This window comes from Pinus tabuliformis, chromosome 6, assembly GCF_031772625.1.
Source record: "Pinus tabuliformis cultivar Carrire ecotype Pingquan chromosome 6, CPIR1, whole genome shotgun sequence".
NCBI lineage: Eukaryota > Viridiplantae > Streptophyta > Pinopsida > Pinales > Pinaceae > Pinus > Pinus tabuliformis.
The window spans coordinates 1,794,186,098-1,794,258,186 of NC_142292.1; positions in this window are offsets into that span (position 1 = coordinate 1,794,186,098).

Below are 72,089 nucleotides of genomic sequence, written 5' to 3' on the forward strand. Positions count from 1 at the left end.
TGAACCCTTTTGTTTGAGACTTATCAATTGGCTAAAAAAAGTGTTGCTTTTTGTATCCTCATAATGTGCTATCAATTCTTCCGTAAAAATTGCCCAAGTGATAAATTGTTTACGAGAGCAAAGCCATTGATACCATACAAACTGATTTGGTTCCAAATATAAAGTTGCCATACGTACCTTTTGTGTGTTTTGCACATTATTGAGATCGAAGAATTGCTCCATCTGTAATATCCATGTGGCGGGATCCTTGCCATCAAACTTCCTCATATCGATTTTTGGAATATGGTGGGTCTTCGATCCCACATTAGAGTCTATGAAATCATGATTAACATTTCTTTTGTTCGCATCATGAGTTTCCTTTACTACCTTTTCACCATTAGTAAGTATTTCTTGTAGAAAATTTGTCAAATCTGTCTTCAAATCTGCCATGTCTGTCTTCAAATCTGTCTTCAAATTTGCCATGTCTCTCTTCAAATCTGTCTTCAAATCTATCTTCAAATTGTCCATCTTAGCTTCCATGCCCTTTATCTTAGATTCCACGCCATTTATCTTAGCTTCTGTTAGCTTTTGTGAGCGTGACATTTGTTGCACTTGTTCTTGTAATTTTGATATATCATGTAGCATTTCTTCCTCTTCTTCATGAGTCATGCTAGAGCTTTCAGGTTCCTTACTAGGTGTTTGCATTTTCTTTCCTCGGGGCATCAGTTACCGATAATAATGCTTTACTATGCCCTTTGAATTCCTTCAAACCAAGCTTATGCAAAAATAAAAAAAAAAACTACACACCTTTTTTCACTTTATAGAAGCCTGATATTGAATCTGATGTATCTCTGTAATTTCGAATCATCCAGTTCTGAAATTGTGACCTGTAGTAGCCTTCTGTGTCCTCTTTCCAATGCCACAAGTCTGAACCAAATTGGATTCTCCAAGAAAGAGTTATGCACAATCTCCCACAGTGACCTGATTATAGACTAGTTCAGTAGAGCGAACTTGTATGAAGTGCCACGTGTCACTGTTTCAACCTTTGACTCTAAAAAATATATAAAAGAAAACTACAGTCCGTCCTCTTTCTGTACCTTCTTACGAAATTTCAATCCGATGCTCAGAGAGAAAGTTATGACGATTTTCCCCAGGTCACCTGTTTTGAATGTAATTCAGGAGTCTGCAAAAAGACCAACTTCCTCAGATCATATCTCTGAAAATATCGCGCAAAAAGCTCTGAAATTCGGACCCAAGGTTCAGCGCAATTTCTTCTCAAATGGGTTTTTTTTGTGACTTCTGAAACGTCACAGAAAAAAAGTTATAGCGAAAATGCCACGATGACCTGTTTGGAGCAGCGAAACCCTAGAATCCAAAGCTCTGATACCAAATGTTATGAAACCAGCTCACAAAAAGATAGAAAAGAGAGATCCACGCCTTAGAATTCAGCCTCTTCGAGGGGGAAACCTCCTTTACATTACATAAATGAACAATTCTTGGATGATTCAAATGACAAAACCTCCTTTCTATATATAGGAGTCTAAGGAGTCACAATATAATCCAGCCGACCTAACAATAATAATATAAAGCCACAAAAATAACAATAGAGGGATTCTATGGGCACATTAATAACAATATGGGGGTAATGGGGGCAAAACAATATAAATAAGGGGTATAACTACAATAGTAATGGGGTAATCACTAGTATTATAGGGACCCAACATCCCAACTGAAGTTTTCTCTGTGGGAAAACCGAGTAATGTCTAAACGATCCACTTGGAAATCTCCTTTTCAGCTAGTGTACGGAAACGTTGTTGTCTTCCCTATCCAATTAGCGATGCTAGTAGCCACATTGCTCCAATAATTTGAGGAAGATCCAAGTGCCTTGAGAACAAGGATAAATCATCTCATTGAACTTCATGAAATAGAGAATAGGTGTGACCAAATTGTCAAACTACCAACAAAGGATGAAATCTCTGTTTGACAACACGACCAAAGACAAACCTCTTCAGCAAAGATATTTAGTTCTCTGGTGGGACATTTGATAGGAAGATAAAGGAAAACATGGAAAATTTGATCCACTATGGTTTGACCCCTTCAAGAATACAAAAGAGAGAGGAAATAACATGTACCTACTAGAAAAATTGGATGACGAATCTTTGGAAATTCTAGTAAATGGTTAGTTACTCAAATTTTATTTTAAAAATTAGAGACACATATCTTACACTCATTGTAAATAATAGTGTGTGTATTGTAATTATTATATGAAATTTCCAGTTTATGTTGAAAAAATTATACTTTCATGTAAATTATATTTTTTTAGAAGAGACTCCATGCCGAAAGGAGTTGTTCACAACGTGCAAGTTCTTAGCACCTTTCTAGCAAGGCACTGTCCCCAAGTGGATCCAATGTTGTCAGCTTATGAAAACAGAGTCCCAATTGTACCAAGACTACCAAAGGAAACATATAATTTTTCAGCCACCTTCAAAGCCACAGAAGATCTCATAGCTTAATCAAACCCTCTCCATTTCATAGTGCCCAGAAAGAGTTTTCCAATAGTATGTGGAAGTACAAAAATGAACTTCTGAATCAAAAGATAAGACTTGTTAAAGTTATGCTTTGAAAGGCCAGAGAACAAAGGAAAAAGGACCATAGGTGAAGGCTCATCGTAATCATAAATCAACGGGTTTCCTAATGGAGTGACAAGGAATGCAACGATATTTACAATCAACTGATTGTCGATATCACAAACCAGGCTTATCTATGATCGACGGGTCTAGGGCACCGTAAATCAGTGGAACGACGAGGTTATCACTCCAAAAATATTGTGACAATGCAATTTTGCAATATAGTGTTAAATCATCAAGGAAGGTTGAAAATTATTAACAAAGGAAGTCGATGAAAAAATAGGGATAGGCAATCCTCTTTCTCTCTCCTTCACGTGGCGGTACAGAGTTGACGTAATGGTATGGAAGGTCACATGGCACACAGATTCAACGTTTTCAGAGGTCTTATGGCGGCATTTCTGGGTGACATGTGTCACCACTTAGGAGGTGCCATGTGGCACTTATGACGTCTTCACTCCAGGGTTATCGGTTATTGGCAAGTCCAGGGTATCGAAAAATCATTGTATTGGGCATATCGATGGGTCCAAGGCATTGTAATTAGTGAATTAGAAGAACAACGGGGTGAGAATTTGCATTATTTTGATTTTATGATAATTATGTAAAGTGTTGAGAGGGCTGAGAAAACCATTAATGAAGAAAATCAAGGAAAGCCCAAAGGTAGGCAACCCATTTCTCTCTCCTCCAGGTGACAGTACGGAGATGACATGGAAGTCGGGCTTATTGTATGGGCTATGTTATATTCTTTCCACAACTAGACCCCGCCCGCCCCACCCACCCCTCGTTGTGCCTATTGTGTAGTGGGGCGGTCACAAGGGGTTTGAGGGGTGTAGATAACCCCCCCAATTTTTTTTTTTTTTGGACCCTATGTTAGGTTGGGTGGACCTACCTATGGTTTTGTGCATGATTTTCACACATGGTTTTGGACATGATGGTTTTTGGTCCATGGTTTTGGACGCGATGGTTTTCAGTCCATGGTATTGGATGCTCGGGCATGTATAAATATGTATTGTTACATTGAAAGGAATGTAATGAAAAATCAAGCTGGTAGTCCTGGTTTTGGGATCCAGGGGAAAATCTATATGTATATGTGTTTTATGTGTTATGCTCTCACATTGTTTATTTTCTGTGTTTTATAATTTGTATGTAGGTAATTTCTGTACGAGGTTAAAACCTACATTTGGTATGAGAGCTATTTTGGCTTCAAGGGGATGTCTTTGTTGCTAAGGAGTTTCACTTGGGCCTGTGGTAGACGCTGTTTAGTGGGAGATCTGTAAGATCGATTCTAGTGGTGAAATATGATGGCAAGCAGTGGAGAGATAGAGATCAAGAAATTTAATGGTCAGAGTTTTGAGTTGTGGAAACTCAAGATGGAGGATCTGTTGGTTGTTATAGACATTTTTGTGCACTGCGACCCTAATCATATATGTCCATAAACCAAGGGCTCCTAAGTCCCTAAAAGTGTTGTTGCATCCCCTAAAAGAACAAGGTCAGCTGATTACATCATCTCCCATAAGTTCTTCATGGAAAACTACTCAGAACTGGTCAAAACTGGGCCATCTCACCTGCTCCATGGTCAAAGTGCGATGCACCGCACCTAAATGAACACGAGAGGTGTGATGCATACTGAAAAGCCCTTCTATGGGGTCCAATGGGAAAGAGTGGACAAATGGCAGAGGCAGTATGCTAGGTGGAAGGTCATGGAATCTTCCAGAAACTTCTCCTGTGACACTTGCCTCTCTGAATTTGCCCAGGGATGAGTAAGAGATCATCATTCTCCAAGTGGAATCAAGAACTATGAGAGAGAGGACACTAATCAAATCCCAGAAGCTGACTCACCCCGCTTGCAAACATCCATATATGGATCCCTCATCCCAGAGATCCAGAGGTTGGAATTTCGTATATTGTAAGGAAGTGCTGTTGGTTTCTTGTGGTAACATCATAGTGTTGGGTGATCTAAGCTTTTCATGAGGTGAAGAAGGGCTTCTTGCTGAGAGGATGATGCTGGATCAGAGAAATTGGTTGTAATCCTCCTTTCTCTTTCTTGATATTAATAAAGCTATTCAAGTTTTCCTCCACATTCTTGTATGTTTGATGATATATGCTTTTGTGTGGTCAATATACAACTGGTCCTATATTGTTAATGATAGTAGATCTCTGTTCTTGGATAGTGTTATGCTACTTTGATTCCATAGGTGCTCTTTGAAGCTGGGTCGACGAGGAAGTGAGTGGCAAAGATCTATCAAAAGGGAGAGGAATTAAACGAGGAACCAAGCGCAAGATTGAGGTTGGTGTCCTTTGTTCCCCTCTTATCTACTTATCATAAAGGAAAACGAAAGTAGTTTTAGTTTGTTTGTTTCTAAGATAGCTACCAGTCTTAGTGGGACTAGTAGCTCTGCATAGACACTAGATTTCCTAATAAAAAAATGATGACTCCGCTAGGGAGCGAATAGTTTGTTTACTTCTCTATATTTGTTAGTTTTATAAACTTACAGACGGAGCCTAAAGTCAAGCCAGCTAGCCTTCGAACTGCATTTGCTATGCAAGTGCAAAGTAGATCAATGCTGCTTCAGTCTATCTCCGGGTTTTGTTTATGAACTGAACAACTGATTTGTAAACATCCTAATTTCCCTTGTGGTGGCTCTAGTAACCTCCTTAGATCTACCCCTGTGATTTGTTTACTGGTTATAACTTACTCGGCCTAAATCCCTGAACTGTGCTGCAAACTGTGATCAAGAACTAGTTTAAAAGTCTCACACTGTACCATCGCACCCTCTCTTCAAGGATCTCAGTATGCATCGCACTTCCCATGTGCTGTAGGTGGGATGCATACTGGAATCCCTGTGTAACAGGTGTGCTGATCAAAAAAGGCTAATTTTGCCTCCAGACTTTGGTTTTTCTTCATTCTTTTCATCTCTATTTAGGAGTTTTGCTGTCTCTAGTCAGTATACCTCTGTCAGAAACCCCCTTCCTTGCCATTATTCCACCTCTATTGTGAAAAGAACTGTAGATGTTTTTATGTATTTTGAGGCATTTTCAATTCTCTTTTACAATGAAGTAGCGTAATTGAACTGTCATTTCTTGATTTGGAAGTGTCGCAAGTGTCGTTTTCAGTCATAGAAGAGAATCCAATTGTTCTGGACAATCGATTACACTGTTACTCTTGTATTTGATTTGAATTAATAGTTTTTCAAGTGTTGAAAGCAAGTTTTCAATTCTAAATCGCAAAGTGTCATCATTGTCTTCATTTTGTCTTGAAAAAAAGCTTGTTAGTAATGTCTCCTTGAAAAGTAATTTAGATTTGCGCTTAGCTTTGTTTTTATCATTCACACATTAAGAAGGTTGAAAAAAATACATGCATGTGCATTTTCATTTAGACTGTTTGATTGGTTTGATTTAGGACAGTGCATATAGTGTGTGCTTTCTGCTCTATGTTGAAAGAAAATCATCCCTCTTTCTTTCGTAGCTAGGATTTTCATTACAAAAAGAAGATTAAACGATTGTTTATCATCTTAGATTGCATTTTAGGAATTATACATCTACATCATGTGGTGAACCTGAAAGGAAAATTTCTTAAGCAAGATCAACTGTAAAATAAATTTAATGAATCTAAAAATGCTTTGGAACCTAACGTACAACGTTTAGAAGTTTAGGCTAGAGACGTGTTCTGGCATCGTAAAACCTGGTAACTGTTTTTTTCATTGTTGGTTGGGTGATTCCTCCACTTTGAGACAAAAAGTGCCAGTACGGACTTGTGCTCCCACATACCATCGAGTATATATTGGGAGACCACAATAGGCTATATCCTTTATCCATAGGAAGTCATGTTTGTCGCCCTATCGATCGCAATGCACTGAACATAGCATTCGGGAAGATTGACTGTCGTACCGTAAAAAGTATTCTGCAGTTTTGCGATTGGTTTGGTAATCCCTCTGTCTATATTTCCAGAGTAGTCTCTTTCATTCCTTTTCAGACTCCTTAAAGGAAAAGGTCCATCTGAGCACTTATCACTTCAGGCTCATTAAAAATCGAAGATGACTAGAGTCATCTTTTGTTTTTTCTCGGCTCTTAAAAATTGAAAAAACAAGTTGTGTCAAGGCGTCTAAAATTTATTTTAATCGGAATAAATATCACCTTTCCTACGTTGGTCTTAGGTTGAAGAAAATGGAGTCCACCAACCAAGGAGTTCCCCTTGGGGGAAATCCTAGTCCTTTCTCCTCTTAGGGAGATGTTGGCGCACCTCATATGGCCAAATTGTCACTTCCAGGATTGATGATTGGTTTGCCCATATGGCTCTTCTCAACCTCTGTCGTTCAGAATACTGTAATTCCTGAGCAATCAAGTCAGCAACTAAATGATACCAGAGTCACCCCCCAACCTTCTACTTCGTCCAATTCTCCCTCTCCTCCTTCCTCTTCGCTTGATGAAGCTGGTAAAGCCAAAAATCAAGTAACTGAGAAGAAGAAGGAGAAGATGAAGAAAGAGAAGAAGAAGAAGGAGCCAAAGGAAAAAAGGGGCAACCAGGCATCATCTAGCGAAAATCCACACACTGCACTGTCCAAGATTAAATCGCCACGTGTCATTTGAAAAGGAGACCACTATCATTTATATTGTCCTTGCATCCCTTGGATCTTAAGGGACTGGTCTCCTCGTTTGCACAATCCGATGTCATCAACCTCGGATGATCATGTTGAGAATACGCCGTCAACTAGTGAAAATGAAGTCTCTGGATAGAAAAGGAATTGCAAATTTCCTTGTAAACTGTGTGAAGGAAATCACGCCGTCCACCTCTGTCCTTTCCTAGATGAGGCTAAAAGAGTTTTGGACGACTGTGCGGTTTCACCGTTACGGCTGCCTCCTGGATATAAGAAACTCTTGCCAAGTCCGTCACTAGTTTAAAATCCGACTGACACACCATTGTGGTCGGCTGAAGAGTCTATCATTGAAGATGAACCCTCTGAATCCATACCAGATGAAAGTCAAAAGGTCGAGACGGCAGTTGACCCGGTCTTGCCTTTAGAAGATCCATCTTTGGATGATACAATCACTGAGGAAAATAAGAACGACATCGTTCAAATTCTCTTCATAAACACAGACTCCGATGAACATAGGGGCAGTCTACTCGTTCCTTTACCACAGGAAGGAAGTTCGTCAGAGTCATATCCGGCCGTCTATTCGGTCCCACCTCCAAGCAACCTAGTTGTTTCCTTCGACTGGAATCTACTAGGCAGACCCCGTTTACCAGCTAGTGTACCATTTCGAATCATTGTACAAGCATACAAAATGGTCATGGCCGGTACCATCATAGATGAAGGGGCGTCTGTGAGTATCCTTTCCTCAATAGCTTGGGAAGCGCTTGGTTCACCATCGCTTCTGCCTAAGATGAGAAATCTGACAGGCTTCAACAAAGGAACCAGTCGACCGTTAGGGATCCTTCCCAATGTGCCCATAACATTGAGAAGGAAAACCATTCACATGAACATAATGGTAGTCTAAGGACCTCTAGATTATAATCTACTCCTTGGACGTGACTATATTTATAGCATGGGAGCCATTGTCTCCTCACTCTTTAGAGTAATGTGTTTTCCGCATGAAGGCAGAGTAGTCAAGCTCATAGACTAGCTGTCATTTCCTGGCTCACACATAGCTAATAGTCAGATACCATCCCTGAATGGTCTTTTCACGTAAGGAATGTCTCATCAATCCCCAGTCCATCCACCCAATGAGCGCGAGTGATTCGGGAGGACATGACTGAAACCCAGGGGGCATGCACCCTGGTCTGTTTCAGCAAGAAAACCTTGGGTATAGTGTAGGTTTCCTCGAGGGATATATGACTACTTTATGAGTTTAGACTGGAATAAGATTCCTCTGTCAAAGTTATGTGAGTGGCGCCAGTTTCCGCCACTCACCTTTGTCTATTTCAGTAGACATCGCCGAAGAAGTGTCTTTTCTGAATTTTGGATAGAACAATCTTTGGTAACCTGGAATTTTTTTGCTATACCTGGGGGCATGCAAACATTTTGGCATGCAAGCGAAGAGTGACCATTTATTTTTTAAATTTATAGGTCCTCTAACCCTTTAAACTCGTAGGATTTGTCGTTTCCTAAGTTGCATAAAGAAAGGATCCAGAGAAAAGCTTTGTAAGGTGCAAGCTCCACAAAAATGGCATCTTAGATGAGACATCCTTATTATACGACTGGATCTAGCAGTTTTTATGTGAAGTTCAAGGTCGTTAAAAATTAAACATAAGCAGTGAGCAAATGTTTCCCTAGAGTTCAAGCTCATTCGTTCAAAAATGAACCAATTTCCGGTAAATAACCATTGTGAATGTATTATCATCAGCTTTCAAGTCATGGTCGTGTTCTCATCATCACCTCCACTCTGTTTTAGCCGATCATTCACCTCCATTTGATTGTTTACCCCTTTTTGAGGAACAACTATGAAGAGTGATCCTATTAGCCATCCTTGTAACACTATCGTGATTGGAAAATTCCAAACCTTACCTGGAATTAGCTGCTACCCGAATTTATCACTCGTTCCTCAAAAAACGAGTCTCCTTTAAGCTCTTTTCATCTGACTCGTAAAAAATGAAAAGATTGTCGAGCAATTGGCCTTTCCAGCTCGCTAAAGTGACTGGAAGTGCTATCCCTCCTCTAGGTTTTAATCTATTTGGACCTGAGGGATTATTACACAAAAATATCGAGCGCTTGTCCTGTTCGGCTCGTTGAAATTACCGAAAATTCATCCCTTTCATATTGTTTTATACTTTTTCGGACCTAAGGGATCATATGACGAAAAAGGATTATTGGAGTTCTCTTTATGTCCCTTTCAGACTCTCTAAAATTGAAAACGACCGAGTTATTTTCGCCATTAAACTCGTTAAAACCTAATAGCGACAAACTTGTCCCTACAAACAAGAACGAGTTTCACTATCGCTAGGCTCGGTAAAACATAGCGATGGGTTTGCCCGAAGGGCGAATTATAAAACAAGCATATGTTATCCTCCTCAAGCTTGAAAAAAATAAAGAGGTACTAGTCAGCAATGACTGGGGAAAAATTGGGAAGAAAACTTGAAGAAACTTTATTGGTATCAAGTCGCTTTTGAACATGACACTTTCACTCTACATCCGAGTCGGGTTGGGTTGTTTCGTTCACTGGTTGTATCACCATTGGTCCATCACACCATCCACATTTGGGGTTAACGATATCAATCCATCATGTCAGTGTCGCCAGTATGTTCAAGAGAAGTCGCTTAGAGAATTCACCCGTGTCTCATCCGCTGCAATACATTTACGCTCCATCTTTTCATGACCGCCACCTTGAACCTTATATCATCAGATTGTTTTCACCTCCATTAAAGTCATTTGCTCCGTTCCGTGTCATAGATGTGGGATTCATTAAGGCCCTCCTATGACGGATCACTTCTTGTTGACATCAGCTCATTATCCAGGAAGTCGATTTAGGAACAACCCTTTCAGTACTTTGAAGCTTGCATGCCTCAATGGCAAGTTTCTCACTTCCGGCGACAGGTTTACATCGTTGGCCTTCGACAGAAATATTTTGCATGGTCTTTGACGGCAAGTCCCTTTTCACACCATGCGAATTGTACTGCAGTACCTTGAGGGTCATCATCATTATCGTTGATTCCTCTCGTGCCTATTAAAAGCTTACATCATTGGCTGGTAATCAGGCAATGTCTTTCCATGTTCAACTCCAGAACATCTTTCACGTGGATCGACTTGTACTATGAGTGAAGATCAAATGAGATTGAAGACCCCGGATTTAGTTTCATCCATCTGGGCTGCGATATATATTCAGGAAAATAAAGACATCAAATTTACATCATTACTGCACAGATAATCATCCAAGCTAAGGGATGATGGCTCTACCAGAATCATCAGTCTGCACATAGACGGTTGTCTGTCCTATGTACATGAAAATGAATTTATAAAGCTGAGCATGGGAATGCCCAACTCAGCCAGGCCATGAAAAATATTATGAAGATAATGTATTGTATTGTATCTTATTACAGGTGGCCTTCCAACTCGAAAAACTTCTGATCCTCATGATAAAGCATTTCACCCGACATCGAAAGATTAACGACCTCATGCTTTAGGGGGCAACTGTTATAGACATTTTTGGGCACTGCAACCCCAGTCATATATGCCCATAAACCAAGGGCTCCTAAGTCCCTAAAAGTGTTGTTTCATCCCATAAAATAACAAGGTCAGCTGATTACATCATCTCCCAGAAGTTCTCCATGAAAAACTACTCAGAACTGGTCAAAACTTGGCCATCTCACCTGCTCCATGGTCAAAGTGCGATGCATCCCACCTAAATGCACACGGGAGGTGCGATGCATACTGAAAAGCCCTTCTATGGGGTGCGATGGGCAAGAGTGGACAAATGGCAGAGGCAGTATGCAAGGTGGAAGATCATGGAATCTTCCAGAAACTTCTCCTGTGACACTTGCCTCTCTGAATTCGCCCAGGGATGAGTAAGAGATCATCATTCTCCAAGTGGAATCAAGAACTATTAGAGAGAGGACACTAATCAAATCACAGAAGTTGACTCACTCCCCTTGCAAACATCTATATAGGGATCCCTCATCCCAGAGATCCAGAGGCTGGAATTTGGTATCTTGTAAGGAAGTGCTGTTGGTTTCTTGCGGTAACATCATAGTGTTGGGTGATCTAAGATTTTCATGAGGTGAAGAAGGGCTTCTTGCTAAGAGGATGATGCTGGGTCAGAACAATTGGTTGTAATCCTCTTTTCTCTTTCTTGATATTAATAAAGCTATTCAAGTTTTCCTCCACATTCTTGTATGTTTGATGATATATGCTTTTGTGTGGTCAATGTACATCTGGTCCTATATTGTTAATGATAGTAGATCTCTGTTCTTGGATAGTGTTATGCTACTTTGATTCCACAGGTGATCTTTGAAGCTGGGTCGACGAGGAAGCGAGTGGCAAAGATCTATCAGAAGGGAGAGGAATCAAACGAGGAACGAATCGCAAGATTGAGGTTGGTGTCCTTTGTTCCCCTCTTATCTACTTATCATAAAGGAAAACGAAGGTAGTTTTAGTTTGTTTGTTTCTAAGATAGCTATCAGCCTTAGTGGGACTAGCAGCTCTGCATAGACACTAGATTTCTCGATAACATTGGTGGATAAAGATCAGTGGATCACGGTAGATCTTAGTACTAAACCAACGAGAGTGTCCAATGAATAATTGAAGAAGTTGGATCAAAAGGAAAAGAGCACAATGCAATTGTGTGTCTCAGATTCAGTATTGTTGAATGTATCAAGGGAAGCTACGACAAAGGCTTTGTGGGACAAGTTAGGGATTTTGTACCAATCTAAGTCTCTGGTGAATAAATTGTTCCTACAGAAAAATCTATATGACCTGAGGATGAAAGATGGAGACTCAATGACAGAGCATCTAAACACATTGAATATTGTGGTAATTCAATTATTATGTGTTGATATTAGAATTTCAGATGAAGATAAGTGAAACAGTTTTTTGTGTTCTCTACCAAATTCATGGGATAGTCTGGTTATTGCAATAGGTAGCAATGTAATTGCCTTATAGTTTGATGAAATAGTCTTATCCTTGCTGACGGAGGAGATGAGATGGAAAAATATGGAGAGCTAGAGTGGTACCTTATCTGTACGAGGACGGTCCCAGAACAGAAACAAAAATAAGTCATCGAGTGGGAGATCTAAATCTAGACGGAGATCTAAATCTCCAAGAAAACCTATAAAGGTGGTTTTCTAGAAATGTGGAAAGAAAGGGTAGTACAAAAGGGACTATAAATCTAAATTTCTTGATAAAGGAAATGGATCTGATGATGCTCCTTCTGCAGAGTCGAAAGCCACCGTAGATGAAGGTGGGGAAGTGCACTTGGCTTCTTCAAGTGCACATGTAGATCATGAGGCATGGTTGATTGACTCAGGTACATCCTTTCACTTCACTCTCCATAGAGAGTGGTTCTACAAGTATGATAAATATGATGGTGGTGATGTATTCTTTAGGGATGACAGGAAGGCTAGAATCATTGGTCGCAGAAAATTAAAGTTGAAGTTGCAAGGTGGAAGGGTTAGAACACTTCCACGTGTTCTGCATATCCTTGCATTGGCCAAAAATCTGATTTCCATAAGCAAGATGGATGATGCAGGTGTAAAAATATTGTTTGAGAAGGATAACTACAAGATGGTTCTCAGAGCACTGGTATTGATGCGGGGAGTTCATATTGGAACTCTGTACAATCTGTAAGGTAGCATTGTTTTTGATGGGTGCAATAATTTTGTGGTTCCTAAAAGAGGAGAAGAAAATCTAGTGGTCTCTGGAGAGAAGACCATGCTGTGGAATCAAAGGCTTAGACATATTGGAGAGAAGGGCCTTCAAATACTTCATGGTAAAGCTATGGTAGAAGGTATGAGTAATAGATCTTTGAATTTTTATTTCTATGAAAATTGTGTATATGGGAAGTAGAATCGGGTGAGTTTTCGCTCTAGTGGTAAGAGGGAAAAACATATATTAGAGCTTGTGCATAGTGATGTGTCTGGACCTATGAAGGTTTCATCACTAGGTAAGTATGTGTACTATGTATCATTTATAGATGACTTCTCAAGGAATACATGGATATATTTTCTTAAGAAGAAATCTTAAGTCTTTGATAGGTTTAAAGAATTTAAGGCTCTGGTGGAAAACCAAACAGAGAAGAAGATAAAGGTGCCGAGGACAAATAACGGTGGAGAGATTTACAGTAAGGAATTTGAAGAATTTTTTAAGAAATGTGGTATAACATGACATAAGACTACTCATATACACCTCAACAAAATGGAGTTGCAGAAACAATGAACAAGATGTTGATGGAAAGGGCAAGAAGCGTGCTTAGTGGTGCCCGACTAGGTCAAGAATTCTGGGCAGAGATGGTGGAGACTTCATGTTACCTGGTCAACATATCATCTTCATCAGTGTTGGAGGATAAGACTCCACAAGAGGTATGGACTGGTAAGAAACCCTCTCTTTCACATCTGAGGGTATTTGGATGTAATGCATATGTATATGTTCCAAAAGAGAAAAGAACCAAGTTGGATAGTAAATTTGAAAAATGAATCTTTATTGGGTATAAGGATGGTTCAAAAGGGTTATAAGCTTTGGAAACCAGTAACAAGGAAGGTTATGTGCAGCCGAGATGTGGTGTTCAGAGAGGTGAAAGATGTTATTAAACATGAAGTCCAACCAAAAGAACTTGAGAAGATAGAGTTTGAAATTAAGGAGGAAGAATCAAACTCTACAGTAAAGGAGGAATCAGAAGATGAAGAGCGACAAACTCTGGCTATGAGAAGATCAGTTCAAGAAAGAAGGTAGCCAAAAAGGTATAGTCCATCTACTTTCTGTTCAATTTTTTCTTTAACTATTACTTATGATGATCCTAGAACTATGAAGGAAGCAATAGATATAGAGGATGGGAAACTCTAGAAAGAGGCCATGGTTGATGAAATGGCATATTTTCAAATAAATGAGGCATGGGATCTGGTGAAGTTGCCGGTTAGAAGGAAACCCATAGGTAGAAAATGTGTGTTCAAAGGAAGGCAAATGGATAAGGAAAGGTGGAGAAATACAAAACTCGGTTGGTAGCAAAAGGTTATTCCTAGGTGCTGGAAATTGATTTTGGTGATATTTTTTCTCTTGTTACCAAGGTAGCCTCTATTAGATTAATTCTATTTGTTGGTACTACTTTTGATTTTGAGGTGGAATAGATGGATGTGAAGACAACATTTCTTCATGGGGATTTGGAAGAGAAGATCTACATGAAGCAACCTAAAGGTTTTGCGGTGAAGGGTAAAAAAGAACTGGTATGCAAGTTAAAGAAGTCTTTGTATGGGTTAAAATAGTCACCAAGGATGTGGTATCAAAAATTTGATACATTTATATGGGGCCTTGGCTTCACCAAAAGCAAAGTAGATCATTGTGTGTATTTCAAATTAATTGGTGACTATGTTATTTATCTAGTCTTGTATGTGGAAGATATGTTGCTAGTTGGAAATGACAAAGAAATTATCTAGGATTTGAAGACCCATTTATCCTCCAAATTCGACATGAAATATCTTGTTCCTGCAAACCATATTTTGGGCATGGAAATTAAAAGAGATTGGACAAAGAGGAAGCTCTGGTTAAACTAGAGGAAGTATTTCGAGACAATACTGCAGAGGCTTAATATGCGAGATAGTAAACCAGTGAAGGTTCCTATTCCTGTAGTTGTGATGTTATCTACTGAAAAGTTTCCCAAGACACAAGAAGAGGAAGAGGACATGTCCCATGTTCCATATGCAAGTGCAGTCGGTAGCCTGATGTATGCGATGGTCTGTACTAGACCAGACATTACACATGTAGTGGGAGTATTGAGCAGGTTTATGTCAAAACCAGGGAAGAAGCACTAGACAACAGTGAAGTGGGTTTTCAGGTATTTGTGTGGCACTAGTGATTATGGTTTGTGCTACTAAGGAAGACCAGGATTGGAAAAAGTGTTGCATATTTGTGGCTTTGTTGATTCAGATTGGGCTAGAGATCTGGATCAGAGAAGATCTACGAGTGGGTGTGTGTTTAGCCTATTTGGAGGTGCAGTCAGTTGGGTGAGTAAGAAACAATCTGTAGTGGCACTATCAACTACAAAGGTAGAATACATGGAAACCACTCATGCAAGCAAGGATGCAGTTTGGTTGCAGAGATTGTGTTCAAGTATCGGGTTAGTATAGGGAGCTATAAGGATAGACTGTGACAACCAAAGTGCAATTTTCTTGGAAAAGAACCCTGCATATCATTCAAAGACAAAGCACATTGATGTTGAGTATCACTTTGTGAGGGATATGATAGAATATAAAAAGGTGTTGTTGGTAAAGGTGGACACTTTGACGAATACTGCAGATGCATTGACAAAATCTGAGAGCTATGAGAAGTTCTCTTGGTGTATAGAAACAATGGTCGTTGCAGGGCTAGATGAATGACTAAGCTCTCTTGTGGCCCCCTGTGGAAAGAAAACAACAAATGGGAGAATGTTGGGTTGTGTTGTATTCTTTCCATGACTAGCCCACTTAGATAACCAGGAGGTTAGAGGGGGGATGGAGACCCCCCCCCCCCTCATTGTTCATATTGCGTAGTGGGGGGGTCACAGGGGATTTGAGGGTTGCGTATAACCCCCCTCTATGGAGTTCGGGGTAGTGACCCAGAAAATTTTGTTTTTTGGACCCTATATTAGGTTGGGCAAACCTACCTATTGTTTTGTGCATGATTTTTGCACATGGTTTTGGAAGCGATGGTTTTCGGTCCATGGTATTGGATGCTTGGGCATGTATAAATATGTATTGTAACATTGAAAGGAACATAATGAAAAATCAAGCTGGTAGTCTTGGTTTTGGGATCCAGTGGAAAATCTCTATCTATATATGTTTTATGTGTTATGCTCTCACATTATTTATTTTTTGTGTTTTAGAATTCGTATGGAGGTAATTTCTGTACGGGGTTAAAACCTACATATTGGTGATCGGCAACTCTAAGACATTGCAAATTGGCAAATCGATGGAACTTTTGGGCTACCACTCTAGAAACCTTCCCAAAGTCTTCCATCAGGCAAAGCCTCTCCTAGCTTACAATTGTGATATGCAAAGGGCCTTGTCTGATGCGATAGGTTGTACATCCCACCTTATGAAAACATCACATTCGAATAATCGTCCAACGCTATGAAAAGAGGTGTTATTGAAGTGTGAGCACTATAAAGCCTAAATATGTGGGATTATAATTAACAAAGGAAAAAGGACCCCGTACAGGAGTCCAAAGACTTAATGTGTGGGGACTAAGCACAGAGTCATAGTCCTCGATCACATGAATAGAAACAATATAAGGGGCTGAAACCAAAGGGGGCCAAATAGAATATGAACATGCGGTAATGTGATACCTTTTATTGCAAAAGTCCCTATATAGAAGACACCCCTATAGAGAGGTAAAAATATTTTGCAGATAGATGGGTTGGAAGCTAAAGCATTAAATTATGTATGGCGTAGTGGTGGAACCAGTATGGGGGTTCAGTAAGACTTAATGGTTCGGCATGGGGTGCCACTCTAATACACAACAAAGGACCCTTGAGATAGGATTCATTTCTACTATATGATAGGCACTTATAGTTAACCCACTCCCTACTCCATAGAATGGGTAATTCAAGCAGTGAAAGCTGAAACGACAGGGATTGGATGAGCAACAAAAGAAACCATACAAAGAGAGAACTGCAAATTAAAGCCAAGGCAATCACATGGATGGGCACGAATATAGTTCATTTACATTTTCTTCTGATTTTTTACTAATTTGTGTCCTGTAATGTGCCTCCTTTCCGTGAGGTAATAAATTCTGTAATAATTTTGGGCTGCAAAGCTATCTTGAGCCGAGACATCTAGTCAACTTGACAGCTGAGAGCCGGCCAAAAGATATTTTTGTGTAATAAATGTTCTGGGTCCCCTCTCTAAATAAATAGGGGAAAGTAGCACTTAACAAAGGTTCACAAATATGTAAGACAAAGCTACATGTAATTTCAAACTATATAACTTAAGGATATAGATATTTCAAAATATCAACGGAAATGGTGTTGATTCCCCCTTCAAGTATTACAGTATGCTGTCCTCTTGTTAAAATCCATTATGTTCATCTTCTTCTGTAAATTCATGCAATAATAGTTGTTAGAATATTTCACACTTCCCTACAAATTAATTTTTATTGATTGGTTAATGCATATAACTACATGAGGGGCTGAAATGATATCTTTAAAACTACACTACATGAATCATAACACCCAGTCTCTCTTCATTCCACATATGTACTTGTAACTCAAATAAGGATATATTTCTTATTTTCTTCAAGCTCTATGTGTTACATATAGAATTCTTTATGCTTTGGGCTCTATATGATGAATTATACTTTCTCCTTATCCTCTATCATTTACTCTACAAAGCTTATTAAACCATAGGTCCTTGAAGTACTTGACCTCCACTATTTTATGTCCATATTTCTGGAAACTGTGTGTGTGAAGAGATACCTGCACTACATGACTTATACCTTTGGATGAATGAATCAATCCATTTCCATTAGATATCTATATAGAACATGTGTGATTTCACCTCATGCCCGAGAATCATTTGAGACACACCAATTTAGATGTGCCTAGTCACTGGTCTTTTAAAGCAATCCAAGGTTTTCTCAGGGAGTGACAATAGTGATCACCATAGGCTCTTTCATGTAATTATTTGATCACTTTTTTGGCTTCATCTTCTAATAGATAGTTCAATAAAATCCCTACTGGATCTTTCCAAAATAAATAACCAGCCAAAATATAGTACTTAGAAAATTTCAACCTCAAAAACCTAGCTCGAGTCTTAGTGATGGAATGTTTTAGGGGTTAACATTCACAGGTGAGCTAATATTTCATGTTTTCTCAAAGAACAAAATTGTTAATTTCCATTTTTTTATAACAATGATTTGCCCAAATTTTATAATATAAAATTATTTTACCTCGAAAATCAACAAAATTTTATATAGACTATATAAAATCCTTACAAAGTTGAATAATTTCACAAAAATATTGCTAAACATTTTATAGTTTTCATATTAGGTACTAATAATATTAACCAAGGTTTCTAAACTTTTAGATAAATGTATATCCTTAAAAATTTCCCTGATATTAGTCATCCATGGTGGAAGCTGTAGGTTTTGCAAAATGCAGATGATATTAGTGTACCATGAACAATCTTTGAAAAAATTATCCACTCTTACCATTGTTTCATCTTCTGATAGATCTGATAATTCTCTAATTAGATTGACACCAAAAGCATCAAGATTGATTTAAGTCTTCAATTTAGCTAAGCCTTGTCCTTTTGTTAGTTTGGTTGGATTAATTTCAAAATCGAACTAAAGATCCACTTACCCCTCCTATCATCATTATCATGCAGGATCAAAATACTTTTTATTGCAGCATCAGGTACATAGGAAACTACGTGCCAATGAAATATAAAGACTCTAAAATATTTGAGTGAATTAATAAATTAATATGCATGTTTATCTATTATGTTTTAATTCAAATCATCATCTCTCACTTCCTTACTGAAAAAGGAAATTGCCATTGTTCATGTCCCTCTACTTTCTTCTGAAGTAAAACACTAGAGATGTTGTGTTCAAAGACAAAAGAAAATATAAGAAATTCCTTAGAGCAATAAGGACTAGTGAGTGTAAGAGCCTGACCTAAATATTTCTTAATATCATCAAAGGATTCTTTCACTTGTTGAGTCCATCTAATCTCATCTCCTTTCCTTAACGTATTTGATATCACTTTTAGAATTTTTGAAAAATTGGGAATAAATTTGTTAGGTCCCTATACTGTTAGTGTAACCCCTTATTGTTATTAGTACAACCCCCTTATTATATTGTTGTGCCCATGTAGTACCCATATTGTTATTATTGTGCCCTTACGTTATTATTGTTATGTCATCTTCGATTATATTATAACCCCTTAGACTCCCATATAGAAAGGAGGTCTTTTCATTTGTATCATCCAAGAATTGTTCATTTCTGTAATGTAAAGGAGGTTGCCCCCTCGAAGAGGCTGAATTATAAGGCATTGATCTATCTTTTCCATCTATTTGTGAGCTGGTTTCATAACATTTGGTATCAGAGCTTTAGATTTTAGGGTTTTGCTGCTCCAAATAGGTCATTGTGGGATTTTCGCTATATGTTTTTGGCTACGAAGTTTCAGAAGCTAAAACAAGAACCCATTTGACCCAAAATTGTTCTTAACCCCAAGTACAAATTTTAGATCTTCTTTCGCTATATTTCTGGATATATGATTTGAGGAATTTAGGACTTTTGAAAACTCCAGAATTCCATGTAAAACAAGTCATCATGGGATTTTCATTATAATTTTTTTTCTACCAAGTTTTAGAATCTGCAATTAAAACCCATTTGAACTGCAATTTCGGTGAAGCTCGGGCCTGAATTTCAAATCTTGGTTCGCTACATTTTTAGAGACACAATCCAAGACATTTAGGGTTTCTGCAGGCACCTGAATTACATCCTAAATAGGTGAGCTTGGGAAAATCCTCATAACTTTCTCTCTGCGCATCGAATTGAAATTTTGTAAAAATTTTGTAGAAAGAGGATGGACTATAGTTTTTTGTGTATTTGTTTTAGGTCCTAATTTTGAAACACTGACACATGGAACTTCGTACAACTTCTCTCTATTGAACCAATCTATAATCAAGTCATCATGGGAGATTTGACATAACTCTTCCTTTCAGAATCCAATCTTGCTTAAACATATAGAGTTAGAAAAAGGACTCAGAGGGATATTGCAGGACACAATTTTAGAACTCATAGATTTGTAATTACAAAGTTACAATTATTTCAAGTTCGAGCTCCTAAAATCAAGAAAAGGAGATATGAGGAATTTTGTTGGCAAGGATTTGGTAAATTGGATACTTCAAATGGAGCAATATTTCGATCTACATGAGGTACAACTGTTACAAAATGTACATATTGCATCTTCATATTTAGATCTAGAACAATTTTTATGGTATAAATGGCTTTGGTCTCATAAACCACTTGTTCTGTGGTCAATTTTCACAAAGGAAATGATAACACATTATGAGGATACAAAGAGCAACACCTTCTTTAGCCAATTGATAAATCTCAAACAAAAGTGTTCAATGGCAGAGCCTACTGAGGACATTCAAAAATTAAATGTAATGGAAAATAATATTTCAGAGAAGTAGAGGATTGATGTCTCCACAGGGACTTTAAAGGATAGCATTCAACATGAGGTTCATCTTTGGGAACCTGATTCATTTGAGAAGGCATTCAAGTTGGAAAGCAAAGTGGAAAGCAAAATTATGGCAACAAGGAATTCTACCCCTCACAACTATAAATATGGAAGTGTTTTTTCTCCTAGACTTCCACAACCCACAAGGTTAACACCACAATAACTGGAAGAAAAAAGAGCAAAAGGGCTTTGTTACAATTGTGATAACAAATACGTTAAAGGTCATAAGTGTGCTAGGAAGAAATTATTTTACATTGATTATGAAGAGGAGGAAGAAAATGATCAAGAAACATCAAAAGAAGAGGATATACACCAGGAACCAACCCCAGAGAAAGAAGAAATGAATCTGACCATATCTTGTAAAGAATTGGCAAGAATTAGCACTCCTCAAACTCTCAAGATAGAAGGAGATATCAAGAAGAAAAAGGTTCATGAAGTGAAAGATAACATCAAGAAAGAAGAAATGAATTTGACCATATATTGTAATTCATTGGCCGAAATTACCACTCCTCAAACTATCAAGATAGAAGGACATATCAAGAAGAAAAATGTTCAAGAAGTGAAAGATCACGTAAAGCATCAAGAAATGAATTTGGCCATATCTTGTAATACATTGGAATAAATTACCAATCCTAAAACACTCAATATAGAAGGACATATCAAGAAGAATAAGATTCAAGCAGTGAAAGATCACATCGAGCATCAACAACAAGTTCCCCAAGTTTTAAAGGATAACTCCACTTTGGTTCAAAATCGAATGAAATAACAACCATATCAACATCGTAGTGAATGAAATTTTGATGTAGGCGATTGGGTATTTTTATGGATATATCTCAAACAAGATATTTATGAGAAGGAAATGTTGGCAATACTACATGCACTTAAGAAATGGTGGCCTACCTAATGAGAAGACACTTCAAGGTAAAAATGGATCATGACAGTCTTAAATACTTTTTAGAACAAAGATTATCTTTAGAAGAACATAAAAAATGGGTCACAAATATGTTGGGTTATGACTTTGAAATCATCTACAAAAAAAGGAATAAAATTGTTGTTGCAGATGCACTCTCAAGAAAGGATGAGCATGTAGAAACATTGTTTTGTACTATTTGTATTATCCATGTTGATTGGATAAATGAAGCAAGGGATGAATGGAAGAACGATGAAGAACTGTGGCCACTCATTCAAAAGTTGCAGAAGATCCTAGTTCAAACAATATTTCCAAAACTTGACGAGAAAGAAAAAATCATATTGGAACCTATAGCAGTCACAGAAACAAGAACTCGAAAGCCACGAAATCAATCAATTTCATAGTATCTCATCAAGTGGAAGAACTTACACATTGAAGATTCCACATGGGAAGATGAGAATTTTGTACAGAAGCATCAAGAACTACTCAAGCATTGAGGACAACACTTTTTCAAGGGGAGGGGCATGTTAGGTCCCTATACTGCTAGTGTAACCCCTCATTGTTATTAGTACAACCCCCTTATTATATATTTGTGCCCATGTAGTCCCCATATTGTTATGATTGTGCCCCATAGAAGCCCAATATTGTCATTATTGTGCCCTTACATTATTATTGTTATGTCGGCTCTGATTGTATTATGACCCCTTAGACTCCTATATATATAAAGGAGGTATTCTCATTTGTGCCATCCAAGAATTGTTCATTTGTGTAATGTAAGGGAGGTTTCCCCCTCAAAGAGGTTGAATTCTAAGGCGTTCATCTATATTTTCTATTTTTTTCTGAACTGGTTTCATAACAAAATTTGTGCAAAAAAATTACTTTACCTAGAAATGATTGTACCTCTTTCTTGTTTCTTGAATGCTCAATTCTTTGTATAGATGTTACTTGGCTGGGGTCAATATGAATGAAATCATTCAACACTATATGGCCTAGAAACTTTCCTTCCCTCATGGTAAAATGGGATTCCTTCAGATTCATGGAAACTCCAAACATTTTGCACTGAGTGAAGACTATCCTCAAATGTTTTAAATGGCTAGATTCTAATTTTGAAAAGTTAGTAATTTAATCTAAGTATATTACAACAAATGTATCTCTTTCATTATAAAAATTTATGTCCATAGTTCTTTGGAATATATCGCGAGTGTTCATAAGCCCAAAATGCATCTGTGAGTACATAAATGTAACCCATGGCATGCTGGAAGTAGTCTTATCCTAATATTTTGGATTAACCAGTATACGGTTGCATCTGGAAAAACTGTCAAGCATAGAAATCCTCTCTAATCCAACCAGTTTCTATAGAATGTGTTCCTTTTTAGGTAAAGGAAAATTATCCTTCAATGAAACTTTATTCAAATTTCTTAAGTCCACGCACAGCCAAATCTCCCTGCTTTTCTTCCTCACTGGTACCAAGTTAGCTATCCAATTTGAAAATCTTAGAGGGATGATGATGTTTGAAAATAATAGTCCCTTAACCTGTTTTTCAATTAGCAATAGAAACATTGGGTTAATTCTCCTTAACCTTTATTTAAAATGTTTTTCATTTTCTTTGAGAGGAATAAGGTGTTGAATGACAACCTTGTCATAAACTTTTAAATCTTCATACCTCCATCAAAATATATCTAAAAACATTTTCAACAACTCTATATACTTCGCCTTCTGCTCTATTTTCAAAGTGTTAGAAACTTTGAACAATTTTCGGTTTTCTTCAGTTCTCGAATTGTATTCTTCCATATCCCCTTCACTCGGCAGAATTATAGCCTTAACAACCACATCATTTAAATCAAACAACCTCCATAAAGGAGCTAAACCTCTAGGGATTATGTTATTGTTTCACTGAATTATATCTTTCCTAGAGAAAATATTTAGGAAATCTTTTTTTCAATGTTTTCCTGCATAACCTTATCCTCTTCTATCAATTGGAGTGCTAAGAAATTCATCATTCCTTTCAAGAAATATTATGATTTGATGATCATCTTCAAAAACTTGTGAGTGCCTAGTATTTTCCATGGTATAAGGTCTATGTCTGATATTTATTTCATATTTTTCATTAGGCTAAATAGGAATTCTAAATGTGGTAGCAATAGTAGCCAAACAATCTGCAATTCCATTGTCTTCCATGGGAACAAGAGAGATTTCATGTTCAGAAAAAAATAGGAAAACATATCCCATACCTATTTCTAGTAGGCCATCATCCTTCAGTGTCTAGTTTTGTAGATACCTTTGACTTGATTCATAATTAACTTTGAATCTCCAAAAACATGAAATTTTTTTCCTTTCTTATCCCTTAACAAGTTCATGCCAATAATTAAAAATTTGAACTATGCTACCTTTCTTGTACAATCAAAATAAAATTTGTATGAATGTAGTTGACTGGTACAATCTGGTAGAATAATCAAAATTCCTTCTCCATAAACCTTCTCATAAGTAGAGCCATCAAAATATAAATTCTAGAATTAATTTGAAAATGTTTCAACCTTCTCTTGTTGAAAACCAACCTCAACCTACTGTAATTCTTCCCCATCAATACATAAATCATTAAAGAAAATCTGAGATCCAATTTCTGTATCGACTACAAAGACGGGACGATTATCTCGCTAGGTTCTACTTCTTACCATATACACCATTTGAACCTCTCTGAATAGCCTTTTTAACTCACAAAACAAAGGGATTTATGCATAAGACATGTCCATTGACAATGTTCCTCCTAATATTGATACCCAAGACTGAGATAGCATCATGCCAAACCTAGCTGGAATATCTGCTACCACTATGTCCATCATCACACTCTTGGATGGTATTTGTGCCAGGGTTATGACTAGATCCTTTATCAATCCTAGACATTTTACTTTTCTTGATTCGAATAAGAACACATCCTTATAAGGCATGGTAATATGAAGTCCTAAATGGTCCATAACGGAATTATGCAATAGATTGTGGGAAGCTCTGGAGTCCAACATAACATTATGAAGGATCATATCATGTATGTTCAGACTCAAATAGAATGGGGGAACATCATCATTTATACTAGTCACATGTGGACCAAAAACAAATTCGGGAGCATCATCATCTAAATTCAAGGAATCTAGTGAATTGATATTAACCTAATCATTCTTTGAACTTTTAACTACAGGAAATATTAATTTTCTGTATTATTGATTTCTTAAAAGTTAAAAAAAATTAATGGGTATTTTCATCTTACTGATTTCACTCTCTATATTGAATGCTGACTTTGCTTTCTCCATTTCTTTTAAATGCTTCTTAGCTTCATTTTCTTTTCATCGACTTTCCTTTTTGGGTTCCCCTGATCTCTTTAGTATGCTTCCTTGACTTATCTTGTTGTTCTACTACTTCTTTTTGTGGCAGAGTTTTAATAGGAATAATATGGCCTCTAAGTTTGTATTGTCTTTGAAAATATTCTACTACATTGTTATAACCCCGTTAGTAAACTACTGAATAAAAAATGTGGATTCTATCCTTTTCCCTTGGCATCCCAACAGAAATATCATACTTCTGCTTAGTAGCAAACACTTGTGTTTCTTTATCATCAAAAAATCCAATTTGTTGTTTTGTTTCTTTAGTGAAATCTTCATCAACAAAGCTATCTGGAAAGGGGGTCTAACAACTTGTTGATCTTCAAGCCCCTTCTTCTCCTTTGGATAATTTTTTGAACTTTGTGGCCTCTTGAAATTTGGATTCCACACTTGAGGTTGATTTTCACTCTTGGAAGGAGACAATTTATCAACCAACTTCTCCATTATTTCCAACATTACATCAAACTTCATATTCAATGAGGAAGATGATTTTTCCTTGAATACCACCATTCTCTCAAATTTCATTTTTGTTTTCTTGGCTAGAAAATTTGCTTCTACTATAATAGAATTACTTTGCATTGCTGCCAGGGTGTGAGGATTTATTTCTCGAACTCTATAAGCTAATTTGGCATCAAAACCATTGGGATAATGTAATAAGGCTAATCTAGAGGGGGATTTTATCTCAATTGGAATTGAATTGTAAACTCTATTAAATCTTGTTCTGAATTGTTAGATTGAATCTCTTGGATTCCATTTTAAACTATCATATTCAGCTAATACCTGTAGGAGACTTTTCTTCATCTCCCACCTGGTGAGAAATTGTTGTTCAAACTGTTGGAAAGTAGCAATGCTAGTTGCAGGTAAAGATATAAATCATTTATTCACCTCTCCTGACAGAATTTGTGCAAAAAGTCTCAGCTTGACATCCTCAATGTTGACCTCCTCTAAATCAATAAAATCATTAAGCTTGTCTACGTGATGCTGGGATGTGAGAGGTATAATTCCATTAAACTAGATTAAACATTGTCCTTAATTCAAGGGGAGGTCATGTAATGGACCTTGAATATTTAGAGGTGCATAACTTGTAGCCATAGTGTTGTGAGATGAAGTTACACTGACAATAGGAGTTTGAAGAGCATATGTCAAGGGTAATGAAACTAATGTTGTATTAGCTGATGAAATGGGATTATGAAATCCCACAGAAAACAGACGAGTGGTTGAAGTAGAAATGATGCAATGGAAAATAGGAAGGTTGCAGATTTGGAGATAGCTACTTGGAGCTCATTGAATTTTTGTTCTAATTTCTAAATATGAACCCAAATTTATTGGTCTCACAAGAGTAAATCTAATTTAGTGATGACAAAACTAGGAAAAATGTCTTTAAGTTTGTTTGATTAAGGACAATGTCGGAAAGATCACTTTCAAGCTTAGATTTGAATAAAGTAAATTCAAATTTAATATCAAACTGTAAATCCTCATAAACTTCTACCTTTCTAGGTAATGAATGAGACGTTTCTAAGTGAATAGTACCTTTGTAGATTCTCTTCTCAACAAAATTTTCGAGATTGACAAGACCTGTGGTGGATTCAGATCAAGGTTTCTCCAGGTATGGACCCATTGATGCACCAAGAATTCACCAATAGGATCTTGTTAGATGATCCAAAAATAATTTATTATCATAGGTTATAAAATTGAAATAAAATAATTATTAATTTAAGAAATTAAATTAATAATTATTATTCTAGAATGATTAATTATTTAATGGAGACAATTAGAATTAGTATATTGTTGTAACAAGATATGACTCTGCAAATGTGTCGTATCTTAGGCTCTATTTTAGGAGATTAGTTAGCTAGTTGGTTTGAATAGCATTTAATGTAAATGGACACTTGTTATTTAATAAGTGATCCATAATTAGAGGTAGTTAGGACATGGAGCTTATAAATAGCTCATTGAAAGAGTGTTTGGTTGTTCGGGTGTAAACTCTTGCAAAATCAATTATGTAATTATTTTTTTTATTAATAAAATTACGTGTCTGAGGACACTTTTGCCATTAGATCTCCACAAAATTACACAGTGTAGTCACTAGAGAAAACACCTAGCAGCCAAAAACTGATGTCAAAATCTCTGTTTTCCCTTAGAGATCTATTCTAAACAATGAAATCACTTGGGGAGAATCTATATTTCATTCCCTAGAAACGATGCCAAAATTTTATCACTTGGAGGAAACCCTAGTTGCGGGAAGACCTCTAAGTCAAGCTCAAACCGATTTGAGGTTGAAATGTTGGCCCTTTCAACATAGAGAGGTATATCTCCCTAAACTTAGCTACCGAAGGTCACAGTCCTAGAGGGTTTCCAATAAGTCCTATGACCATATTTATTTAAAAAAAATTGGGATTCGTTGGACTGTAGGAAAATATAAACATTTGGCATGCATTCTGACCCAGTTAGGCTTATATAGTCACATGTTCAATGAGGAAAAAATTACAAAAGTGGTATAGCAACATTTCCTTTGACAAGTTTCAAGAAATTTGGCAGATGATGGAGGAAAATCCATGTGATATATATGTAGAAAAAAATAATTATGTAAATATCTTAATCATAAGAAAATGGAGCACAACAAACATGAATTCCAATATCAACACTTAACTTTCAGATGTTGAGGAGAATATTATACCAAGGGATAGATAGGGAACTAAAACACAGGAATTTTGCAAAGCTACTCACATAAGTTGTTTTATATATAAGTCTAATCACACAGTAAGTACAAAAGACTATGTTTCGAAAGTTCCAACCCTTTTTACTTCTTTAGAAACTTCTTACATAGAAAGTACATGAGCTAATATGTTTTTATCTAACTTAATTACAATGATCTAAAAATAACAATGTTTATTTATAGGTACATGCATGTAAAATGTCTTTCAAAACATATATGTTTTTCCAAAAAATAACGTGCTGTAAATCATGCTAAAAATGAGGACTAAAAAGTGCATCATTGTTATGTCTCTTTCATTGGGAATCCATCCTTGTCATTCCTTCAGAAATGGCCTTATGTTTCATAGCTCCTTCTTCCTCATGCAACCTTCTTGCAATTCGCTGATAATCCCATTATCAATATGTAGCTACCATAACTAATAATTTAGTGACAATCTCACTATCATTCGGTAACTGTCGGAACTGATAATTCACTGACTGCCTAACTATCAGTGTTTTCCTGTGAAATATCCACCAAAACACATTGATGATGAAAATGTTACCATTCTTCAGTACTTTCCTATGCTAAAACTATGACAAGCATTTTGTCAGCTGAAAAACCCAAATTTTATTTTGATAGCGTGGGGTCAAAAGCTCGAATGACCAAAACCATATTCTGCTAAGAGCAATGGATGCTTCCAACAAAACATAGACATTGGCCATCTTGCATCTTTTTGTTTGTCTAGTTTCTATGGGAATCCTTTTCTTGGTGGCCTTTGTTTTCTTTGACTTTTGGGAAGTTGTAGCATTCTCCCTGTTTATGATTAGGTCTTTTAACAAGATATCATCCACATCTAAAACTTCTTTAGCAAGATGTGGGTTCTACTTTAGTTTGATGTTTAATCTGAGCTTGTTCCAATTCAAAATTTCTTGATCATGGGGCTCAATCATCTCTCTTTTGGTTTTTTCTAGCAATTGGCTTCGTATAGGTAGGATTTTAGTAGGAAGGTGTCCAACAAGGGGGTCATTAGTAGGAGGGCTCTCAGTATGGGGTTTTTCAATAGGAGGAGTTTGAGGAGGAGGATGGTGTTGTCATGATTTTCTGAGCCTATCACTCCTTCCACTATAAATTGTAGGCACTGGATGAATAGGGGGAGATATTTTCTCTGCCTGCTTTCTACTTTTGGTTTACATAGTACCATATCCTTGAGAGGAGGTTCTGACCTTAGGGTCTTTTACTTGTTTGGACTATTTTTTAGAATCTATTTTCCCACCCCTTATAGACTCAGGAGGTTGGCGCTGAAAACGCCCCCAAAAATTAAAATGACCCCATGTTCTCCCAACTTTTGCTAATTGGTTTTTAATAATTTTATCAACACTTTATGATAGATAAAATGCGAAGATGGCTCTGTCCTAGCTCGAATCCAAGCAACCATATGTTTCAAACCTTCTAATAAAAATCAAGAGGCTTTGATTCTTATCTGACCTACTATATCAGTAAAAAAATGAAAATGGCAGAGGTTGACCCTGTGGTAGCACCCCTTGCAAGTGAAATAGGACTGAACAATTCATAACAACACATTCCATTCCTCTTTTATCCATGCCCTTTGCACTCCTTCCCTCTAATCCTTCTCTTTTAATTCTACTTTTAGGAAGAAAGGAACATTAATTGTAGATAGAATGTGACTTCTAAAGGCATTCTCCCCATTAGTGGGAAAAGTTGTGACCTCAAAAATTAACTCCCATTATCAGCATGGCTTCTTTTTTATTACAAATATTTCATTGATACTGCAATTGTCAGCATTAAAAATTTCAAACTTAAACAAATGTGATAACATACCACAAGATGTCATCTATCAACCTCATAAAAATAGCCATCCTGAAGGGCATGACCAATCATTCGAAAGGCCTTCCTTGGATTCTAATGCAATATTCCATACATTTGTGGGCTCTATTGGAACCTGGTGATAACTAGTGTTCATGTTGACCTCAATTAATACTTTGTCACCTTGAGGTGGTCTAGGAGGTCATCAATTCATGGGATTGAATATTTTTCCTGACATTTAATTTCTTTAGTGTCTAATAATCAATGCAGAGCCTCCAAGCCTCATTCTTTTTCTGTAAAAGTACAATCAGGCTCCCACTGGGTGAGGAACTTGGTCAGATGTACCCTTTTTGTAGCAACTCTTGGATATGTTGCTTGATCTCTTTATTTTATAGAATGTAGTGTTGATACATTAGCCCATTGGGTAGAGGTGATCTATGAGTTTTATTGATTGAATGCTTGACCTAACAGTGCAAGTGTATTCCTATCGACAAGGAGCATATGTCATTGTCCATATTTTTCTACTCTCTGGAGGAATCCTTCTCAAGGGCCATGATCTTCCCCTTAATTGGGAGATATCTTACTACATTTCTTAGTAGATATCAAATAGATGGTGTTAGGCAGGGCTACATCTGGTATTTTGTACAACTTACTGCCTAAAGAAATAATAACGGTGTGATGCCTCAACCATGACACTTCCACGAGTATGGTTGGTATAATAATACATCACAAACTTCAAGAGGAGAAATGCCACATAGTACCTCATTCTTGAAGGGTTTGATGTTGTAGTAAAGACAACACCGCTGGCTGATGTGAAGATCTCATCCTTGGTGGAGCCACTTGATGGTGTATGGTTATGGGTGTGGTTTGGTTGGTAGACCGAACTGCTTAATGACCTCTATTGAGATGATTTTCTTTTGGCACCAATTGTCTGTAAAGAACTAAAATGGAGTCCCCTTTACCCACATATGTGATTGGAAGAGACACTCCGCTTCTTCTCAATGTTTGAGATCAATCTTCTGGACCTTGGTGGTGGAAATGGTGACACTGGGATCTGCATCAATTATCTGCTTCCTTGTTTCACTCTCCTTATCAGGTTTTGAATTAAATTTAGAATATACATTTGACTTTGAAGCCTTCAATTCAACCACCAGTGACTGTTTGGCTTAACACCCACTTTTGTTGTGATTAGGGCTCTTATGCAACTCACACCACCTTTTTTTGTCTTGTTTTGACTTCATGGTGTTGAGTCTTTGCTTACAGCTTCCACAGATTGTCTTGGGTAACCCCGTCTTGTATTTGTCCTTTTTTTTTTCAATTTAGGGTCAGGTTTCCCTTTTTCTAGATTAATAGATACAAATTCTATCTTCTTTTGTTTTAACTTCTACTCGATCTTCATAGTGTATTAATAGGCGTCACCATGCGAGGAGATGCCTAGGAACTCCATCTCATCTTGGATGTATTATGTAGACAGCCATGGTACTTGGGTATTAGATGCCACTCAGAATCCTTAATACCCAACTTTTTGTGAAGAGTATGAAAAATATGTGTGGACTCCACGACATACTGGTCCCTTCCTTGTCACAGTGTGGTCTATGTTATGTACTTATGTTCATAGCTCCTGACAGGATAAGATCGTTCCTTGATGGTATCTTGGAAATAATTCTAAGTGGGTGTGAATGAAAACAACAAGGATTTCCTCTCATCCCTCTGCTCGCAATAGATTTCCCACCAGTGCCCTACATGGGGGGCATCTTTAAGGAGTGAAAAAATAATCTTCTCCCTATTGGAAAAATCATGAACCAAAAAATATCCTTCCAACAAATTTAACCATTTATCTATGACATATGAATCTATTTGGCCTTCAAATATGGGAATATCAAAGTTTACTTGTACCTTAAAGAGAGTAACACCTCTAGGGTGGTTTATGTTAGATAAAGATACATCACCTGTGGGTATCCGCCAAAGGATTTGGGAAAATTTGTCCGTCATTGCATTCCTTTGTCACTCTAGGGATTCTTTGACCAATATTTTGAAAATATAACCTTCTCCCTCATCTTTATTTTCTTCCGCCATGGGAGGCCATCAGGGTTGGTGAGGTCAGACTTGCAAAGGTTTAACTATTTCAGGCCCTAACTCCTTATACCCTGATCTCATTTGGGACATGCATAGAAAGACAGAGAAAGAGAAACTACTAGGATACCACTAATCTAGATTTATGAAGGAAAAAAATCGAATATAGATATAAATAGAAACATAGAGATACAATGAAAGTAGAACTTCAATTCATTAATAACATAGTATTGAAAACTGTTTATATGCATAATGGAAATAACTAGCTCATACAATGGTAGCTTATCTTTGAGAAGAGATGTGGTGGCTACATGCCTTCTAAACAGTGTTAAAATGAGCCTCAAAGGCCTATTTATTATTAAAAACAATGGAAAACCATAAACATCCAAAAACCTAACCCTAGGAGATGAAGTGGAAAAAGTTGTTGGCCCTGTTGGGGTAAATTGGTACATTAATTTCCTGGGGTTGTAACTTTGGCATACAATCTCCATTTCATATGTACGATACCTTGTTAGAAATATGTATTCGAGGAATACAAATTTCAACTGAAACCCCCTATTGTAAACTTTTACTTTTCCTAATTTTAAACAAAATGTTGTTTAGGGCCTCAAAACAACTCTCAAAGTGAAGGACCCAAAAAGCTACAAAAAATAGTAAATTGTGCTACAATTAAAGAAACTAAAAGAAACAATGGTGCGGGTATAAGTGGAATATGTGGGTGGCCATTAATATCCACCTGGATCAATCAGATTTAGCTCTGCAATATCGACCACAAATCTAGAGGATGGTTTGCAGAAGTATGTGTGGAGATAGAAAATCCAAAGCTGGGTGGAACCTGAGTAGAATATTGAGAAGAGGAAAGGTTCCATATGAAGAATGGATTGACATGAAGAGGAGATAATTTTGGTGGGTTATCCATAGAGTTTTGGAAATATATCTATGTTGGGAAATATAATTGGTATTGAAATCACTTCATTAAGTACCAAATCAAGGTTCGTGTACTTGCAAAGTTCATGTGCACAATATGTGCTAAGAATTTTATCTTTTATCATAAAACAATAAAGAAAATTTTAATCTAGTAAAGGAGATTGAAAGAATGAACTAAATCAGGGTTAACTCTTCTCAACTTTACACATGTTCTTCTATCAATCTCTAGAAGGTAAACTATGCTTTCAAAAACAAGATTAAATAACAACAATTGAATTTATTCTACATGCATCAAATTGAAATGACTAGTTTAATTATTTTAATTGAATGGACTATTCTAGTTGCATCTAATTGAAAGGGCTACTCTATTTGTTGAAATAAAAATCTCAATATATTTCATCAATTTGAAATCTTATTCTATCTAATAGAATGGAAACTGATTCTAAAACTAGACTATTATAAATCAAATTCATTACATGGATTAAATAGCATAAATGGCATTTCAAGTAATGAGATATTAATAGTGTGCACAATGGAGATCTGAATCAATTCAAACATCTAAATTGTAGACTAAGTTGAAATCCTTGATGAAAGGAACTAGTAATTAAAATGTTTTTGGTTGTTTTCAAATTTAAGGAGCACTCGATCCTATGTTAGGTAAATTGACTCAAGCTTTGAGTCAAGGTTGAATAGGTTAAACAAGGGTATTTTTGGGCCACGTGGTATTTTGTACCCCTAGTTTTCTACCCATGGTATTGAATGTAATGCAGCCTATAAAAGGTTGGCAAGAATTCATTGTAAAGTGGGCCAGGGTGGTGAGTGGTGAAGGCTCACATGGTCAGGGGCTATAGGGTTTTGGCCAAGGATAATGAAATTTCATTGGGTTGGGTTTTTCACAGGAGAAATATTTTGTGCATTGTGTATGATTTACTATTGTTTTTGTGGTAATATTATTTTTCCTCTCAATAAATAGTTTAATATATTTGATAATTTTTCTTCATTTGGTATCGAAGCCAAGAGTTGGCTTCAAAGGGACGCTTTTGTCGCCAAAGATTTACAGTCTATAAACAAAGCTCATAAGATATGTTGTATCAATGTAGATATAGGATCAAAAAGGGATTTACAGGATCCGTTTCATGGTAAAAGCATAATAGTGGTAAGGTAGTGAAATCTCAATTAATGTAAGGTGTGGAACTATAGACGGGGATATGGGTCAATAGTTCTTCACAATATATGGAAGTGGGGCATGTGTCAGGACCTCCATCAACATCTTCAATACATGTTAAATGTGGGTGTTTCTGATAGCTCCAGGCCTCTCTAAATGAGATCTATGTATGTGGATACAGTTGTTGGTCTGTAGACCATATCCTTGATTTTATCGTGTCCTAGAGGAGTTAAATCAGGGCATTGAATTGAGACTATGGAGATTTCCCATGGCGGAGGAGGATTCAAATGTGAAAATTTTTCCTCTTGTATATTGAAGAGGGGCCATTAGGGTTCAAATCTCACTGGAGCTTCGCTATATGATGTTCATCGATGATAATCAAAGCATTGAGGGATATTTTTTTCTAATGGGTAAGCCACCACTGAAGGTGTAATCAGTAGGTAATCAAAGTAGTCATCGTGTTGTGCTTTTTTTGTGACAAAGACACTAGACATGGATTGAGGTGATGCGCCAAAAAAGACTTTAGGTGAAGTGAAATGGACTAGGTAATTCATTCGTCAAGGGCACAAAGGAGAGATGCAGTAGCATTGAATGAGAGCTAAATGGGTGTATTAGGCATGGCCAATGAAAATAATGTGAATTCCATATGAGGATGAATCCAGATGGAAGGATGTCAGAGTCAAAATAATTATGTGGGGATGTTTGGTGAGAAGCAGTCATGATGCTCATCCAAGGAGTAGATTGGATGAGTGGATCTGGGTTCTATCACTGCCTGAAGGTGGAAACAAATTCAAACACATTTGCTTTAGTTGTGAAAAAAAATGGTCAAGTTTAGTGGAACTTGTGATCTAGAGGTCGGTGTTTTGTTTTTTCAAATGCAAATCTCCATGTTTGAAGTGGTGTGACGTAGCTTATCCTATTCTTGAAAGTTTTCTTCATTTGATTGTTCGACCTAGAAGTGGTCGAGAGCAAGATAGCCAACGTGAAAGTTCAGATATATGCCAAACAAATCAATGTTAGATCAGAGATGCAACATGCATATGAGTGGTGGAGTGTGGTGTCGGCACTCATCTATGTTTCCAAAGTAATTGACCACAATGAAAATGATGTGCAAGAAAAATCTCTTGCTCGGATGCAACAATAATGTGGTATTCAATGCTAGATCATTTTTTGTAAGTCATGCCAAGAATGGATCATGGAAGGTTCAACGTAAGAAATGATAAGCTTAGAAAATGGGCTATTGAAGATCCATGAAATATGATAGCATAAGGAGAGAGGATGGGTTATGAAAATGATAAAAAACAAAAAAAATAATAATCACTATATTGAAGTTAAAAAATTTATTACATGTAAATGTGCATATGGTTGTAAGACCTCGTATGGCATTTGTACCCCGTGGTAATCACTAGAAAAGTATCGGTAGACCTAGGTGATAGGGGTTATGTTAGGTTAGCAAATAACCGAAGTAAAAACTTTGAGGGGGTAATGGCTAGAGTGAGAAGAGCTTGGTTGTCTCACTTGGTAACGTTGGCTAGATTTAGTCAAGGAATCCCAAGTCAATTTTAAGGGGGGAATGTTAAGTAAATTGACTTGGGGTTAGAGTCAAGGTTGACCAAGTTAAGGTATTTTTTGGGCACGTGGTATTGTGCACCCATGGTTTTATTCCCATGGTATTGCATGTAATGGAGTGTATAAAAGGTTAGGTACACTTCATTATAAGGTAGGCCAAGGTGGTGAGTGGTGAAGGCTCTCTTGACCAGGTTGGCCAGGGTTTTGGCCAAGGATAATGAAATTTCATTAGGTTGGGGTTTTTCCCAAAGTTGGGGTTTTCCAAGGAGAAATATTTTGTGCATTGTGTATGTTTTACTATTGTTGTTGTAGTAATATTATTTTTCCTCTCGTTAAATAAGTTAATATCTCTGTTAATTTTTCTTCATCGTGTGCAACAAAATCAATAGTGAGTGAATAAATATTGAATAGATAAACTAAATGAAAATAAAATTCTAAATAATTAAAATGAAAATGAAAATAACATATAAAATATCTTACAACTATCCATTGTGACCACCCATTGAGTGTAAGGTGTTATGAATTTAGTTCAAATAGGCTAAGGACACATTCACACTTTAAGAACAAAGTACTTGTATTAATAAAAGAAGAGAGTTTTCAACAATTTGACACAGTTTCTATGATCTATTCTTCATTACCTAAACTTGTAGATCAAGGATATATTTACACACTAGTGAATTAACAACATAAAGAAACAAATGTTGAGAGGTAAGTTCATAGATTGACAATTTTTTTTCTTTTTTAATGTGACTATGAAACAGATCTGACATGATTTTCTTTATTGTAGTAAATCATGTAGATCTTATTATTCTACACATCATCTACATGAAACTTGCTCACCTGATATCATTTTTTCCAAGCTTGCTTGGTGCTGAAATTGTTTCCTAAAACCCTTGTACACGAACAAAGTTGTATTGACCTAGACGTTTGATTGAATAAATTCCCATTACAATCGATATTTTGAGTTTTCCCAATGGGAAGATAAGTAGAAATTAACATTTTTCATATGCCCATGTCCTTTGTTCACTTTAAGACTCTCCAAATCCTATCTAACCATGTATTGAGCTACGAAAAAATTAGTTAGCTACATAAATGTTACAACTTAGTAGCTGTTAGCACCTAAATCTGCCTTAGGCTGAAGAAGGCAAAAATTAGGGTAACCACAAACCACGCTTAGTCTGGTAGCTAGCCCTACCAGAGTAGGATAGGGCTCTCTCTGAGTCACACTCAGTGAATGGATAGGAAAAATGGTCTGAGATGACTTACAATGTGATATTTACCTTAGGCTAGTAAGTAAAAAGGATTTTGGAAAAGATTTTCGAAGTGACTGAACTTCTGAGATGTATATGGGACTGGCGCTTAGCAAGGAACAAAGAATTGAGAATGAAGGCACAGATTATTCTGTGAGGCAAGGTAGGTGGGGAGAGCAGCAATTTTAACTTAAGGTGACGTAGAATGGAAAGACCACCGAATATAGTGAAAAGGGCATGGTTGCATGAATCCTTTTCAATAGAAGAATAACAATGTACATGAAATTTTCCCACAGGTAGAGCAATATAAATTGAATTCTACCTAATCTCACTTAGAAAATTTCACTAAAATGAAACATGAAATGAAATATGAAACATAACAAGATACATATGGAACATAAGAACACATTTTCTACACTCACGACCACAAGAATCTCATGAAACAGAGTCGCTGCCTTTCATTAATCCTCTGCCAAAAATACACAGTGCAGAAACAGAGTTTCATTCCCACAGTCTCCAAGAAGTTACAAGCCAACCAACCCTTTGCAAATAACTTTTCTTACAATATATAGAAAGTGTAGAGAAGAGATGGAATGCCCAGGGGTTTGGAAGTTACTCAAATCATTTCGAAAAGGAGATGGAGAGCCAACCATCAGCTATAGGTGCAGTGTTCTCAAGCATGACATTTGGTTGTGGTGACCCTTTGCATTCTTTGCCACTTGGATAGATGCCCACCTGGAGAGAAAACTCTTTAAAATCCGCCTTTGGTGCCAAAAAACCGAAGAGTGGATGACCAGGCCCACTTGGAGAAGTCGCGACCCGAAATTTTGCGAAACGGGAGCAAACTGGGCAAAATTTCCTTTGTGCGCCACGCGCTTTTCTCTGTGCATCGCGTTTCTTTGGGGTCTATTTTGGGGCACTTGAAGGTGTCCAAAATGTTCGCAAGTGGGCTTGTTGGAAATCTTGGCCTGTCTACTTTCTAACCCCACGCGAATTTCTAAATTTGGTGCTCATTTGCCCCTCCAAATATTCATTCTCCCAAGACTGCTTTCTCTGTGCCCAAAAAGTGGCTGAGAGGCCATTTTTGGGTGTTTTTTGACCTTTAGGAGACCCAAAAATTATCAAATTTTCTTGCCTGGACACCAATAGATGTATTTTTCGATGATGAATCCAAATATGCAAGCCATTCCTCATTTGTAACTCTGGAATTTTAGCACCGGTGGGGTGCGTGACGCACAGGTAGAAAAACCCTGTTTTTTGAACAAAAAATTTCCAAAAACACAAAATTGCACCAGATTTTTTGAAATTTGGGCTGGGAGCTCTTTATGGAGTGCCATATTGAGCCAAGGAAGCCTTAGCCAAGATTCTAAGCCTATCTTGCTCTTTTTCCCATTTTTCCCTTCTTGTGGCTTTCCTCAATTTTGCTTTCAAACTCCTTATTCGGGCTCTCAAACTCAAGTTCTGTGCCCTATAATGACGAGCCATGTGTCTCAACAGTGTGTTTTCTTTGTCAGCCTTGTTCAACATATTGTCCAGGTGCATGTTAACTCTCTGGAGAATAGACTCACGATCATCAATAACCTATTTCTCCAATGAAGTGAGTTCAATCCTCCTCTGTTGGGCAGTTAGGCGATCCTCACAGATGTTCTACAGCTCCATGATCACATGTTGGTCTTCCAGCTATTTGTTCCTCTATTCCAAATACCTGATGTTCCAATTGGCCATCTCCAACTTGACTAACAAGGAGTGAATCTCTGTCTCTTGCTCCTGGAAGATCTCTTTCAGTTGTGCACTTTGCGGACGTGTATCTGTATCATCATCATCATGAAGGAGAATGAATTCGGTCTCTCGTTCACCTGGTGGCACACCTGAAGGCCCCTCCTCATGCTTGGGCTTCTTTCCCTTGTCCTGTACCTGTATTTCTGATGTAGGAAGCGAGGCCCCTTCCACCTCGGGTGGAGATAACACTCGCTTTGATGCTGCAAACAAAGGCCTGGTGCCTTTCGGATAGCCTCTCTAATATGTGATGGAAAATGGCACCACAGTGGTCTCATGGTGCTCATGCTGATGAGAAGGACCACCTATCTCATGCTTTGCCTCTGATACTACTTGTGGAGCGCTGAAGAATTCACAGGAGATGAAGTCCTCCCAAGCAATGCCCTGCAATCCCAACTGATGATCCACCAAAATCTGGATAAGAGCGAAGTGATATACAATGTTGAGCTACTGCTGAGGGGTCTTGTGTTGCACGAACTTTTTCATTTTCTCTATGTTCCCATAGATGAAAAATGGGAGGTTCATCATACGCACCCTGGTAAAGTGCATGAGCAACCTGATGTGATAGGCATAAAGGCGAGAAAACCTCCCCTCACAACTAAAGTATTACATGATCAATTTCATGAGTGGAGCACACTCATCTCTCAGAAATCTGAATGGGAAAACTCTAGTGAGCTAACTCAAACAACTGGCCTTAATGTAAGGCTCATAAACTTCCCTCTCCACCTTCATCTTCCTGTGCCACTGTTCTCCGACATTTGGTATGCATGTTGTCACTAAGATGGTTTCGGGTGTCAATGTGAAAGTGACCCCTACCATGATAGACTGACCTCCATGTAGGTGAAGTGCAAAAAGATGGGCAAACTCATGATGAATTCTGACATTTGCCACCCTGTGAAAAAATTCGAAACATGCTAAGTGCTGGAAACAAGACATAGCGAGAGGGCATGCCTGCAACTCAGTGAGGGTGTTTGGTTCATCCGTGAAATGTCTGCCACTCCTAGGTCTCAGGGGAGCCTGTTCTCCTGAAGCTGTGCCACTGTGTGTATCCCCCTCATAATCTGATGAATTTTCTGATGCCATCAATGTTGCTTGTACCCTGAGTTCAGTCCTGCCATTTGAATTCAATGACACTGATGAATGCTTTGAAAATATGTTACCAAGGGGACAATAAAACAGGGGAGTGTTAGGAGGGGAATGATGAAAAGGGGAATAGGGGTTTAAAGGGGAAATTTATCAGGGATTTGGGAGTGTTTGGGGTGTGTTATTGATGGGGTAGGGTTAAGGAACTTTTGAGCTATATGTGTAAAGGGGACAAAGGGATATGATTGCAATGTAGCTAGGGTAACTATTAGGGGAAAATTCTCTCGGGAAATCAGCTGATCAAGGTAAGGTAGGAGCTTATTTAGCAATTGTGTTATTGTAGCAAAAACCATAGCTTTTTTACCCTTTTGTGTCATTTTTGTTTTTTCTTAAAAAAATTTGTTTTTGGTCTCATGGTCATCGACATCATATTTTTCTTTAAGCTTAGGATCAGTGGTGAAAAGATTTATGGGCACTTTTGCAATTTTAAGAGCCAATTCCAAAATTTTTGGGCGATTCGGTGCATTCTTAGGCTCACAGGCCTGTGCGCCGCGTGCTTTGCCCAGTGTGCCGCACGCGGAGTATGTGACACGCCAGTGCAATGTTAACACTATGGCTGGGCTCCCAGTGCACCGCGCACCCTGAGTGCACCGCGCCACCATGTGTGTGCGCGATGCACTTTAAAGGTCACCCAAATTCGCTTGAAAAATAGGGGAGAGGGTTTGAGGGTGGTTTCTTTAGGAGAAAAGGTGGAATGGGGGTGGAAATGATGAGGAGTGAGGGGACAAGGGGAAGGGAGCAAAACCTTGGTGGCATCATCGTAAACTTGCAACCCCATCCATTGTTTTTCATGGTGAATTTTTCATGGTTGGCCATTGTGCTTTGGATATCATTCAACCTCTTAACAAATACCATATTCTTGACAAAACTTGATGAGTAGATGATGTTACAAGGCTTACCTTTCAATTTGATCGCTTTTTCCAAGTTTTGAAGTGGTTTGGCACCGTTTTGGGCTGCTGGACTGTGTGCGCCGCATGCAATCCCCAGTGCACCACGCGCCTTGTATGCGCCACGCCCGTGTAATCTTTCAACAATGGGCTGGCTGCGTGTGCGTCGCGCTCCTGCCTGTGTGCGCCGTGCTTCCCAAATCGCCTCCCAACTCACTCAAACGCTCACCATATCAACTTCACACCTTTGTAAATGTCTTCTCCAAGTCATTTAGCAGCACAATACCTCTGCTTTGGGTCAAAACATGTATATATAGGCTTGAGAGAAACTGGTTTGATTTTTTCTTCCTTGAAAACCCCCTTTCTAATGTTTTTGTTTTGCACTTTTTTGTTTTGACTTTTTTTAAAAACACTGGCTTTTCATTTTTCTTCGAAATTTGGGCTCAAATAATGAAATTTGTGGCATTTCTTTGTAGGGACTGTGTGACTGGGCGTCTGGCTTTGAAATCCATGACTGCATCTGAAAATGTCAACTGTCGATTTTTGAAAAAAAATTTCATAGTTGACCTTGTTTGACTTTTCTTCAAAACAGAGTTTTGAAGAAGAGTCGATGTCTCTTGCGGTGATGATGAAGCTTTCTGAATTGTAGGTGTATAAGATCTCCTTTTGGCCTGCATGGCTTGTTCTGGACATGTTTTTTCAACGACCAAACTGATGAATTTCTAAACCCTAACAATAAAAAATGACTCTGTCCTACAATATGACCAGTCCTTGACTATCATGAATTTCATTGATTACGAACCAATTCATGAACCAGCAGAGGCCAGACATGAGGGGAAATGAGTAGCATGACTTTGTCCATCAGATCATGGCATGTCCCTAGCGAAATGCAGCTTCGTGGATGGAGTGGGACACCTAAAATTGAAATGCACAAAGAGCTTTGATCTCTGACGAAGGGCTGATCATACCGACTCTAACAATAGCCACACAAATATGTTAGTCAATTTCATAAAGAAAGTCTAAATTATGGGAAATAATGATTTAATACCATTTTTCATAGATGAAATGAAATTAATAAGCTTATGACCTATAAATATATATATATCAAAACGTATATGGGATGGATGGAAAAATGATCTAACCCATCTTAGGGAACTCTTTCTTCGTTGCCAATATTATAACTTCCTTCTAAATATGGATACATGTGCCTTTTGCATGGTATATGGGAGGTTTTTAGATTTCATAATCTCCAAGGACCAAATTTTATCTGTCAAATGTTGAGGCTATCATTAATTTACCTCCTCCACACACTATTTTCCAACTTGAATCTCTTCAAGGGAAGCCTCATTACTTTCCTAGGTGTATTAGCAACTACGTCAAGATGAAAAAATGTTTTATACATATATTAAAGAAATGTGTGCCTTTTGTATGAGATCACCAAGTTGAAAACTCCTTTGATTCTTTGACAATCCCTATTGTTTTGCCCATTACTGAACCCTCCTGATTTTAATTTAGACATTTTTTGCTATCTCACATCCTTTGAATCCACTATTGGTATGGTTATTGTCCATGAAGATGATATGAATAATGAACATGCTATTTATTATCTTAGCAAAGGCCTTATTAGTCTAAAGCTTTATTATTCCCACTTCGAGAAGTTGGATTTGATAGCTATTTTTGCTTCCAAACATTTACGAAATTACATAGTCTTATCAAAGTCCATGGCCATTGCTAACTCCAACCCTCTGAAAAATATCCTTAGTCAACAAATCATTTGGGTAGAATACCTGAAGCAGATTATAAGCCTTCAAAATTTTTACCAAGAGCTTTTTCATTTTATAAATCCAAGAAATATTTCAAATTTGTTGAGTTGTTCTTTTTAATCCATGTTGATGAAGAAGTTATGGCTAAGGAAATATTACATGTTGAATCCTTATTCCTCATTATCTCATCTAATCTATGGTATGGATATGTTCTCCTCTATGTCCATTTTCTCTCTGAGATTTATTCCAATAAACATCAACATCTATGCCACCAGGTTAGGAATTATGTCATTACCACTTATACTCTATATTTTCTATGTCTCACTCATGAGGAGGCTAAACAAGGATTAAATGATTGCCACACTGGAGCATGTGGAAATTATCTATATAGGTTTGCCAATGCTTAAAACCTTTTGCGCACTAGGGGATTTTGGTCTTCAATCTTTAAAAATTATATCATAACAAGCCAAAGGTGCTAAAAAATATTTACTGAAAGTATGCATGCTCACCCTACTTTGCTTCACCTTGTGGTTACTATTGGACCCTTTCCAAAATGACGCACTCATTTTAGGCAGTGTAAGCCAACCTCGACCAATTGACACCACTACATCATTGTAGCATTGGAATACGTTACTAAGTCTGTTGAGGCCATGCCCACCTTCTCTAATTATGTCACTACTAGGACATTATTCATATTAAACCACATCATTACTAGGTTTGGGGTACATAAAATGATTGTGGAAAATCATAGTTCTCATTTTTCAATCATATGACGATTAAATTAATAAGCAAGTTGGGTTTATTCTAAGAACAGTTTTCACCCTATTATCCCCATAGTAATGGAGAAGTAGAGTCCACAAAACATGTCTTGAAAACATGCTTTGATTTGTGGGGAACCATAAGTCAAATTGGCATCTTATGCTTTTTTCTGCATTATGTGCCTATCAAACCTTAGTCAAAAGTATCTCGATGTTTCACTCCTTTTAAGTTGGTTTACTAGGTGGAGGTTATAGTTTTGATCAAGTGTAGGATTCCATATTTGAAACTATCTATTGAGCTTTTACCTACCACTTCCTTTGAGGAAGAATGTCTCCTATGCCTGGCTCATCATGATGAACAACATCACTACAATTCCATTACTAATGAGACTAATAAGAATCATGTTGAATTCCAATATCATAAGTCTATTCAAACACATTCTTTTGTGCAAGGGGGTCTAGTTATGATCTGTGATCAGGATAATTACAAGTTAGGAGCAGGTAAGATAGAGTCCATCTGGAGTGGTCCCCTATCGTGTTAAGCATATTACTAAGAAAGGGGGCGATGAGTTAGTGGACCATGATGAAAAACATTTACTGGAGCAACGTAATGGGATTTATTTTAAGAAAAATATGTATGTGTTATAGTTGCATGGTGCTTTCACATATTGTTTTAGGTTTGGGTGTACTGTGTTTTTCCCCTTTTTTATTTTATGTGTGTCTAGATTACTTTGAGTGTTTTATTATGCATTGTTCTTCATTGGAAAATGTCACATGCCTTTAGGATCTATGTAGGCTTTAGAGACAATGGAAACCTTAGTAATAAAAACCTAGCTTCCATTTCTTAGGCTCTCCTTTCACCCACCGATGAGCTTGTGAGTTTAGGGGGAATTTTTCCTAGCTTTGTGACAAAGAATGTGGCTAAATATACTATTATAATTGAGCTCTTGTCTGAGGCCACTTCCGTTGGAATTCATTAATTGGTTGTGAAAATTCACTCACAAATCATAGTATCTCAGCTGAACTGTGTCTATTTGTGAGGAATCTTGTATTGTTTCATCATTATTTGAGGGTAAATCTCTTGGAATGAAATTTTAATAGCATTTCCTAAATTCATATTCCTAGAGAAATTAACACATTGGCAGATTCATTAGCCAACTATGTCTTGGTTTGGCATTTTTCATATCAATTTTATAAACCTTTCATATAATATAATGATAAAAACCATCAAATAAAACATCATATGAATAGCATGAACATTTGAATGCCAACATAACCATCATGTGTATACCAGATATCCAAAAAAAATATTTTTCATCCTAAGTATGTTGGGTATATCAATAAAAATTAATGTGTGAGGGCTACGCTTGTAAGCCACTACTTATGTGTAACACCCTACTCTCACATCTACATAAGAAATCAGCCAGCTAGGGTAAACATGCGACGAGAGGCCACTATGATATGATTTGACCACCTAATTCATGCTAAGGAACTGGAACCAATGGAAACACACCATACAGACCTTCAACATCAGCCTTACGACCCTCAGGAACCAATCCACCGCTTCAGGAAACTTTCCCTTGGTTCCCACTAAAATTTTGGACAACTAGACCACTAGACGCTGTCATGCTATGGGAATGCCAACATTCAGAGACCTCTGACCACTATCACAAGCCTACCTGCTAGCATCCAAGCACTCTTTTTGTTAGTTCTTTGCTAGTGTCTGCAGGAATTAAGCCACATTTTTAGGCCCATAACCTAGGTCACTTCCTAGAATGGAGTGATAGCTCTGTTAGCATCCTATAATTTATAGGATAAATTGATGATTATCTGTTGATTTTCTCCCATGAGATGTTTTAAATAATTATTACATTATGCAAATTATTTTCAAAAGTTCAAAGAAAGAAGAAACAAAATTGTGATATATCAAAAAAGGAGAAAGAAAAAGGAAAAATAAATAAATAGGGGATATATATGTGTGTGTGTGTGTGCGAATACAAAACAAAAGAATAAAATATTGGAAAATAAAAAATAATCCGCTATAGAGAGCCAATAAAAATGTCGCTTTAAATGTTTAAAAAATGTCAATTTCATACAATTTTAAACCTTGGCTATAATGTATTTTGTTATCAAATAATATGACAGAGTTCATTTGTTTTTTGCGGTTAAATAACACACTCAAACTGATGACCTAGATCAACAACACCAAGATCTACGGCAAAGGGGTCATTTCGACCCCCCTCGAACTCCCGACAGTTAACATAAGGAGGGGGGATGGGGGAGGGAGAATTCCTTCCGCCCAAACGACTTGGGGCGATATGGATTTTCTTGGAGCATTTCATGGGTTCCCCTCCGAAAACTACTTACCACCTGGACCCCCCCCCCTGAAAATACCGCGACTCGACTCCTACCACCTATCTTCTCATCCGCCAACCCCCTCTCACCGCATGTCCTTCCATGTGACCACCTCCATGTCTAATAGTCATTTAATGATCAAATAATTACTACCAAATCCAATATTGGCGTTATTGCATTTAAATTTCTCGTTTTATATCCATTTTCTCAATAATTTCCCTTGCTCCATAATGTCAAGTTTTCTATTATGCAACTGACCAAACTAATATAAAAACCATTGGAAGTATGAAATTCACTCCTTTCACCAAACTATTTATTATTCAAGTCAAGGACTGAGCTGCCACGAACTATCAACATTATAAAACCCTTTTTCCTCCTTGAAGTCAACCAATTTTCACCTAGGTTACCTTGTTCTTTAGAATTATTTCTATCAAGCATGTTTTGATACTATTTTTATGCCTTCCTAATGTTCTATTCTAGCGTGTCAACACACAAGGGAAAGGGGAAAGTTTCGAAGAAAAATCTCATGATTCCCCTTCTCTGTTGTTTTGGTATCCTATAATCAAAACCCAATATGAAATTGCCAAGAGCCAGTGTCAATTCGACCTTTACGAGCTTCACAGCTAGGCAAAAAAAAAAATCTTGACAAAAGTGATGATCTAAACATTTTGGAATCCCTTCACCTTGTTGAAGCCTCAAAAATTGCTGTAACAACATTGGGGAAAGCCACCCAGTCGGGGACTTGAATATCATCCCTTATGTGTTTGGATTAGTACCTCCGACTGGATATAGTGGAACCCGTTTCCCAATAAAAATGTGATAGGATGGATAGGGTGTTGATGACCATAAATGCGGTGATAGTTGGGGTAGTTTTAAATTGGAAGACATGTATATTTAACCTATCTATTTATTACCCAAGATTTTACTTACATTTATGTGATGTAAAATGACTATCTTTAGTGTATGATAATGAAGATTGATAAAACACTAACAGAAATGTTTTTTTTAAGAAAATTATTCTGATTAAATAGTTAATCAAAACAATTGATGAAATATATCACATTCAAGAATCGTTCAAACATTTGTCATCTATGTATTGATGGTAACAGTCCTAGCATTTTCAGAAGTGAATATATACAGAACTGCATTAAAGGAGATACATGTAACAAACAATACAATGAGAAATGGCTATAAATTCATAAACAAATAAGTATACAATGATATAAGTACATGATGCATATAACTACTCTGATGAAATAAATATTTCCAGTCCAGTCTTTTTCGTTAAGATGGTAGCAAATGTACAAAAGTGCAAGCTTCCAAAGCCTTCTTCACAAAACTTCAGGAACCTAACCGAGTCATTTTCCTAAGACAAAATTTAAAAGTACAAAAGTGCAAGCTTTTGAAGCATTTCTTTATAAACTTAGGGACCCTTTATTTCATAGACAGGAAAGGGTTTATATAATAAGACAATGTACACCAATAGATATTACATGAAAGTTCCGAGGAGGTTTAAACAACTCTCCTTAAAAGAAGTGGCAAAAATACAGAAATAGAAATTGTTGGAATGACGAACTCAATAATGCAATGGTGTCTACACTTTCATTCATTGTCTGAATTGGTAAATATCCATCATCGGCTTGACTTCAAGAGGCTAACCCATCCTCATGTGCAACTATTTTGTATACATTGGATCTAAAAGAGTGGGGAAAATGTGTGTGGATGAGTCAACCAAACAATGTAGCATTAGCCACTAACTATGTGGCTTCAACAAATATTTACAATATACTTCCCAATCTAGTTTGGTCAGTTTTTAATTACCTCTTCCCTCGCTTTCGAATTTTCTTGGAATTATTTTTCCAAGACTCTAATATCGGGCAGAATCCCAGGTGGGAATTCTTGTATCAAGTTAGCATTGTGAAAATTATCACTGATGGTTTCAATGATATTATTTGCAGATCAATAGCTCTATAAACTACTCTTTCTTCTTTCATCAGTTGAATATCCCAATCAGTAATGAGGATTTCATTATTTGATTCCTATACCCTGGAAAGATTTGATACTCTATCGTCTGGAGTATCCTTCATGGTATGTATCCCAAGATCTTATCATCAATCTCATTAAAAGTCACGCTTAGATCAGATGTTTGATTCATATGTGAATCACTTGTCTTACACATTGGACTGATGATAGACAACTTTTGACAAAATGTTTCTTGTTTCATTGATAAAAAACAGTTGAGATCTAATGCTTCTTTTACAAAATCCTCAACCTTAGGATTATTCTTCAACTCATGTATTGAGAACTGTAACTTTTGTACCTAGATATCCTTAGCACTTGTTTCTGCCTGATACTAGAGCTTCAATTGGTCAAAGCTCTACTATAATGGGGACATTTTTCTTTCCATTCGATGATCAAAATTTTGTCCCTCTTCTGCCAACTACTGCTCTAGCTGTTGGATTCCTTCTACCTTCTCTCTTACTAGTTGTCTGACTTTGGTTTCCTTTTCAATCATAGCATATGTATGAGTGCCTACAAACTGTGAAAATTTTGTCAAATTTTCTAAAGGATCAATTGGAATATCCTTCCATACTACATCCATAGGTTAATTGTGAGGAATAACTGCTGATGACGACTCTGTTCTCCTCGTTTTCCTCTATCTTTTACCACAACCCGATGTTTGGGACTTATAAAGATATCGAGAGGAGGGATTTCATCCACCCTGAGGATTATTTCAGATGAATGGAAGTCCGGGATGATCTCAACTTCCTCTATAGTGACATCCTTATCAGTGGCCCTTTCAGTAAGCAAGCCCTGTCCTATGTTTTGGGGTGTGTTGAATGTTGCTTCCATATCAATATATTTTTCCCTCTGTTTTCCTCTAACTTGCCGGTAAAATTGTTTCCATGCCTCATCCAACTAACTCTTGAAAAGAGATTCATCTGTATGTAATTCTGTGGAGACATCTTTCACTTGTATCTCCTTTGAGACTGTTTCTGATTTCTTTTCAGAATCTTTTTTTGCACTCTTCTCTGAATTGTGTTAAGGTTTTTTCTCTCAGTTGTGCTCTAATCCTTATTCTGAGTTATTCTATGAACTATGTTGTGAGCCTTATGTTGATTTATTCCTTAAATTCTATTCGGAACTTTGTTCCAAGTCCTTTTCAAAATCTTGGTCTGAGCCCTACTCCTCTTGAATAATTGGATGAGGGATCTTTAATAGATCCAAATGGACATTTTGTAGTATTTTCCTCCTATACTAGTGGAATTTAGCTAGCCTTTGTGGATCCAGTTTCAAAGTAGCTAAATGTTATAGTTGCGAAAACAACTTAGAAAACTCAAACATGTAGTCATAATCATCATCGTCATGGTTGAAATATCAAATTTTCACTTGGGAAGTGAAGTTTTGTGCGACTTTATTAGGGTCAAACTGTCTACCAAGAATGGTGGCAAGTTTCAAACATGTAATACGATCAGTTTCAAGCGTAACATGCTTTAAATAATGTAATGCATGAAAACTACATTGTAGGGGAAGGGAAGGCCAAGGATACTTCTTATATTCTTTTAGGGTCTTGGTTATTCCATCACCTACAGTTTGGTAGGAAATCTCCCTAGCAAGCAATTTATCTAGTACATATAATGGGAGAACATTGGGAGTTGCTCAACTTCTAGCATGTCTACACGCAAAGGAAAGGGGAAGGTTTCGATGAAAAATATCATGATTCCCGTTGTCTGTTGTTTTGATATCCTATAATCCAAACCCAATATAAAATTGCCAAGACCCAATGTCAATTCGACCTTTACGAGCTTCACAGCCGGGCAAAACAAAAATTCCTTGACAAAAGTGATGATCTAAACATTTTGGAATCCCTTCGCCTTGTTGAAGCCTCAAAAATTGCTGTAACAACATTGGTGAAAGCCACCCAATCGGGGACTTGAATATCGTCCCTTATCTGTTTGGATTAGTGGCTCCGACTGGATATAGTGGGATCCGTTTCCCAACAAAAATGTGATAGGATGGATAGGGTGTTGATGACCATAAATGCGGTGATAGTTGGGGTAGTTTTAAATTGGAAGACATGTATATTTAACCTATCTATTTATTACCCAAGATTTTACTTACATTTATGTGATGTAAAACGGCTATCTTTAGTGTATGATAATGAAGATTGATAAAACACTAACAGAAATTTTTTTTTTAAGAAAATTATTCTGATTAAATAGTTAGTCAAAACAATTGATGAAATATATCACATTAAAGAATCGTTCAAACATTTCTCATCTATGTATTGATGGTAACAGTCCTAGCATTTTCAGAAGTGAATATACAGAACTGCATTAAAGGAGATACATATAACAAACAATACAATGAGAAATGGCTATAAATTCATAAACAAATAAGTATACAATGATAGAAGTACATGATGCATATAACTAATCTGATGAAATAAATAGTTCCAGTCCAGTCTTTTTTGTTAAGATGGTAGCAAAAGTACAAAAGTGCAAGCTTCCAAAGCCTTCCTCACAAAACTTCAGGAACCTGACCCAGTCATTTTACTAAGATAAACTTTAAAAGTACAAAAGTGCAAGCTTTTGAAGCATTTCTTTATAAACTTAGGGACCCTTTATTTCATAGACAGGAAAGGGTTTATATAATAAGAAAATGTACACGAATAGATATTACATGAAAGTTCTGAGGAGGTTTAAACAACTCTCCTTAAAAGAAGTGGCAAAAATACAGAAATAGAAATTGTTGCAATGACGAACTAAATAATGCAATGGTGTCTACACTTTCATTCATTTTCTGAACTGGTAAATATCCATCATTGGATTGACTTCAAGAGGCTGACCCATCCTCATGCGCAACTGTTTTGTATACATTGGATCTAAAAGAGTGGGAAAAATGTGTGTGGATGAGTCAACTAAGCAATGTACCATTAGCCACTAACTGTGTGGCTTCAACAAATATTTACAATATACTTCCTAGTCTAGTTTGGTCAGTTTTTAATTACCTCTTCCCTCACTTCTGAATTTTCTTGGAATTATGTTTCCAAGACTCTAATATCGGGCAGAATCCCAGGTGGGAATTCCTGTATCAAGTTAGCGTTGTGCAAATTATCATTTATGGTTTCAATGATATTATTTGCAGATCAATAGCTCTATAAACTACAATTTCTTCTTTCATCGGTTGAATATCCCAATCAGTAATGAGGATTTCATTATTTGATTCCTATACCCTGGAAAAATTTGATACTCTATTGTCTGGAGTATCCTTCATGGTATGTATCCTAAGATCTTATCGTCAATCTCATTAAAAATCACCCTCAGATCGGATGTTTGATTCATCTGTGAATCACTTGTCTTACACATTGGACTGATGATAGACAACTTTTGACAAAATGTTTCTTGTTTCATTGATAAAAAATAGTTGAGATCTAATGCTTCTTTTACAAAATCCTCAACCTTAGGATTATTCTTCAACTCATCTAGTGAGAATTGTAACTTTTGTACCTGGAGATCCTTAGCACTTGTTTCTGCCTGATACTAGAGCTTCAATTTGTCAAAGCTCTACTATAATTGGGACATTTTTCTTTTCATTTGATGATCAAAATTTTGTCCCTCTTCTGCCAACTGCTGCTCTAGCTGGTGGATTCTTTCTACCTTCTCTCTTACTAGTTGTCTGACTTTGGTTTCCTTTTCAGTCGTAGCATATGTATAAGTGCCTACAAGCTATGAAAGTTTTGTCAAATTTTCTAAAGGATCAATTGGAATATCCTTCCATACTACATCCATAGGTTAATTGTGAGGAATAATTGTTGACAACGACTCTGTTCTCCTCCTCTTCCTCTATATTTTACCACAACCCGATGTTTGGGACTTATAAAGATATCAAGAGGAGGGATTTCTTCCACCCTGAGGATTATTTCAGATGAAGGGATGTCCGGGATGATCTCAACTTCCTCTATAGTGACATCCTTATCAGTGGCCCTTTCAGTAAGCAAGCCTTGTCCTATGTTTTGGGGTGTGTTGAATGTTGTTTCCATATCAATATATTTTTCCCCTTGTTGTCCTCTAAGTTGCCGGTAAAATTGTTTCCATTCCTCATCCAACTGACTCTTGAAAGGAGATTCATCTGTACGTAATTCTATAGAGACATCTTTCACTTGTATCTCCTTTGAGACCTTTTCTGATTTCTTTTCAGAATATTTTTTTGCACTCTTCTCTGAATTGTGTTAAGATTTTTTCTCTCAGTTGTGCTCTAACCCTTATTCTGAGTTATTCTCTGAACTATGTTCTGAGCCTTGTGTTGATTTATTCCTTAAATTCTATTCGGAACTTTGTTCCAAGTCCTTTTCAAAATCTTGGTCTGAGCCCTACTCCTCTTGAACAATTGGATGAGGAACATTTAATAGATCCAAATGGACATTTTGTAGTATTTTCCTCCTGTACTAGTGGAATTTAGCTAGCCTTTGTGGATCCAGTTTCAAAGTAGCTAAATGTTACAGTTGTGAAAACAACTTAGCAGACTCAAACATGTAGTCATAATCATCATCGTCATGGTTGAAATATCAAATTTTCACTTGGGAAGTGAAGTTCTGTGCGACTTTATTAGGGTCAAACTGTCTACCAAGAATGGTGGAAAGTTTCAAACATGTAATATGATCGATTTCAAGCTTAACATGCTTGAAATAATGTAATGCATGAAAACTACATTGTAGGGGAAAGGAAGGCCAAGGATACTTCTTATATTCTTTTAGGGTCTTGGTTAGCCCATCAACTACAGTTTCGTAGGAAATCTCCCTAGCAAGCAATTTATCTAGTACATATAATGGGAGAACATGGGGAGGTGATCGACTTCCATAGAATCGGACATAAGTAAAAAAATCTTCTCCAGACCACCTACCTATTGGTATAAAATGAATTTTGGCCTCATCACACAATCTTGGGGCCCTTTTGTCAAAAACAGCTTGGTGGATGGGTAGCATAACTCCTCAACGGATCTTATAGAAATTGGTGTGGAAATTGGATTCCCACAATATTTTATGGGATATATGGATATGAGTGGGATTTCACATTATCCTTTTCCACTGTAGTTGGGACAGTGGTAGTAAAACAGACCGCATCCATAATGTAGGCACTGATGAAAAATGGTGGGACTATTCTAGTAGAGACACACAGGTGTTGTCTAAACTCCAAGATCTGGGAAGGAAGATTATTAGACATGATAGTGCCCCAAACCATTATAAAATAATTTATTGTTGCATTAATTAGGGTAACCCACTCAATGACGAACTTAATTATATTGTCATGCCCAAACAACCTACACAACATAGCTGTGATATAAGAAAAGGGAGCAATAGGAGACTATATAGAATACATACCTGATTTCTCATGCTTGTGTTTATTCAAGTTGGACCTCAGTTGCTTAATTGGGTCTGATGGCACATAAGTTTCACTTGAAAATTTCTCGAGAAAGGCTTTGTCATATACATTCTATGGGTCTAGTATATGATACATTCTCTTCACTATTTTACTGTGAAGGATCTTATAATTGTTTTTGTTGAAGTTTGGAATGTTCGATCAGTAATGTTAATATTTCCAATTATTCATTTTACCATATCGATGTAAGGAAGAATCTTGGGTCTAGCAGCAATTTTGTTAAGAAAAGATCTTGTAGCTTCAAAGTGGGAGGATTTAGAAGAGGTAGTAGTGTCCATTGTTTGCTACTCTTCAAATTATATTAGGAAGCTCACTCTCTAGCAATTGGTACATGGTATCCCAAGACGAAGTTCCATTGTCAATTGTGCATGTCGTATTTGAGAAATGTGGGGCCATTTTTGTTACATTAGAAGTAGAAGATTGTGATGCCTCCATTGTTTTCTTTCCTTTCATTGACTTAGTCATCTTGTTACATAGTTCTTTCTTGGGATAAATGTGCAAAATGATAACACAAAGGAATGAAGAGAAATAGGTGTGAAATGTGGAAGCATACAAACATACAAGGTTTCGAAATGAAGGGAAGAAAAGTTTTAAATGTGAATCAATCTATAAAGGGCATCAAATCACCTTGGGTTTTGAAATCATAAACACCGTTAGAATTCTTTAGATGACTGAAATCATGAATTCGCTTGGTTCTTTATTATTCATTAATATATCACACCACAAAAATCTTGTGAACGTTATACGAAATGTATTTCTATGTACTCTCCTGATATGAGATAGAGATATTGCTATATTAGTTAATTAGGTATGGGATATGTGCCATGCGATAATCGAAATATCACAATCTAGAATTTTGAGAGTGGAGGAGAATGGATATGTCCAAAGGCTTTGTGCGATTTGCAAAATTGTGAGAAATGACATGGCATAATAATGGTCCCAATGGATTATTAAAAAGCACAACTTATGATTTTAGTTATTCAATCTTATGATTTTCTTTAACCGTGCCTTTTGAGAAATAGTTTTATCGCAATTGGGAGGAATAAGAGGTCAAACAAGTAGGGAGATTTTTTTATAATCTTTTATTTAACTGGACACGATATGTTTATATATTGTGTTCATCATTTTATCAAGTCCGGTTACCTTATTGCATTTTGCAATGGGATTGTTACTCAAACTTTTCATATATCGTCTTCGGTATATGATTGTGATGCGCGCAAGTTCTATCCTAAAGATATTTTTCAATACTTAAGCCTTTTAAGGAATAGGCATGTTAGGTTCTCAAGGGCTATCCTTTATTGCATCACACGTTTTGAAATATTAAAAACAAAGCATTGTCTCTTTGATATTTTGTGATATCCGATATCGTCACAATTTTCTTTAAGGTAGGCTTTATTCAAGTTGTCTAGGCCTAAATCGATTTTTTTATTCAAAAATAAAATTTCTTTAAAAAAAAAACCCTAAACTATGTTATTTTCCTATTTCTTTTAAATTTTTAAGGGTCCCCATTTATTTATACAAAATTTTCCTAATCCATTTATATATAAATAAATGGGGTGGGTGTTGCATAGAGCAAAAATTGGCGATTCACTGGAAGAACCAATTATCTTTGATTTATAATAATGAAATTTCTAAAAATTTTCTAAGTAAAAGTAATTTAGGAAAGGAAAATTATTTTTGAAATATTTAAATAAGTAACCTAAAGAACTCACTTAATCATAATGCTTTTTATATCCTCTTATAGATGAAAGTACTTTTTGTCTATATAAGTCATTAATTAGTTGTAAATATAAAGTAGGGGGCTTTTTATAACTTAGTGTTTGAATATACTCATTGTTCATAGGTATAGTCAATGCTACCATCAATCGTTCATAGCCTTGATAGGGTTACCTTTTAACCATCATTGATTCAGAATCCCATTCATTTAAGAGTGTAGTATTTAGAGATAATTTCAAAATTATATATCTATATCTATATATATATCTATATCTATATCTATATCTATCTATATATATATATATATATATATATATATATATATATATATATATATATATATATATGTATATGTATATATATATATATGTATATATAGATATAGATATATATATATATATATATATATATATATATATATATATATCTATATATACATATATATATATAGATATATACATTTTTTTATTTTATTTACCTTTCTTTTAACCATTTTTCATTATTACCTAAAAGCCATTTTCCTAGTTTCATGAACAGAAAGTGACAATGCCATTTACTAGTTGTAATTGAATTGAACAAGTTATCTTGTGATGCGACCCTTTGTCTTAAGATTTAAATAATCATAAGCCATTACCCTGGTTTGGTATTCAGTGTTGGTAATGTCACTCTATTATTTCCCTATGAACATGGTAAACAGGCTCATGATGTGACCCCTTAGCCTTTAAGGTTAATATATTTTAGAGTTACGCTCTAAAAATAGTAAAGTTAAAGGATGCGGAGAATCATTGATTGCTTAAGAGTTTTGGATGACAATTTAGAGTTGGAGATTCTTAGCTGTAAATATTCTTTACTTTGTTAAAGATAACCTTTCTTGATTGATAATAGATTAAAAGGATTTTATAAAGTTGAGGTTTTTAAAGAATTTACAACTTCAATGGAAAGGAAAATTTTAGAGTTTTATGATACTTAACTAATCTTCAATGTTGCGATCATTTCCTTAAGAATTCCTACTTTCAAAGTGAAAGATAAAAAATGTTTCAAGAGATTTTTATCGTAAAAACAAAATTAATGCTAATTAACATTATTTTCTAACATAACTAAAAAGTAAATGCAATAATGTTATAGCAGAAGATATAATCTTCTAAGAATTTTTTTTTTTCATAATAATCCCATTGACAAGAAGAGAATCTCTCTTTCATGACAGATCTTGTAATATGAATGTTGATGGATCTAGTTGTTTAGCAATTTGAAATTGTCCAAGCCACATTTCTGGAATTTAGTATGTTTTCCTTTTTTGTCATGCACCTTGTGCCATTTAAGGACGAGGTCTCCAATTTGAGAATATTTTGTGGAAATTGTTGGAAATAATACTTGGGGGGGGGGGGATGAATCAGTATTAGAAATTTAGCAATTTTTCATTTCCATAAACAAATTCATATATGCTACTTCTATTAATTAAACCTATTTATATATGCAACTATGTCTAGAGAAAACCATGTATATCTTGTAGACTTCTAATTTAGTTAGCTGATCTTAATATGTGTATCAGAACCATAAAACAATAATCAAGTGCAGTAAATAGTATAGGTAATCACACACATGAACACAAGATATAAGGTGGAAACCCAATGTGGGTGAAAACCACCTGCTGTAATTCGTCTCTATCTTCTTTTAATAAGAAACTTCTTTTTACAATATTCTGTACTGGTGCAATCTTATACTAGTACGCGGGCTTCTACCTGTAGAAGGCTACAACCTTCTCTTGTTCTCCATCTTCTCCAATAAGGGAGCTACAACCCCCTTAGCTCATGTAGTAGCTGATGTACTAGCACATAGGTGTTGTCCTACATAAGGCTACAACCTTCTCTTTTCTTCCAGGGACCATGTTTCATAAATTTTTAGACTGGATCCATCAATAACATCAATCAAACATCAAATATATCTGCATCAACCAATTTCCTTTGCACCAACCAAAAAATGAATCAAACAATCACTTCTCTGAAAGCTATAGTCAAAATATAGTAATAGTAACCAAAAATCAATCCTAAACCTGGAACACTACAACAATAAACAGAAGTAGCTAAAACATATTTTGTGAGATGTACGCTACTTCGATATGTAAAACCTGCATGCATACACTGCTATATTAAGGCAAACCCGTGTATACATTGTTCTTAATTACCGAACCAGCATGTATACGCACCTTTACTATGTTGAACCTGTGTATAGATCTATAAAATATAATTTACCTTTTTCAACTATTTAGCCATCAGTTATACCCAGATCATCAAACTTACAGATCAAGTCATGCGCCAAATATAAAAGATCAAAACCACACAATGATACTTTTCTTCAAGCCTTAAGATCTTGACCCATTAGTAGAACTTATCCTTCTTCCAGTGCTCAGGTTCCTCCTTGATTCAGATCCAGCTATGCACCATAACCCAATGACCAATATTCTAGATCTTGCTCTTCAGAAGATATTCAATGCTTGAGTGCCTCTGCCTAATGATCTCCTTCCCCTTTTATAGTCTTATACCTTACTCAATACCATGGTCCAAAACCACTTAGAACCAATACATGGGACCCATTACCTGGGTTCAACACCTCGGACGAGATACTATGGTCCAAAACCATAGGTCCAAATACCATGGACTAAAAACAAGTTTTTCCACATGTACATGCTTTTCCTTACATGAAAGTGCGTGCATACACATACGCATCTTTTCATAGGCAATCTCACGTGTATACGTGGCTTGGTTAAGAGGAACCATCGTATATCTCTTTTTCCTTCATTCTGAGAACCTGAACTATGATATGACATCTGAGTGAGTTGCCATCAAGGATAACACCTGTGCCATAGTGCCAAGCCTATGTCATAATTCCAAAAATCTCCCCCTTTGGACTTGATGGCAACCCCAAGTCATTCAAAGTCATTCTCCCCCTTTGTCATCAAGGGAAATGGTTATGCTCCCCGTGAGTACATGTTGAAATCTCTGCTTTGCTGTGTTGTCGATGCTTTCCCTGACTGAAAGGCAAGGTCTGCAAAAAGATGTTTGACAAGAAAGAACATGACTCTATACACATACATCCATCTCCCAACCAAGTGGGGATACACTAGTAGTTTACACATGATAAAACAAGAACATTACATCATCCCTCCCAAGCATAGTGGGGAAAAAAGATAGGTCGTTACATGACCTTAATAATAAGACAAATGCATGACATAGAGACCAAATATCTAATACAAGACTATGATAGCTATCAACAACTATCATCAACAACATCTGTCAATCGTCATCCAGACCAACAACCATGATCTCCCTCTGCAACTGTTCCACCAAAAAATGCCAACGATGCATTATTAGAAGTATATGCTCCCCTTTGATCCTATGCCAGTTGGTCTCTGTAAAACCCATATCATACTCTTTTCATCCTCAGTTTGGCCAATTGTTTGTCTTCAAACCAGCATATACACGACTATATCCACAAAAACCGGTGTATGTACGCGGATATGCTTCATGAAACTCGCGTACAACCACTGTTCTCTGAACCAGATAAGTGTCAACAGTAAGATGATGCCTCAACTACTCCCAGCTTTTGTCTGAGGTATTGAAATGTTTCTCTAGGCAGTGGTTTGGTGAATATATCAGCAACCTATACCTTGGAGGGGACGTACTCCAATTTGACTTTCTGTTCAAGCACTTGTTCCTAGAGAAAATAATATTTGATAGGTATGTGCTTGGTCTTGGAATGCGTGATAGGATTCTTTGAAATTCTTATTGCACTTGTATTATCACAGAGAATGCATATGGGTGGAGTATAAGTGATTCAAATGTCTTGCAATGTTTTCATCATCCAATGGAGTTGTGTGTAGCAAGATGCAGTAGCCACATATTCCGCTTCAGTTGTAGATAATGCAATTGAACTTTGTTTCTTGTTGAACCAAGATACTAATCTAGAACCCATAAAGAATGCACCACCACTAGTGCTTTTTCTGTCATCCATGCTTCCTGCCCAATCTTCATTTGTATATGCATGAAGTGTGAGATCTGTATCTCTAGGATACCATAATCAATAGTTTTGTGTTCCTTAAAGATATTTAAATATCCTTTTAACTACCTAAACGTTTTCCTCTTTTGGATTGGCCTGGAATCTCCCAACTATTCCCACTGCCTGCATGATGTCTGGTTGGGTACCTGTCAGATAGAGAAAACTTCCAATCATGGATCTATAGGTTGGTTGATGTGCTGCTATTGATTCATCATTTATGCTGAGGTTGCATCCTGTTACCATAGGGGTACATACTGGTTTCGAATCTTCCATGCCATATTTCTTCAAGATCTGCTTGAGGTACTTGGTTTGTGATAGAAAGATAACATCTTTGTTTTGTTGGACTTGTAAGCCAAGAAAATATGTGAGCTCTCCAAGCAAGGACATTTCAAATTCTTTCTGCATCACCAAGGCAAAGTTTTGACTCATGGCTTATTCATTGCTACCAAAGATGATATCATCAACATACACTACAAGTATTAGCAATTTATCATTGTCAATTTTTATATATAGATTGCTATCTACTGATCCTTTTGAAAAACCATTTTGATGAAGGGATTTTTCCAGAAGATAATACCAAGCCCTTGGAGCCTGTTTAAGACAATAGAGAGATTTTCTGAGTCTCCATACCAGTTTTGGACCATTTCCAAGGATAAATCCATCTCGTTGGTCAATATACACCTCTTCTTCTAAGTCTCCATTTAGAAAGGCAGTTTTCACATCCATTTGACATACTTTGAGCTTCTGAAAGCTTTAAGTCTAGCAACTGGTGCAAAAGTTTCTTTAATGTCTATACCTTCTTGTTGAGCATACCCTTTACAAACAACTCTGGCATTATTTCTAATAACATATCTACATTTTCATTCAGCTTGTTTTTGAATATCCATTTGGTTCCTATGACATTCTTATCATTAGGTCTAGGAACCAATTCCCAAGTGTTATTTTTTTCAATCTTCTCAAGTTCTTCATTCATGGCCTTGACCCAATATTCATCTTTCCATGCTTCATGAATATTTTGTAGTTTGATGGAGGAAAGAAATGCTAGATAGCTTGAAGCTTCTATAATATTTCTTCTTGTCTATACACCTACCTTTTTCTGTCCCAAAATTTGAGTCTTTGGATGATTTTTTTGAGCATACCTAGATGGAGTCTTTTCTTCTACTATTATCTAATCTTTTGGTGCTTCATTTGTTTCTTTTTCTTCAACATTATTCTGATTTCATGTGGAAGGATAATGCTCATCTTCTTCCCACTCTTCAGTTTTTACCTGCTTTGAATTTTTGCCTGCTTCATCAACCACAACATCAATACTTTCAACAATTTTCCCTACTATTTTATTATAACACTTGTATACTTAACTTTGGGAAGAGTAACCAAGGAGAATGCCTTCATCTGCTCTAGGCTCCAACTTGCTAAGGTTTTCATCAGTTTGATGTAACATTTACTTCCAAAGACTTTGAAGTATTTTATAGTAGGAGTCTTACCATACCAAAGCTCATGAGGAGTTTGAGTGTTGTTTACCCAAACATTTGTTTTGTTGAGAATAGCGACGACTGCAAATGTAGCTTCACCCTAGAAGGTTGCAAGAGTTCCAGACTCATCAAGCATAGCACGAGCCATTTTTTGAACTGTTCTGTTCATCCTTTCTACCACTCCATTTTGCCGAGGAGTCCTTACAATAGAGAATTCCCTTATTATTCCATGTTCTTCACAAAAGTTGAAAAATTCATCGAAGGTAAATTCTCCTCCTCGATCAGACCTGAGGCATTTGATTTTACGATATGATTCATTTTCAACCAAGGCTTTGAAAGCTTTGAACTTTTCGAAAGCTTTGTCTTTATACTTCAAAAGTCCTATCCAACACATCCTGGAAGAGTCATCAATGAACAATATAAAGTATTCTTCTCCACGAGGTGACTTTTTCCTTGATGGACCACATAAATCAGTATGGACAAGTTCAAGTGGCTTACTAGCTGATCCTTCCTTCTCAGGGAAATGTGTTCTAGTTGCTTACCAAATTGACATGATTTTCATATTGTATTGTCTGGAATTCTAATGTCAGGAAGATCACGAACAACCTGATATTTGCATACTTTCCTTATCTGAGGGAAGCTTAGATGCCCCAATCTTCTATGCCATAGCTAGTGTTCATCATTTTTACTTAGATAGCATTGTTGTTGTCCTCCCTTAAGTATGTATAGATTATATGCCTTTGATCATTGTTTCTCATGTATCAAACTCACGAACAATACATCCATTTGATCGAAATACTACCTCATTTCCTTGATCACACATTTGACTAACACTCAATAGATTATGCTTTAAGCCATCAACATACATAACATTTCCAACTTTTACCTTTTCTTTCAAAAGAAAAGAGCCTTTACCTTTCATGAGTGTAGGGGTGTCATTTCCAAATGAGACCTTCCTTTCCTTTTCTATGGCACTATACGACTGAAGTTTTTCTTTATCACCTATCATATGTTTCGAGCATGCACTATCTATGTATCACTGATTTTCCTATCCTTCCGCATATAAGGCTATACCACATCTTTCTGAATGCGGTTCTTTCTTTCTCCATGTTTTGGGACCCAATGAAGCTTGATCCTTTTGAAATGTTTGTTGAAACTTACTCTTGCATTCAGAATCTTCATGACCGAAGTTGTTACAAATAGAGAATTATATTTCATTTTCAAGAGCAGAAAAGTTATTGTAGGTCCTTTTCATGATCTTAGTCACACTACTTTGATTTCATGCTTCTATAGTCATGTTGGTCTTGTAGGCAACACATTGAGTAGCTTTGTGTCCAAAGTTATGACAAGAGAAACATTGGCCATTAAAGAAATTCCTACGATTATCAAATCTACCGACCAGGTGATTATAGTTTCCATTGACATTCATTCTTGAGGAAAATTGAGAATGATTTACCTACGGTTGGTTGTAGCTTCTATTCATCCTTGAAGTAGATTGACCCTGATTTACCTAGTGATGTTCTTTAAGCCTTACTGACGATTGTCGGCCTATTCACTTCTCCTTACTGCATCAACTTTTGGAGGTGGATGGCTTCCGTGCTTGAGATGCTTCTTCAATATATCCAAGACCTATCTTGATTAGAGGAGAAGGCTGCAATTTGATAATCTCATCTAATGTTTCAGATCCTTTAACAAGTCTAAGATTAAGAGCTTTTGTTTTCTCAATATCTTTTCTAAGTCCCACAATTTCACATTCTCACTTTTCATTGTGTTTTTCCCTTTCAGTAAGCTGGAATGTTAGAGTATCTATGATCATACTCTTTTCTTCTAAACAAATTTTAAGTTTAGAAATTTCTTCATAGAGATCATCTTCATCTATAGCATTCAAGAAATCATCATCTTCAAAAGCCATCAAAAGTCTATAATCATTACCATGTTCATCTTCATCACTATTTGATAGTCCATCGTTGTCTTCATGTGTATAATAGCTCTTCTTACTTACGTTTTGTTTTCTATTCCATTTAACTAGTTCCTTACCTTTATCAAGCTTATCTTTATGAGGACATTTGGCTGCATAGTGACCGACACTCCCACACGCAAAGCATTTGAAAGGTAGCTTGCCTCTGAATCTTCCAGAGCCCTGTTGAAGGTTCTTGACAAAGTTTGATTCTTCCTCTCCTTTTGACATATGTCTTGACTCATTGTATTCTCTTTTTGAAGTTTTGAATGAACCTTCTCTAAAGTCTGATGGACCTCCTTTTCTAATTTCGGAAGCAGTTAGGATTCTGTGTAGCTGTGACATGGTAATACTCTAAATATTCTGCTTTTCTTCTATGGTGAAAACTTTTCATTCAAATTTATAAGACAAAGATATTAAAACCTTTTCAACTAAAGCAACTTCTTTTATCTCTTCACCCAAGTTTTTCATGCAATTAACAATTTCATCTATACAGAAGAAATAATTAGCCACACTTTCATCATTGTGCATCTTGAGAGTTTCATATTGAATTCTGAGAGATTGTAGTTTTTCACATTTTAGTTGATTGTCTCCTTAAAAGCTTAGAATGATCTTGTCCCATATTTCTTTGGCAGTTTTGAGTTGCATAACCTTGACAAATTCTAATTGAGATAGACTCCCCAATAGAGTATTGATATCCCTTGCATTTGTTTCATACTGCTTTTTACCAGCTATATCTATAGGAGTTGCTGATGGGAATATGTATCCTCCTTCCACGCTATCCCAAACTTCTGCACCAAGAGATTGAAGATAAGATGTGGTTCTTAGCTTCTAATAGATGAAGTTACTCCCATCAAAGATTGGTGGCCTGATCGATGCCTCCCTTTCTTAGTTTCTCATGATGATATATCTTCCTTCAAGCGATCAAGCTTCTTCTAAAGGACTTGCTCTAATACCAATTGTTGGAAATAATACTGAGAAGTGGGGGGGTGAATCAATATTAGAAATTTAACAACTTTTCATTTCCATAAACAAATTGATATATGCCACTTCTGTTAATTAAACTTGCGTATATACGCAACTATGTTTAGAGAAAACCGCGTATATCTTACAGACTACTAATTTAGTTAGCTGATCATAATCTGTGTATCAGAACCATAAAACAGTAATCAAGTGTTGTAAATAGTATAGGAAATCACACACATGAACACAAGATATAAGGTGGAAACCCAATGTGGGTGAAAACCACCTGCTGCAATTCGTCTCTATCTTCTTTTATTAAGAAACTTCTTTCTACAATATTTCTATACTGGTGAAATCTTATACTAGTACGCAGGCTTCTACCTGTAGAAGGCTACAACCTTCTCTTGTTATCCAACTTCTCCAGGAAGGGAGCTACAACCCCCTTAGCTCTTGTACTAATTGATGTACTAGTACGTAGGTGCTATCCTACAGAAGGCTACAACCTTTTATTTTCTTCCAGGGACCATGTTTCATAAATTTTTAGACTAGATCCATCAATAAAATTAATCAAACATCAAATATATCCACATCAACAAATCTCCTTTGCACCAACCGAAAACTGAATCAAACAATCACTTCTATGAATGTTGTAGTCAGAATATAGTAACAATAAGTAGAAACCAATCCTGAACCCAAAACACTGTAGCAATAAATAGAAGTAGCTAAAACATATTTTGTGATACGTACATTACTTCAATATGTAAAAAATACGTGCATATGCTACTATATTAACACAAACCTGCATATACACTGTTTCGAATTACCGAACTAATGTGTATACACGCCTTTGCTATGATCCACCTACTTACATATCTGTAAAAGATAATTTACTGTTTTGAACTATTTAGACATCAGTTATACCTAGATCATGAGATTTACAAATCAAGTCATGCACGAAATATAAAAGATCAAAACCATGCAAAGATAATTTTCTTCAAGCCTTAAGATCTTGACCCATCAATAGAACTTATCCTTCTTCTAGTGCTCAGGTTCCTCCTTGACTCAGATCTAGCTATGCACCATAACCCAATGACTAGTATTCTAGATCTTACTCCTCATAAGATATTCAATGCTTGAGTGCCTTTGCCTAATGATCTCCTTCCCCTTTCATAGTCTTAGGCCTTACTCAATACCATGGTCCAAAACCAATTAGAACCAATACTTGGGACCTAATACGTGGGTTCAACACTTCGGATGAGATACCATGGTCCAAAACCATAGGTCCAAATATCAAGGACTAAATACCATGGACTAAAAACAAGTTTGTCCACATGTATGCACTTTTTCTTACATGAAAGTGTGTGCTTACGCATACGTGTCTTTTGATAGGTGATCCTGCCTGTATACACGGCTTGGTTAAGAGGAACGAACGTATATCTCTTTTTCCTTCATTCTAAGAGCCTGAAATATGATCTAACATCTGAGTGAGTTGCCATCAAGGACAATACCTATGCCATAGTACCAAGCCTGTGTCATAATGCCAACAGAAACAAAACTTGCATCAAAAGACGACTTGACTACCTATTTTTATTGAGCATGTGTAAGCTTAGCTTTATCTCTTTCTTCTTCTACTTTAAGAATTTGAGATTGTCGTAGTTGTAAAGAAGAAGAAGGTATTTCTTTGACAAATTAAACTAGGGCTAATGAGGGAGGTTCTAGATTTGAAGGGATGATAGGCTCTTTCCCATATACTAGATTGAATGGAGAAGTGCCTATTAAGGCCTTTTGAGTTATTTGATCTGCCCATATAGGAAATGTAAATATTTAAGACAATTATTTTGTCTCTGATCAACAATTCTTTTAATAATCCTTATGAGGTTATTCTTGGTTGCTTCTGCTAAACCATTTCCTTGAGGGTAGTAGTTAGTAGAGTAGTTAAGTTTAAAAGCTATCAAAAGAGAAAATTTAGTCATATTATTTCCTGAAAAGTAAGATGTGTTATCAAACATAAGTGCATTAGTAAGCCAAATCTAGTAGTAATGAACTAATCAATGAATTCAATGATAACATCAAAATTGGCTACCTTTAGTGGAACTACTTCCACCCAATTAGTAAAATAGTTTGTAGTTGTAAGGATATACTTATGTTGTTTTGATGAATGAGGAACAATCACACCCATGATATCCAATTTCCATTGTTCAAAATGTTGTTAAATGTTGAACGGTTACAAAGGTAAGGCACATTTGTATTGTCTTCTAGTAGAAGTTTGACATATTTTGTATTTCCTCACGTATTCATTGGTATCCTTGAACAAAGCTGGCCAATAGTACCTAGCATGCATGATCTTATGTGCAGCAGTATACTGTCCAGAATGTCCACTAGCCAGTCCATCGTGGAGTTTCGGGAAAACCTTATGTGCTTCACATTTTTCAAGGCATCTTAATAATATAGAATAATAATTTCTCCTGAATAACACATCATCAATGATTTCATATTGATTTTATTTTAATCTTAAAGCTCTTTTCCTTTTGTGGTTGAGGTCATGTGGAGCATGTTCATTTTCCAGATGGAGAATACGATCAACACATTGGGACTCCAAATATTTTAGTCTTACCTTAGATATGTGTATAATATTACTTGATTCCTCATATGATGGTAGACTGGAAGCTCCTGTAAGCAATCTGCAAAAACTATGTCCTTTGAAAATTTTGTCTGGTTTAATGCCAATATCATATTCTTATAGAGTTGTTACCCAATTTTGCCTTTTTTCTCCTAATTCGCTTTGCATAAGTAATTCTCTCATTGCTAAGAACGAGACTATTATTTTAGTGTGCATTTTTATAAGAAAAGGCCTGATGTGCTTTACATTTTTGAAAACAAAAAAAGATTGATTCTCCACCTCTAAATAATTTAGTTCATCACGTTGAAAATTAGAACTAAAGAAAGAGATGGGTGCTTCAATTTGTTGATCATTAACTTGTGTTAGAAAAAAACATAAAATGTTATACAAGATGAAATGATTAGAAAAATTTTGAGTTGTTAAAGAGGGATCATTCATTATGGCATTTTTTATTGAATAAAAGGCTTCTCTTTCGTTATGTCCCCACTTAAAGATTGATTTTTTCTTAATCATGTTTTGTAATGGTAAAACAATTTGGGAAAAGTGAGGGACAAATATTTTAACAAAATTTATCCGACCTAGAAACTAATGCATAGAATTTTTATTGTGGGGCAAAGAAAGTTCATCTATTTCTTTTATTCTATCTGGATCAATACAAATTCCTTTTTCAATACAATAAACCCTAAAATCTTACCTTCATCGAGACAGAAATAAGATTTCTTTGTATTGAATGAAATTCCATACTTCTTGTAGTGTTCAAAGATATGCTTTAAGTCATGTAAATGGTTGTTTATCTTTTCTGAGTAATCAGTTATGTCATCCAAATAAATGGCAATAGTTTTGTTAATTAGACACTTGAAAGTTATATTGATATCTCTTTGGAAGGTTGCCATTGTGTTAATTAAACCAAAAGGCATTTTCTAGTAAGCAGAAGTTCTCCACTTAGTACTTAATGTAGTCTTTAACCTATCATCTAGATGGGCCAAGATTTGGTTTGTTGGAAATAATACTGAGAGGGGGGGGGGTGAATCAGTATTATCAAGTCAAATATTCCTTTTTCAAAATAAAATGATATACGCTACTTCAGTTAATTAAACCCACATATATACACAACTATGCAGAAGGAAGCTCGTGTATACAATGCAAACTTTTAAATGACATTATCTTCCTGATGTTGATTATTAATCTGTGTTTGAGAATCAAGTAACCAGTAACCAGAAATAGTAAAACAGAGCAGAAAGACAATCACACACAAGAACACAAGATATAAGGTGGAAACCCAATGTGGGTGAAAACCACCTGCTGCAATTCGTCTCTATCTTCTCTTTAATTAGAAACTTCTTTTTACAATTGTACTGGTGCAGTCCTTTACCAGTACGCAGGCTGCAACCTATAGAGAGCTACAACCCTCTCTCGTTTTCCAGCTTGTTCTAGAAGGGAGCTACAACCCCCTTAGCTCTTGCACTAGCCAAGATACTAGTATGTAAGTGCTGGCCTACAGAAGGCTACAACCTTCTCTTTCTTTTAGGGACCATGTTTCATGAATTTTCAGACTAGATCCACAAATAGCATCAATCAAACATCAAGAATTTCTACATCAACCAATCACCTTTTCACCAATCAAAACTGAATCAAAATAACCACTTTTCTGACGACTGTACCCAGATCACAGTAACAGTAACCACACACCAAATCTGAACCCAGAACACTGCAGCAATAAACAGAAGCAACAAGATCACAACTCAAAATATATACGCTACTTTAATCGCCTGAAACCTGTGTGCATATGCTTTTGCGTATGGAACAACCTACCTATACGATGTTTTACTTCACTAAGACAGCGTGTATATGTGCCTTCACTTCATTGAACCTTCGTACATATCTATAAAGGATAATTCACTCTTTCAGATATTCAAACACTAATTAACCCAGATTATCAGTTTTATAGATCAAGCAAGCGCCACATATAACAGATCAAAATCATACAAAGATACTATCATTCAAGCTTAAGGATTATGATCCATCAATAGAACTTATCCATCTCTTTGTGCTAAGGTTCCTCCTTCATTCAGATCCAGATCTGCACCATAACCCAATTACCACTATTCCAGATCTAGCACTTTAACAGATATTCAATAACAATTCAGATGATCCCTTGCCACATGATCTCCTTCCTCTTTTATAGTTTTAGGCCTTCCACAATACCATGGCCCAAAACCATAATAAACCAATACCACGGACCCAATACTTGGGATCAACACGTCTGACGAGGTACCATGGTCCAAATTCATAGCTTCAAATACCAAGGACTAACTACCACGGACCAAAGGTAAGTTCTCCAACATATACGCGCTTTTCCTTCATGAAAGTGCGTGTATACGCACACGTGCCTTTGAAACGTCTAACCCACATGTATACACGTCTTAGTCTAGATGAACCTGCGTATATGTCTTTTCCTTCATTCTGAAAGCCTAAACTGAGATATGTTACCAAAGAGAGTTGCCATCAAGGACAACACCTGTGCCATAGCTCCAAACCTGTGCCATAATGCCAACAATCTCCCCCTTTGGAATTGATGGCAACCCATCATCCTCAAAGTCATTCTCCCCCTTTGTCATCAAGGGCAAAAGGTTGTGCTCCCCCTGAGTACATGCTGAAATTTTTGCCCTGCTGTGCTGACCATGCTCCCCCTGACTGTAGGCAAGATCTGCAAAAGATGTTCTTCAAGAAGAGCCATGACTTATACATCATAAAAGACCTTCCTATCACCAAAAGACTCAATACATACATTCCATCACCCAACCAAGTGGGGATACATCAGAAATTTACATATGACAACCAAATACATGACATCTTCATCCCAGGCATAGTGGGGAAATCAAAATAGGTCGTTACATGACCTTGACACCATAAAAGAGATACATGACAGAGAGACGAAATATCTAGAGCAAGACTTTATGAAAGTCACTAATAACTGATAGCAGCAGCATCTGTCAATCACCATTCAGATCAGCAACCAAGATTTCCTTCTGTTCTCCCTCTGCCTTTGTTCCACCTGAACTCAACAACAGCTTAGAACCAAAAGCTTCTAAGATAATGCCAATAATGCATCATTAGAAGTTTATCTGCTCCCCCTGAACCTGTGCTGGATGGTCTCTGTCAGACCCATATCAGAATATCTTCAACCAGAGCCTGTCCCTACTGATATCCATCAAACCTCCATATACGTGACTGTCTCTGCACAAACCGGCGTATGTACGCGGATCCTCCTCAGGAAACTCGCGTACACCCATTTTTCTCTGAACCAGACAAGATTTAACAGCAAGATGATGCATCAACTACCCCCAGCTTCTGTCTGAGGTATTCAAAAGTTTCCCTGGGCAGTGGTTTAGTGAGAATATCAACAACTTGTTCCTTAGAAGGAACATACTCCAATTTTACCTTTTGTTCCAACACTTGTTCCCGGAGAAAGTGATACTTGATCGGTATGTGCTTGGTCTTTGAATGCATGACTAGGTTCTTTAAAATGCTGATTGCACTTGTATTATCACATAAGATGGAGAAAGGTGGTGTACAAGTGATTTGAAATTCCTGAAAGGTTTGCATCATCCAAAGAAGTTGAGTGCAACAAGATGCAGCAACCACATATTCCGCTTCAGCTGTAGATAAAGCAATCGAACTCTGTTTCTTGCCGAACCAAGATACTAATCTGCAACCCATAAAGAATGCACCACCACTTGTGCTCTTCCTATCATCCACGCTTCCAGCCCAATCTGCATCTGTATAAGCATGAAGAGTGAGATCTATATCTCTAGGATACCATAAGCCATAGTTTTGAGTTCCTTGAAGATACTTGAAAATTCTCTTCACTACCTGAAGATGAGTTTCCTTTGGATTTGTTTGAAATATTCCAACTATTCCCACTGCATGCATGATGTCTGGTCGGGTACCTGTCAAATAAAGTAGACTTCCAATCATAGATCTATAGGTTGGTTGATGCACTGCTGCTGATTCATCATTTGCACTGAGGTTGCATCCTGTAACCATGGGGATACATACTAGTTTCAAATCTTCCATGCCATAATTCTTCAGAATCTGCTTGAGGTACTTGGTTTGAGACAAGAAGATACCACCTTCATTTTGTTGGATTTGCAATCCAAGAAAGTATGTCAGTTCTCCAAGCAAGGACATTTCGAATTCTTTCTGCATCACCAAGGCAAAGCTTTGACTCATAGCTTCTTCATTGCTGCCAAAGATAATATCATCTACATACACAACAAGTATTAGCAATTTGTCATTTTCAATTTTTATATAGAGATTGCTATCTGCTGATCCTTTTGAAAAACCTTGTTGATGAAGATATTTGTCCAAACGGTAGTACCAAGACCTTGGAGCCTGTTTAAGACCATAGAGAGCCTTTTTTAGTCTGCACACAAGATTTGGATCATTCCCAAGAATGAAACCATCTAGTTGCTCAATGTACACTTCTTCTTCTAAGTCTCCATTCAGAAAGGCTAATTTCATGTCCATTTGAAATACTTTGAACTTCTGAAAGCTTGAGAGAGCAAGGAACATTCGAATGGCCTCAAGTCTAGCAACAAGAGCAAAAGTTTCTTCAAAGTCTATTCCTTCTTGTTGAGCATACCCTTTACAGACAAGTCTAGCCTTGTTTCTAATAACTTCCCCATTTTCATTCAACTTGTTTTTAAAGATCCATTTTTTCCCTATGACATTCTTATCTTTTGGTCTAGGAACCAACTCCCAAGTGTTGTTCTTTTCGATCTGCTCAAGTTCTTCATCCATTGTCTTGACCTAGCATTCATCTTTGCATGCCTCTTTTACATTTTGTGGCTCAGTGGCTCAGTGGAGGAGAGTAATGCCAAATAGCTTCAGGCTTCTGCAATTGTTCTTCTTGTTTGTACACCTGCCTCTTTCTGCCCCAAAATCTGAGATTCTGGATGATTCTTCTAAACGTACCTGGATGGAGTCTTCTCTTCTATCCTTATCTATTCCTCTGGTGCCTCTTGAGGTACTTCTTCATCATCAGTCTGATTTGGAGAGTAGTCTTCATCCTCTTCGATATTTTCATAATTTACTTGCCTAGGAATGTATCCTTTTTCATCAACCACTACATAAATGTTTTCAACAATTCTTCCAAGTCTTTTATTGTAACACTTATATGCCTTGCTGTGGAGAGAATAACCAAGGAGAATGCCTTCATCTGCTCTAGGTTCAAGTTTGCCAAGCTGTTCATCATTGTTATTAATATAGCATTTGCTTCCAAAAATTTTGAAATGCTTTACCGAAGGAGTCTCACCATACCAGAGCTCATGAGGAGTTTGAGTTTTGTTCACTCGGACATTTGTTTTGTTAAGAATAACAACCGAAGCAAATGCAGCTTCACCCCAGAAGGTTGTGGGAGTTCCAGATTCATCAAGCATAGCACGAGCCATTTGTTGGACCGTTCTGTTCATCCTTTCCACCACTCCATTTTGCCGAGGAGTCCTAGCTGTAGAGAATTCCATTCTTATTCCATGTTCTTCAGAGAAATCAAAAAATTCATTTGAGGTAAATTCCCCACCTCTTTCGGACCAAAGGCACTTAATTTTGTGATCTGATTCGTTTTCAGCCAAGGCCTTGAAGGATTTGAATTTTTCGAATGCTTCGTCTTTGTGCTTCATAAGTCCTAACCAAACCATCCTGGAGAAGTCGTCAATGAATAATATAAAGTATTCTTCTCCTTGAGGTGACCTTGTCCTAAATGGACCACATACATCTGTATGGACTAGCTCAAGAGGCCTGCTAGCTGATCCTTCCTTCTCAGGGAAGTTAGTTCTGGTTTGCTTACCAAACTGACATGATTTGCATATTGTGTTGTCTGGAATTTTGATATCTGGAAGACCACGAACTGCCTGGTATTTGCATGCTTTCCTTATTTGTGAAAAGCTTAGATGCCCCAACCTCCGGTGCCATAACCAGTGTTCATCATCCTTGCTCAAATAGCATTGTTGTTGTCCTTCTTCAAATATGTATAGATTATTTGGTGTTCTTCTGCCTTTGATCACTGTTTTTCCTGTATCAAGATCACAAACACTACATCCATTTGATCGAAATATTACCTTGGTTCCTTGATCGCACATCCGACTGACACTCAGTAGATTATGCTTCAAGCCATCAACATACAAAACATTTCCAGCTTTGACCTTTTCTTTCAACTGAGCAGTGCCTTTTCCTTTTATGGCTGTAGGGGTATCATTTCCAAAAGAAACTTTCTTTCCCTTTTCTAAAGCAGTATATGATTCAAGTTTTTCTTTATCACCTGTCATATGCTTCGAACATCCACTGTCAATGTACCATAGATTTTCCTGTCCTTCTGCATAAAAAGCTATCCCACATCTTTCTGCTTGCGGTTCCTTTATTCTCCATGTTCTGGCACTTGAGGTTTGTTCCTTCTAAGTTGTCTTCCAAAACCTGCTCTTGCATTCAGAATCTTCATGACCGAAGTTATTACAAATAGAACATTCAATTTCATTTCCAAGGGAGGAAAAGTTGTTATAAGTCCTTTTTGTGATTCCAGTCATACTTATTTGTTTTTGAGCTTCTCTAGTCATGATTGTCTTATAGGCAACACATTGAGCTGCTTTGTCACCAAAGTTATGGCAAGAGAAACATTGGCCATTGAAGAAACTTCTGCGATAATAAAATCTACCAGCCAAATGATTGTAGTTTCAATTGTCATCCATTCTTGAAGGAAATTGAGAAGTTTTTACCTGTGGCTGGTTGTAGCTTTTGTTCACCCTTAAGATGGATTGCCCCTGATTTACCTGGTGGTCTTTGTTTATTCTTGATGTAATTCATCCCTGTTTTACCTGGTGATCTCCATTGGGCTTTTGCTCATTCCTCCTTGCTGCATCAAGATAACTCTTTGAGGTGGATTCTTG